Source organism: Mytilus edulis, chromosome 8, assembly GCF_963676685.1.
Source record: "Mytilus edulis chromosome 8, xbMytEdul2.2, whole genome shotgun sequence".
Lineage (NCBI taxonomy): Eukaryota > Metazoa > Mollusca > Bivalvia > Mytilida > Mytilidae > Mytilus > Mytilus edulis.
Window position 1 is genome coordinate 50,711,991 of NC_092351.1, and position 72,089 is coordinate 50,784,079.

General features: G+C 33.5%; 1 protein-coding gene across 1 annotated transcript; it reads left to right on the forward strand.

Annotated features, from left to right (window-relative positions):
* The first annotated feature begins 9,704 nt into the window (after nt 1-9,704).
* On the forward strand, nt 9,705-51,714 carry LOC139484175 (uncharacterized). The gene is made up of 8 exons (XM_071267907.1): nt 9,705-9,749; nt 11,148-11,328; nt 16,007-16,321; nt 17,719-17,785; nt 30,202-30,263; nt 35,517-35,588; nt 38,337-38,483; nt 48,998-51,714. Exons 1-8 carry the CDS (start codon nt 9,705-9,707, stop codon nt 51,712-51,714), a joined length of 3,606 nt encoding a protein of 1,201 aa, XP_071124008.1.
* The last annotated feature ends 20,375 nt before the right edge of the window (nt 51,715-72,089 follow it).

The following is a 72,089-nucleotide window of genomic DNA, read 5'->3' on the forward strand; positions in this document are numbered from 1 at the left end:
TTACAGATCAGCTGTATTATCTATAGTAATGGATCCTACAAATTAATGTAATATACAGTCACAGAAAATAATTGTATTTATAAGTACGTCTGAGTCAGTGACAACTCTACAACAGATGTATCCATCGGATCGCCATCAATGATGGTGATACATGGCTGTGAACATAATGTATATACAACTCGTCTAAACATCAACCCAACCATGTTAGATCTGTAAATTTGCAAATTTTTGGTTCTTCCCTCACCGGGATTCGAACCCATGCTACTGTGATATCGTGACACCAAATCGACTGCACTACAGCCGTCCCGCTAGACCACACGACCACCTGGGCTCTCAAAAAAAGAGCTTTCGCTGGCCGTGTGTTACCTGAAATCATATTTTACATACATATATGACTATAAAACAATTGCAAATTTGACGATAGTACACATGTAGTCGAACTTGATAGGAGCTGGATATATTCATATTTCAAATAATGTTTAACAGTACATACTTTACAGATTCCAAACATTTAAAAAATATATATCAAAATGATATATTTTTTCTATATGATTATGAATGGAAAGCAATGTATCCGATATCAATGCTGGAGCTCATCTAAGAATACAGGTGCCGAGCCTCTCACTTCTATTTACCTTACACATATGTATATGGTAACTGAAATTATGGTGATATGATAAAATGGAAGTATGATATGATACATGTTAAATGACCTTATGATACATTGTATGCATGGTGAAATGGTATTATGGTATGATGAAAAGGTCTTATAGTGTAATCAAGGACTTTACTGGTATATAGATGACACCTCGTGATAGAAGAACTGTTAGCTTGATATTAAAATATGTCTTTATAAGATAGTTATATAACATAATAATATGACAAAATTGTTCCATGTTGTATCGAGATGATTGTACTTTATATACATTTATCATATAATATACTGGGGTGACAAAATTGTATGAACAAGTTCCTTAATGTTATATTAAGATATCTTAATGGTATAAAATGTATCTTTATGACATTGCAATATCACAAAATAGTATATTAGTTAAATGACAAATCAGTATGAAAATGTAGCCCCATGTTATATCAAGATGTCTTCATAGTATGAAATATTATCTTCATAACAAAGTGAAATGACAGAATAGTATGAAAAGGTAGCTCCATGTTGTATCAAAGTGTCTTTATAGTTTATAAATGTATCTTAGTGATAAAACAAATTGACAGAGTATTATAGTCAAATGTCGTTATAGTATAGAACATTTGCTTCATGATACCCGTAATGATATGGTTAGTATTATCATAAGGCAGCTGTGGCGTTCCATATTTTTGCAACGTATACTGTACATACAACATCTGTCGAACGCAGGTTTGCAGTTTGCATTTCAAAATGCAGTTGACAACATAAAACTTTGATTTAAAATTTAAAAAAAAATTAAATAATCATTTTAAATCATCATTTTCAATCTTATCTGCTACGGAAAAATTAACTTCAAGGAAAAATGGAATTTTATGATTTTTTAAAGCATCAGCCCATAGTCAAAGGTACAATATCCCCAAAAGAAATATAGGGGGAAAAGAAAGAAAATATGAATGTAATTTTCAAAAGGCCATTGACAACAGTAAACGCTGACTGAAAACTATTTTTTTTGAAGAATAATATTTGGAAATTCTCCTAAAAGTTCACTTGCTGTGGGAATTTTTTATCACATTTAAGGTAAAAAAGATTTCTTAAAAATTATAACAGGGGTATCAGTGTTTCCCGTTTACATCAATGATAACTATTTATAAGTCATTGATTTATCAATGATAAAGCATTTGTCCTGATTAATGTATAAAAAAAAATATAAATGTCCTTCATTCTTGTGTATGCTTGTTTACCAAATTTTATGTTAATCTGGTGATATGAAAATGTAAAATCAAAATTGCAGAGGACACCCGAGCTACTCGAAATTGACAAAGCAAAGGATAATGTTAAAGAACCATCATATAATGTCAAAGTACCATCATATAATGTCAAAGTACCATCATATAATGTCAAAGTACCATCGTATAATGTCAGAGCACCATCATATAATGTCAAAGTACCATCGTATAATTTCAAAGTACCATAGTATAATGTCAAAGTACCATCGTATAATGTCAAAGTACCATCATATAATAAAGTTTTTTACATAAGGCAGTTACGGCGTTCCATAAAAATACATGTGTTAATATTTCGTGAACTTTATAGAAATGATATTATATCACTGGACCGAACTGATCACGAGCCTCAAAAAACAGGTAACTCTATACTGTATACTGTTCAAAATTATCAAGGTATGTCGTCATAGGTAAACACAAACGCTACCATGATCGGTTTAAAGTCAAGGTTTTATTATGTTGAGTGTATTGTAAGGTAAGTTTTTAATCAATTTAAAGGATTTTTAATTTACATTGTTGTTTGTCAAACGTAACAAGATAACACTGAGTTGTTATCGAGTGATTGTATGTGTGTAAATAACCATTAATGGGCGTAACTGGACGGATTAATGTATTGGTCATATTTAAAGCGTTTATACGTCCATGTTAAATACACTTATTTTGGTGGAGTCTTTCTGCGATTGGATATAACTGTATTGTATTAACATGATAAGTAGGATAAACGTAGGAGAACCTTTCACATTTAATTATAACTTGTCCAAGTTTAAATTGATTGATAGCGTTGTAATTGTTTTTTTTTATTTTTTTATTTTGTCAAGTTGCTCAAAGCGAAAGTAGTCAGAATCATTTTTAAACCCTCACTAAGAATCTATCATCGTGTGTAAGCGTGTACTACTGTTAATCGTCATTCGTGATAACGATTGGCAATCACGAGTTAAATAAACATATGTTACAGGCATTTTCGAAATTAAGACGTTTTGTAAAATAACTGAAACTTAAGACATTTCTAAAATCCTGCACAATCAGTCATAATACATAGTGACGAATCTTCCAGGCATGCCTGAAATTGTTTTATGGAACGAAATGATGTTAAAAAAAATGTATCAACAGAGCAATTGCATTTATTATAATAACTAAATGTTATAGTTTGCATCTTAAGAGCTAGAATAATAAAAATAAAATCATAATTCACACAAGCACAGAGCTCGACACTTATTTGTTATGTTTTGATAAATGTTTGGATGACTAAACTGTTAGTTACACAATATTTGTCCTATTTTTTTGCAACCACCTGAATAATGACACATTTAGCTCTTTGATTACCCTTTTCTGATACAACTTTAACATTCGATAACATTGTGTTTTCAATATGCAAGTACAACGGCAAAGGTAAACTATGCCTGGGATAAAAAAAAACTTAATATTTCGAATAATTTATACTTTTTACACATATGAAATGTTCTTTTAAAGTCAATTTCAGATACTCATAATATTTGCATTCCCACCAAAAACGTAACTTGTACATTTATTATAATGTATGGCGAAACTCATTCAATAGAAGATAATTTGTTTGGATGTGGATGTAAATTTTATCATCATTTCTGAACGTGGTGGCTTTATTAATAAACAAAACACTCACAAGTGGTTCAAAATGGTAGGGTTGAAACCACCTTTTCGTAAATTTTACAGACGCCATCAAGATTTTGGTTGATCGTTATGGAATAAACGTTTCACAAATGATATCGGATATGTTCCTCACATCGTATCTACAATCACCTTCCCATTCATGAATGTGACCTACCGAATCAGTATATTAACCAGATTTGTTATAAAATAAGCAAAACGACGGGTGCCACATGTGTAGCAAAATCTTCATACCCTTTCGGAGCACCTGATATCACCCCTAGTTTTTGAAGGGGTTCGTGTTGCTTATTCTTTAGTTTTCTATGTTGTGTCATGTATTCAATTTTTTGTCTGTTTGTGTTGTTTTATTTTTAGCCAGGTGTTGTCAGTTTATTTTATATTTATGAGTTTGTCAATCTTTTTTGGTAAAGTAGGTACTGCTAATTTATCTTTGTAATGCCTTTCAATGCTGATTCAATATAAAATTAATAAAAAAAAAATCAAGCCTTTATTAAGTTTCAATTACCTCTACCGATTTATTCTACTGTTATGCAATGTATACATAAACTTGACCCAATGACATGTTGTTGAATGATACGATGGGTCAATGAGGAAGTAAATCGAAGAAGCAAACACCTTGCTATAGGTTTTGTTTACCAATATTGTTTATATCATGAATTTAATATTATCAAGCTACTTCTTTTTACAAATGATTTGTTTTTCTAATATCACGATATAAACGGTCAGATCAATCTGCCGTGCCATTTTAAACTTTTAGCAACCAGAGTTTCAAAGATTTTTTTTTTTATGTCAATAACTATGATGTAGTACGAAAATAAAATCCGAATAATCTGAAACTTTTGTATACAAAGTACTAACAAACAAAATATCAACATAGTTGTTATTGGTTGAACTTACTGTTGAATCCATAATTATTGGCCTGTTTGGACAAATTGTCTTTTGTCAATCATACATAGAAAAGACCAAGCTTATTATCGTTATTCAAAGCAATGTAGTTTAAAATTACGGTCACAACTGGGCTTCCCCATTCGGTGTCAGTAAACTACATAAGGTAGAGAGGCAAATGTATGGCTGAGCGGGATGTTAAAATATTTAGCCACGTTTGGTTGACACAAACGAAATATATCATATGCCTCATGTAGAGCTGCATTCACTTTGTACTTTATGAAACCTTGTAAGTGTCAATGATGTTAAGTGTCAAAAGGTTATCGATTGCAAGATAAATGTATGTCATCTATATCATCAGTTGTATGAACATAATTATATTTTCTATGTAGCAGCAGTCGGGATGGTTTCACAAGACTTTTCCAAATATATCTGTTGTGCTTTCCTGGTATGTATATTTTAACGTTAAGGACTGTAGGATTTTATAGTGTCCCCCATGAAATACTGGAGACTGGACACTATTTCATATGAAATACTGTCGATGGACACAATTTCCTATGGAAATATGTCCTCAGGTATATAAAAGTGTCCATGATAGTTATAAAAGGTACCAGGATTATAATTTAGTACGCCAGACGTGCGTTTTGTCTCCATAAGATTCACCAGTGACGCTAAAATCAAAATAATTATAAGGCCAAACAAATACAAATTTGAAGAGCATTGAGAACCTAAAATTCCAAAATATTTTGCCAAATACGGCTAAATTAAACTATTCTTGGGATAAGAACATAAAAGTATTAAATGATATCCGTTGCCTTGTTATTATAGCATCGCTGTGATTGCATTGCACAAATATACTTTTATTTTATATTATTTTCGTACGATATTACAATTGATTTATGTGGTTTTGTTCTTAAAAGTATGCATTTCTATCATATGTTACATTTAAAGAGTATATGCATATATATATATAAATATATATATAAAGAACATCAGTTGTTCGACCTGTTAGTCAAATGCGTTTTGTTTAAATATACTTTTTCACTCTTTTGGTCTTTAGGAAAATGTTGTTTGTGCTGTTTTTAGACCCTTCTACAACGAAATTTGTTTGACATGCACACGTATAAAAATTGCGGTTTTTATCCAACGCAGTCATAGGTTTGAACGTAGTTTTCAATTTAGACTCGTTTATATTTTTTGTTTGGGCATGTATCATATTTTCCCTCCGGTTTATATGATCCGTTCATCCTATATATTGACTCTTAAAATTCAAGAGTTAATCTAAAAATGAGGGTACTTTCTATAAAATTGAGGGTACTTTTTATATGGCCTCCCAAATACCGTTTCGATCCCTAACATCACTGAAGAGACATTTATTGTCGAAATCCGGATATGGTGTACTAAAGAAATATTGACACCGAATGTTTGTGGCACAACATCCTGTCCACAAGTTAACAATTTTTTTTCTTTCTGTGACGTATTAAATTTATATGAGAATCCATTTTGTTACATCTTGTGATCAATTTTATTTGGCAATCGCCAATGGCAGTCAGCAGGGTTAAAGAACATCAGTTGTTCGACCTGTTAGTCAAATGCGTTTTGTTTAAATATACTTTTTCACTCTTTTGGTCTTTAGGAAAATGTTGTTTGTGCTGTTTTTAGACCCTTCTACAACGAAATTTGTTTGACATGCACACGTATAAAAATTGCGGTTTTTATCCAACACAGTCATAGGTTTGAACGTAGTTTTCAATTTAGACTCGTTTATATTTTTTGTTTGGGCATGTATCATATTTTCCCTCCGGTTTATATGATCCGTTCATCCTATATATTGACTCTTAAAATTCAAGAGTTAATCTAAAAATGAGGGTACTTTCTCTAAAATTGAGGGTACTTTTTATATGGCATTCCAAATACCGTTTCGATCCCTAACATCACTGAAGAGACATTTATTGTCGAAATCCGGATATGGTGTACTAAAGAAATATTGACACCGAATGTTTGTGGCACAACATCCTGTCCACAAGTTAACAATTTTTTTTCTTTCTGTGACGTATTAAATTTATATGAGAATCCATTTAGTTACATCTTGTGATCAATTTTATTTGGCAATCGCTAATGGCAGTCAGCAGGGTTAAAGAACATCAGTTGTTCGACCTGTTAGTCAAATGCGTTTTGTTTAAATATACTTTTTCACTCTTTTGGTCTTTAGGAAAATGTTGTTTGTGCTGTTTTTAGACCCTTCTACAACGAAATTTGTTTGACATGCACACGTATAAAAATTGCGGTTTTTATCCAACGCAGTCATAGGTTTGAACGTAGTTTTCAATTTAGACTCGTTTATATTTTTTGTTTGGGCATGTATCATATTTTCCCTCCGGTTTATATGATCCGTTCATCCTATATATTGACTCTTAAAATTCAAGAGTTAATCTAAAAATGAGGGTACTTTCTCTAAAATTGAGGGTACTTTTTATATGGCATTCCAAATACCGTTTCGATCCCTAACATCACTGAAGAGACATTTATTGTCGAAATCCGGATATGGTGTACTTAAGAAATATTGACACCGAATGTTTGTGGCACAACATCCTGTCCACAAGTTAACATTTTTTTTTCTTTCTGTGACGTATTAAATTTATATGAGAATCCATTTAGTTACATCTTGTGATCAATTTTATTTGGCAATCGCCAATGGCAGTCAGCAGGGTTAAAGAACATCAGTTGTTCGACCTGTTAGTCAAATGCGTTTTGTTTAAATATACTTTTTCACTCTTTTGGTCTTTAGGAAAATGTTGTTTGTGCTGTTTTAGACCCTTCTACAACGAAATTTGTTTGACATGCACACGTATAAAAATTGCGGTTTTTATCCAACGCAGTCATAGGTTTGAACGTAGTTTTCAATTTAGACTCGTTTATATTTTTTGTTTGGGCATGTATCATATTTTCCCTCCGGTTTATATGATCTGTTCATCCTATATATTGACTCTTAAAATTCAAGAGTTAATCTAAAAATGAGGGTACTTTCTCTAAAATTGAGGGTACTTTTTATATGGCCTTCCAAATACCGTTTCGATTCCTAACATCACTGAAGAGACATTTATTGTCGAAATCCGGATATGGTGTACTAAAGAAATATTGACACCGAATGTTTGTGGCACAACATCCTGTCCACAAGTTAACATTTTTTTTCTTTCTGTGACGTATTAAATTTATATGAGAATCCATTTTGTTACATCTTGTGATCAATTTTATTTGGCAATCGCCAATGGCAGTCAGCAGGGTTAAAGAACATCAGTTGTTCGACCTGTTAGTCAAATGCGTTTTGTTTAAATATACTTTTTCACTCTTTTGGTCTTTAGGAAAATGTTGTTTGTGCTGTTTTTAGACCCTTCTACAACGAAATTTGTTTGACATGCACACGTATAAAAATTGCGGTTTTTATCCAACGCAGTCATAGGTTTGAACGTAGTTTTCAATTTAGACTCGTTTATATATATATATATATATACGAGTCTAAATTGAAAACTACGTTCAAACCTATGATTGCGTTGGATAAAAACCGCAATTATATATATATATACAACTCGTCTAAACATCAACCCAACAATGTTAGATTTGTAACTCTAACGATGTTAGAGTAGATTTGATTCGTAACTTCCTCCCCGGCGCCGGGGCTGGAACCTGTACTTTATTTCTAACTTCTACGACAACACCGCCTAGCATTGTGCAGAGACCTTATCCCCTCCTCTAACTCAAGCTTATAAAAATAAGCTGTCGTTTCGGGAGGTGTTACCTGCTCGTAGGAATTAAACAAGGATCTCTGATACAATACACGAAGTATTTATTTTTAGTGTACAGAAATGATCATCTACTCATCTCTTCAGTATAATTGCAGGATGCTAATCTATTAATAGAAGCATACAATCACGAAACTAGATAAGGCATTAATATGAACTAGATGTGTTACATGCAACAGAACTGAAATTTTTTTCAGATACTTGCGAAAAAAAATTTCAGTTGAAATCATAACGTTTTACAGAGTGTTAGTGCCTGCTAGAGTGAACACCTGTACATTTCCTATAACATTGTTTATTGAGAATGAGAGTGTATGAACATGACGTATATATGATGTATATGTGTATATTATATAAGAGTGTGTGATAGTTTTATACTAGATTGTGTTATTTAAAATAATCATCTTAAGAGTTTCTGGTCTCTACTAGCATCACTGTGATTGGAGCACAAATTGTCACCAATAAGTATTGCAAACGTAACCGTTAAATCAGCTGTATAAAATTTATATTTTTCTTTTACACGATATAGCATATGTGCAGGTACAAACAAAACTGTGTCCATGTACGGAGTTTGTAATGACAGAGTGAGAAAGGGATGTTAACACATTTTATTAGTATACCATGTATACCTTGAAAACAATTGATATAACTCAAAATTTGTCAACAAAGTCACATTAAACAGGTGTTGCACTGTGTTAATAAAAGATATTCTAATTTGACTTGCCGGCGACGAAAGTTAGAGTATGCGATAAACAATTATTAAATTCAGTCGGCAGCGGTGTAGAGCTATATATTTTAGAAGGAAGAAGACCCTGATAATATGCCTTGTATTCGGATGCCTTATAATAGAGGTCGGTCATTTACAAACGTATCAACCGTATCGTGTACGTTGACGTATCCGCTTCTGCAGATATATCTTAAAGTATGATGTGATCCAGTGCTTATTGATAAGACCATGCTTCATTTAAAAAAAATAACCAATCTACCTAAAGTTCCCATTTTTTTTTTTATAGAAACAGCAAATAGAAAAATAGAAAAACAAATTGTGCGTTTAGCATGTGTAGACATACAAGAGCTATGTGTTTAACTTAGAATATGATTTACAACGGAACATAATGTTAATTTTCAATAACTGTCAAAACCAAAGAAATATTTGTTTCAACCTTTTTTCGTATGAAACCGGATTTGACATACTGTGATTTGGTAGTAAATACCATAAAATAAATTCATTTCTGTGTCCTACTTGTTATCGTAAGCATAGCTGTCAAGTTTAATTGTTTGCAATAAATTTTCTACAATGAATGACAACATTTAGAGCGATTTGAATAAAATTTCTTCAAAACATTCAAATTACACGACAACATGATAGGATGAAGTGTGAATGAATAATATTTCCAATAAATGATCAAATTTTCATCTCTTTAAGTTAACACGTTTGCAAAAAAACAAACGATGACTCTAGGAAAACCACTTGTATACATTTGCCACTATTATGAGGTAAGTTTTTAGTTCATGTATACCTCTCATTATGTAAAATCAAATGTCCTTCATAGGCAAATAAAAGAGAAAACAATGGGTAACTTTCATACATTTAAATAAGAAATGGGATAATTAATAGTAAAGTCTTTGTTTTGCAAAGTGTTGAAGCTGAATAAACTATTCATTTACAAATAAACGGATAACATGTAGTTTTCAATTTTATGTCTTTACGATAAAGTATAATTAACGTTGCGTTTCAGAATCGGACAAACAATCATGGTTCAATTTAAGTAACTTATTTGTTGTAACTGTTTCCAAAACATTTGATATACTTATTTCTTAGAGAATAGTAATGACACGATTTTTTTTCAATCGCTCAATTTAGGAATATAAAGATAAGACGAAATATATTTTCCTAACACAGAGTTTGATTTCAGCTACCTACTCGTATTCATTGTATTGTTATATTTCAAGGCAATGTCCCCTTAAAGGCGTTTTTGTGACTCAATATCCACTTGTTATATTTCAAGTTAGATACATTTGATTGAAAAAGAAACGAAATTTAAAAAAAAGGAGTAGAGCCAATGTCAAAGGTGCACACAGCTTTCCATTTAATAATAATATCACATTTCCCATATTGATATTTGCAAAATTGACATTTGTTGATCATTTGTATAGACTTAATCTTTCTTGTTTTAACCTCGCCGTATTTTTGCTCATGTCCTAAGTCAGGAACCTAGAGCTTGTCTCGTATGATTTGTTTTTCATCACACTAAACAAGTACAGATTTTGATAAGGGGTCAGCTGAAGCACGACTCTGGGTTAAAAGAATTTTAAAATGCGTAGCATGCGTAAAATTGTATACCAGTACTACATTGAATGTTTCACATATGAGTTCATTGCACCATTTCCTGAAGTAATCAAAGTTTTTGCGGGCTGACAATGATTCAAGATATGGAGCGGTTTTTGCTTTATTTGTCATTGAGTGAGTGGTCATTGAACAAATATTAGTTCAATAGATATGTGTTATCAATTAAAATCTAATTTTGGATGTAACGCGTATTCTGATTGGCTGACGCTATTTTGTTATCGGCCGATAGACATAATTTAGTCATGTGACCGTGACGTCATCAACGTTTTTTCATGGTTTTCTACGGTTTAAAATGGATTTTAAAATTAAATAAAAGACATGACAGTATTATTTTTTCTGTCTATTCGAAATAACATAAAAATGTGGTCCACACTGTTCAATAACCCGCTACGCGCGTTATTCAATGTGCACCACATTTTTTAAGTTATTTCTTCATAGACAGAAAAAAATATTACAGTCATTCCTTAAATACTAGTAGTTTACTGAATTCTTACATCATCTGTGTAAATGTATGTCAGTTAATAGAAAACTTTAATTTTTTTCAGTTAATGTCGTTATTGAAGATATCTGATGCTGTGTTTAGCTTTCGGTGTCCTGTTCAGTCACACTGGAAACATAGAGCTGACACTATTTGTGGCTCTAACAGAAGTTACTTGTGTTTGCATGATAAGAATAAAAACAAATTTGTTGAGTTTTGTAGAGATCATCAGGATTTTGAAGCACCAGGTAATACACTTCATATTTTCTATGTATAAAACGTGACTGCGTTATGTCTCTCACATTATGGTATATATGATAATAATTATTTCTATAATAATTAGGAAAATTAATTTTTAGGAGAAGGAATTAATTTCTTGTACCACACTGAAGCCTGAGTTACAGGAAATGAGTTATGGTGGGAAAGTTTTTGTTTATTTCATTTATCCTCTCTGGGGAAACTATCATGTACTTTCTTATCCGAATACTTTTCTCAGCAAGGTTTTCGTCCATTGTGTGTTGTCACCCTAGTTGTGGTCTATGATTGTGATGGTAAGTTTTTTTATATTAACTCATGCGTGAATATGTGATTTTAAATGACGACTTACGTGGAAGTCTACCTTGTATTTTAAGTCACTTCGTTGACCATCCACGCATTTGTTGAATGGCTTATCTGTCTCGCAAACATATTGAAAGACAGATGGGAAGAAGGTATGCAATATTCCGGGATTTTGCAATTATATGGCAATACATAGTGTATACGGACAGAGTGGAGCTGCGAGCAAATGTTTGAATATTTCATATGTGTTGGCAAGTCAGACATCATCTGTAAACACATGGATCTTGTTCTGACAGGGGATTGAGGACACATCTTGAATAATTTTATTGTTTGGCGATAATTTGCCAATTAGTACAGATGAAATGGGAAAGGTTAATTAAACAGAATATATCTATTTCCTTTCGTCTTTTCTGTTTTCACTGTAATAATTATAAGTCATTGCGGCTGTCAATATTAACACACCTTATATATGTCTCATTTCTTACAACGTCGAGGTATGTTGACATAACACTGTACTAAATGGATAATGTTTTGTTACATAAATATATTTTATAGTCGGCCATTACATTTCTGAATTTGAATGACTGGTACATGTGGTAGGCATAGTTTACATGTTTGATAAAATCATCCAAGTTTTTTCATGATTCGAATTGTCGGAATTGTCCTCCGTGTTTTTGGATTTGTTACTAAAACAGTGATTATTTCCGAGTGTTTCTGGCAAATTTTTAGCTTATCCTCATGTTTTATATGTTTTCGTTTAATTGTCAACAATTTTCTAAATATACTGCCGAAATTATCAAAATGAACTTACTTTAAAGAATTCCAAGGTCAACGGTTATAATTGTCTTTTCCTGGATTGTTAATACGTTTTCATTAACATTTGAATTATTGCTGCTCCATGATATGCTAAAAAATGTGTACAGGAAGATTTTATATTTTTACCCTTTATTGCTATTGCTTCCGAATGTATGCGAAGTTTTGAGTTTGTAGAATTACTTAGGATATTACCTTATTGGTTGATTTGGTTTACACTTTTCATTTCGGGACTATTAAAGCTAACTATGGAACAAGGCATTTGTTCATTGTCGGAAGGGCCGACGGTGAACTTTTTGTTTATGTTTGTGCCATTTGGTCTCTTGTGAAGAGTTATTTCATTGACGAGTATGTCGTTTGTTTCCTCTTATATTTGAGTGTGAATTCGCATTGCTATAAGACGTGTCACGATGCTGTTCTGTCCCAAATGCATGTATTTATTTTTTATGTTAATTTTTTTATTCTCATCGGAGTTTGTCTAATGCTTAGTTCGTTTCTGTGTGTGCTATATTTTGATGTTGTGTCGTTGTTCTTCTCTTATATTTAATGCGTTTCCCTCAGATTTAGTTTGTAACCCATATTCGTTTTATTTCTATCGATTTATAAGTTTCGAACAGCGGTAGACTACTATTGCCTTTATATTCCACATATTTTTCTATATATTTACACAGAGTAGATAATTTATCGTTCGGGTACCAACTTTGTCGTACTTTGTCGTAGAACATTTTGGTTCTGGGTCAAGTTCTAGGTCAAGTAAGAGCAACTAAAAGAGGTAGCATAAAACCTACAATCAGTGCTAATTTTGTAAACAGTCAAAAGAAAGCATAACAACCTATAGAAAAACCTGTTTGATGTTATTTCGACAGCCCATTGCCTGTTTGTTTTGCTAAATTTGCATTAACTGTAGCAAACATTAGTAAATATGTAATGCGGCACACGTTATTACAATCAGTTAAGTTTGTACTTTGATACACCTGTTCCACGGGTAGTAAGGTCGTCATATCGAGGGACGTTTAGTACAGTGATTTTTTCATTGTTTGGTTAAGTAAGAAATGGCTGTGTTAAGAGTTTTTATTGACAATCAGTGACACAATATACACATTAGTTTTTTCGCAAACGGAACTGCTGAATATAAATTCAAGCTTGTGAATATCTTTGTTTATTGCTAATATTTTAGTACATTAAAGTTTTCGTCATATAGGTATAATTTGACAAACAATAATGCTTGCGTATGTAAAAATTTAAAAGTTGTTGTTCGTTTCTAATGCATAAAGTAAAGTTAATGCTTTCCTGTTTGTTACATCCCATATTTCGCTATGGTATAAATCTGCCGTCAGTTATTCCGAAAAAAAATTACATTTGCACACAATTGAAGATTACAGAAAATTCGATGTCATGGTTTGGTTCATTAGTATCATGGTTTAGTTCATATGCGGCATGGTTCAGTTATGCGATTCCTCTCGTGAATGATGGAAGTGTTACGATCAAAATAAACAGACATCATGTACAACTTTTAAAATACTGTTAAACAACATTTTCGTTGATATATTTTATCATATGTTAAACCGATTCAATCTTATTTTGATTCAATATAGTGTAGATATATTCCTATGGTGTTGTTCTGTTCCCAGGCGATCTGAGTTTTACATATTAACGATGATCTTTTACTCGTAAAAAAACACCGCCCAAGAAAATAAGTCGTCTACAGTAAAACTAATATATTGTCATTATAATTTTCATTATTATAGAACAAGCACAAAAAAAAGAGATCACAAGCCTAATGTATAAATGAATTCGATCATAGCAAATTTCTGTAAAAGTTGGTGTATTCGGAATTCGAATATGAACTAAGAAAGCATATGGTAATATACTATTAGTAAATAAAGTATGATTTCTAACGAGACAACTATCCACCCTAAACCAAACGACTTAAATATTAGTTCACCGTACGTCCTTCAACAATTAACAAAGTTCATTCCTCTTAAAAAGCCATTAAAGGCTACGACAAAATTAAAGATAAAGCAATTCAAATAAAAAAACTTACAGCCTGTTCAAAACAAATAAGAGCAAAATAAATATGATCGACAGGAAAAACGACAGCTTGTGGTTTGAATGTTTGCGGGCTCTTAAATGTTTAACCAGGCCCTAGTCTTAATCTGGGCAGGTATACAGGTTATACAGCACAACAAACTATAAATAAATTGTTGAAAAGGGCTTGACTGTTTGATCAGATCGATGCAGAGCAAAGTAATCAAGTAACAAATATACCACAGAAAGAACTGATCTGTGAGTATTTTCCAAGCCAATAATAACTAATTAAAAAAAGATAATTCTAAGATAGAAAGTTTCTTTCATTTATTTCAGAATGGAATACTTCTACCAATATTTATCTCATTGTCTGTGGTTTCTCGCCTTGTCGGTCAGAATTAAACACAGTTTAACTGTACTTGTATTATGTTTGTCAATCACATTTAATAGTGTACATGTTTTCAAACTAAATACTTATTTTGACAGAGCTTTTTTTTTATACCTTCGGAACATAATGGCAGACAAAAAAACGAAAGGTGTAACGAGTTAAGTGGTACAGCCTATCACACTTAAACAATATAAAAAAAACATAATCATTTTTATTCATTCGTAAAAATAGACACACAATTTGGAAATTAGTATGACGTTCATAATCACTGAACTAGTATATATTTGTTAAGGGGCCAGCCGAAGGACGCTTCCGGGTGCGGGAATTTCTCGCTACATTGAAGACCTGTTGGTGACCTTCTGTTGTTGTTTTTTCTATGGTCGGGTTGTTGTCTCTTTGACACATTCCCCATTTCCATTTTTACTATATGCCTATATCTAATTCGAACGTGTGATCTTTCAAACATGTAAATTCAACACGTTGAAATTAAATTTTATATTAATTTCACTTAAAGTTTACTAAATAAATACTTTTAAACTGTTGTCCAGGTTATCATTTTGTTCTGTGAATGTTTGAAGACTATGGTGTCCTCTTGATATCGTTTGTTTAATCGTATAGTTGATGTAACGAAGAACCAGGGTCTGTTCTGAACAAATTCCACAACTTTGTTTTTTCTCCTACCTATTATGGTTATGGAGTTAGAATAACAACAAGTTTTTCGGTGTTAGGGGTCGGAGATAACCTCTATAAAAGAAATGTTACGGGGTCGTCCTCTCACCACAAGATAGCTTTTGGTCAACCGATACTAGATACCTAATATCATTTCAACATGTCGCGTACTTTTTCTGGGAAATTTCGTTTAAATTTTGCGGAAAGAATACTAATAATTATCAGAAGAAATACAGTAAGGTCTTTCCTTTTAGAAAAAGAAAAGACCTTAATCAGAAGAAATACATTAAGGTCTTTCCTTATACATGTTATAGAAAAAGGAAAGACCTTTATAATGAAAGCAAAAGAACAAGAGATTCGTTTTCTGTAATGTATGTGGTCTCAATATATGTTTTCATAAAAAGGGTATTTGTACAAATATATTTTATTTAATTTGTGTTTTATCTAGAAATATTTTATTTTTAATTTAGGAAGAAAAAATGTAGTTGCTGGGTCAACTAATGGAACACTGCAAGGAGCTGATTGCAATAATTATTTGTATCAACCTTTTAAATTCCTGACTTCCGGAAACAGTCGCTGTGTTTATAAAACATCTTCCTGTAGTGAGAAAGGGCAAGTCGTTTATAAAAATGGAACTAAGAAAAATGATATATTATGCCGCTGTGACTATACAAGAGGATATGATTTTATTATAAAACCAAAACATCCATGTAAATGTGTGCCTTCTGAGGAAGATTGTTCCTGTCATCTCAAGTCATGTTCTTCTAATGACATTTTATCACCAGGTATGTTAGAAAAACTGTGTAATGATGGGAGAATGTTTGACAAGAGGTTTATAGCAGTTCATACTTCATGTGGTCAAAAAGTAGTAAACACATGTATTATGTATGATTTGAAGTACTATACATTTACCAATCAATATACTGAAATAGTAAATCCGTTTTAATAGGTTTCGTCTAAACATCAGCCCAACAATGTTAGATCTGTAAACTGTAACGTTGCTTTCACATATATATAAGGTAAACGCCTAAACAATGTACCTATGGCAAAAAAAGGAAAACATTTAATATATACATTCATGTAATTACATTTCGATATCAATTAAGAAATTAATATATACTCTTCAATATATTAAATTTATTAGAAAAGAAAGGATAGTGTATAGTTACATTGTATCTACATGTTACACTAAAGTAGTACATGTACAACAATACACACACGATAACATCGCTTGTATTGTTGTTCTTCATCTGAATTCACAGCTTATTCAATTCTTATTACCGGTTTCAGCGATTTTTTTGTAAACTGAAGGTCACGCCATAACTATAATTGAAGTACAAAGCCGTGGAGTAATACCAATAAAAGAAATCTGGAAAAGAAATAACACATTTACTGTTATAAATTAGCAAAAACAATACAAAGCATTCATGTACATTTAAGTATTAAGATAACCACGGGTCATACAGAACAATATTTTGGATACCTTGGCAAGATATAACGTTTATACATAAATAGGGCAAATAATTCGGAAGATGTAACACAACCAGTACGGGCCCTGTCAAAGAACATAACAAAAAGTAGAACAGGGAATGAAAACGGTGAATGTGTTTAAGACAGAACAACCCGAACGAACGAAGAATACACAACAGCACAAAGCTACCAATTGGTATTCAACGAAACAAAACAAAAAACGCATCTAGTTCGGGCATTAGTGGCCATGACCTTAAAATTACTGTATACAAATAAACTTAAATGGACGCCACACTTAACTCCTAAACAAAGAAATTATCATGAACCAAAAGTAAAAACTTGGGACAAACATGAGGGGGTTTAGAATATATATGGAGACCTCAACCCTCCCCCTATACCTCTAGCGATTGTTAAAGAATAAAGAACACAAACAAAAGTAAGACTAGTTCATATTTAAAGCAAATAGTTTCTACAACTTTTGGTGTACGTATCTTATAAGGTAGAATATAGATCGAATGAAAAGTGAAGGACTCGTTATCTTTGAAGAACACATTTTGATTTGACACTTCTGAATAATTCAAAAATACACGTACACTGTCTGTTTCTCAGATATAAGGTTCCAGTAAGCAGTACGGTATAATATAAAGATAACGGTATATTGATCCCCCTCCCCTAACTGCTTGAAATTGACTCATATTGGTGTATCTTCCAGATTATGAATGTCTTAATACGAATGATTGGAAAACTAGTTTTACCTGCCAACTAATTGAAGCTGTTGGGTAAGTTTTTGATGTTAATTTTATAGGAAAGTTTACAGTGATCTTGTTTCAACAATAGGGTATCTAGCTATTGTTATTACTTAGCGTCCTTAGTAGTAGTCTGTCGTCGTTTCAATATTATGTTTTGAATCCCATTCCCCAATGTGAACTGAAAATTGGACTAATGGCTCCTTTAGATATTTCGCGTACACGTTTTGTTAATGTTTCTGCCAATCAACAAAAGTGTCCTCCATGGCAAAACTAGAACACAAGGATAAAAAGCACTACTTGTCTCAGATCTTCAAAATCAATTACGGTAAACTCGATAAGTAAACAATTGGTCGTAATATCAAGATCTATTTTTCCCATTTCTACATAAACTATATGATGACTCCATGAAGGATTTATTTCAAACAACATAATTCTTGACTCATACTTGTTCTTTTTAAGATATATATCCTAATGAAGAGAAAATGTAAAGACCAAATCCTATCAACGGAACAAAATCTAAACTATGTAGCAATGAATTTTAGCATTTGACGACTCTTTATGCATGTTAGTTCAAATGTGGTGTTACCAAAAAAGGTTTATAAATGTTTATGGGCTTTCGAGAACAACTGGAAGGTGCCAAATGGGGAGTATGATCTGCTTACCCGGTCGGAGCACACGTGATCAGCTCTAGTTTTTTATTAAACGGGTTCGAGTTGCTCTTGCTTCAGTTTTACTCTTCCTTTAGCTTTAAATCTGATATTCTTCCTCAGTAATAATAACTTTCTATCAATACCGAAATGAACAAAGAAAAAACACGACGGGCGCCGAATACGGTGCAGGAAATGCTTATCCTTCCGGAGCACCTGATTTTACTCCCGGTTTTTAGTGGAGTTCGTTTTTTTTCTTAATTATTATTTATAACTGTTGATGTAAATGTCCTTGGTTTTGATTGTTATTGTCCTTTACTTGAATGTCGATGTTTTGTTTACAGGCGTGTCTATCGTGTGTAATGCAAAGTTTGTTTCTATTTCGAAACGTCGAATTCGCTTACATTTCAGGTTTAACACAATTTCAGGAACAATTCGTAATTCGTTGGTGCTGTATGATGTCTTAGGGTAAGATAAGAGTCAAGTATCAAATTAATTTGAAGGAGCCAATCTCCCTTTCCCACCATATTACTTGTGACAGTAAGGTAACAATTAACATACTGACAAACAATCAAAACTGTTAAATGATAAAAATGAGCATGTAGAATTTGACCTGATGTGGATTATTTTCAGTACTTTAATGACAATTATATATATATATACACATGCCCACCGAAAGCTCTTTTTTGTCGTCAGTTTTAATCTAGCGGCGTACTACAGTACATGATATATAAGGCATGAAGATGTTATTGTTACAGATCAGCTAAATTATCTATAGTAAAGGATCCTACAAATTAATGTAAGATACAGTCACAGAAAATAATTATATTCATAAGTACGTCTGAGTCAGTGACAACCCTACAACAGATGTATCCATCGGATCTCCATCAATGATGGTGATACATGGCTGTGTACATAATGTATATACAACTCGTCTAAACATCAACCCAACAATGTTAGATCTGTAAATTTGCTTTCGCAAATTTTTGGTTCTTTCCTCGTCGGGATTCGAACCCATGCTACTGTGATATCGTGACACCAAATCGCCTGCACTGCAGCCGTCCCGCTAGACCACACGACCACCTGGGCTTTCATAAAAAGAGCTTTCGCTGGCCATGTGTTACCTTTCCACGTCAGTTTTAATCTAGCATATATCAGGCATGAAGATGTTATTGTTACAGATCAGCTAAAGTATCTATAGTAAAGGATCCTACAAATTAATATAAGATACAGATGTATCCATCGGAAAATAATTATATTCATAAGTACGTCTGAGTCAGTGACAACCCTACAACAGATGTATCCATCGGATCTCCATCAATGATGATGATACATGTCTGTGTACATAATGTATACACAACTCGTCTAAACATCAACCCAACAATGTTAGATCTGTAAATTTGCTTCTCTCACCGACATTTGAATCCATGCTACTGTGATATCGTGACACCAAATCGCCTGCACTGCAGCCGTCCCGCTAGACCACACGACCACCTGGGCTCTCAAAAAAGAGCCTCCGCTGTCCATGTGTTACCTTCCCACGTCAGTTTTAATCTAGCGGCGTACTACAGTACATGATATATCAGGCATGAAGATGTTATTGTTTCAGATCAGCTAAATTGTCTATAGTAAAGGATCCTACAAATTAATGTAAAATACAGTCACAGAAAATAATTATATTCATAATTACGTCTGAATCATTGACAACCCTACAACATATGTATCCATCGGATCTCCATCAATGATGGTGATACATGGCTGTGTTTATAATGTATATACAGCTCGTCTAAACATCAACCCAACAATGTAAGATCTTTAAATTTGCTTTCGCTAATTTTTGGTTCTTCCCTCGCCGGGATTCGAACCCATGCTACTGTGATATCTTGACACCAAATCGCCTGTACTGCAGCCGTCCCGCTAGACCACACGATCACCTGGGCTCTCAAAAAAAGAGCCTTCGCTGGCCATGTGTTACCTTTCCACGTCAGTTTTAATCTAGCGGCGTACTACAGTACATGATATATAAGGCATGAAGATGTTATTGTTACAGATCAGCTAAATTATCTATAGTAAAGGATCCTACAAATTAATGTAAGATACAGTCACAGAAAATAGTTATATTCATAAGTACGTCTGAGTCAGTGACAACCCTACAACAGATGTATCCATCGGATCTCCATCAATGATGGTGATACATGGCTGTGTACATAATGTATATACAACTCGTCTAAACATCAACCCAACAATGTTAGATCTGTAAATTTGCTTTCGCAAAATTTTGGTTCTTCCCTCGCCGGGATTCGAATCCATGCTACTGTGATATCGTGACACCAAATCGCCTGCACTGCAGCCGTCCCGCTAGACCACACGACCACCTGGGCACTCAAAAAAGAGCCTCCGCTGTCCATGTGTTACCTTCCCACGTCAGTTTTAATCTAGCGGCGTACTACAGTACATGATATATCAGGCAAGAAGATTTTATTGTTTCAGATCAGCTTAATTGTCTATAGTAAAGTATCCTACAAATTAATGTAAGATACAGTCACAGAAAATAATTATATTCATAATTACGTCTGAGTCAGTGACAACCCTACAACATATGTATCCATCGGATCTCCATAAATGATGGTGATACATGGCTATGTTTATAATGTATATACAGCTCGTCTAAACATCAACCCAACAATGTAAGATCTTTAAATTTGCTTTCGCTAATTTTTGGTTCTTCCCTCGCCGGGATTCGAACCCATGCTACTGTGATATCTTGACACCAAATCGCCTGTACTGCAGCCGTCCAGCTAGACAACACGACCACCTGGGCTCTCAAAAAAAGAGCTTTCGCTGGCCATGTGTTACCTTTCCACGTCAGTTTTAATCTAGCGGCGTACTACAGTACATGATATATAAGGCATGAAGATGTTATTGTTACAGATCAGCTAAATTATCTATAGTAAAGGATCCTACAAATTAATGTAAGATACAGTCACAGAAAATAGTTATATTCATAAGTACGTCTGAGTCAGTGACAACCCTACAACAGATGTATCCATCGGATCTCCATCAATGATGGTGATACATGGCTGTGTACATAATGTATATACAACTCGTCTAAACATCAACCCAACAATGTTAGATCTGTAAATTTGCTTTCGCAAAATTTTGGTTCTTCCCTCGCCGGGATTCGAATCCATGCTACTGTGATATCGTGACACCAAATCGCCTGCACTGCAGCCGTCCCGCTAGACCACACGACCACCTGGGCATTCAAAAAAGAGCCTCCGCTGTCCATGTGTTACCTTCCCACGTCAGTTTTAATCTAGCGGCGTACTACAGTACATGATATATCAGGCAAGAAGATTTTATTGTTTCAGATCAGCTTAATTGTCTATAGTAAAGTATCCTACAAATTAATGTAAGATACAGTCACAGAAAATAATTATATTCATAATTACGTCTGAGTCAGTGACAACCCTACAACATATGTATCCATCGGATCTCCATAAATGATGGTGATACATGGCTATGTTTATAATGTATATACAGCTCGTCTAAACATCAACCCAACAATGTAAGATCTTTAAATTTGCTTTCGCTAATTTTTGGTTCTTCCCTCGCCGGGATTCGAACCCATGCTACTGTGATATCTTGACACCAAATCGCCTGTACTGCAGCCGTCCAGCTAGACAACACGACCACCTGGGCTCTCAAAAAAAGAGCTTTCGCTGGCCATGTGTTACCTTTCCACGTCAGTTTTAATCTAGCGGCGTACTACAGTACATGATATATAAGGCATGAAGATGTTATTGTTACAGATCAGCTAAATTATCTATAGTAAAGGATCCTACAAATTAATGTAAGATACAGTCACAGAAAATAGTTATATTCATAAGTACGTCTGAGTCAGTGACAACCCTACAACAGATGTATCCATCGGATCTCCATCAATGATGGTGATACATGGCTGTGTACATAATGTATATACAACTCGTCTAAACATCAACCCAACAATGTTAGATCTGTAAATTTGCTTTCGCAAAATTTTGGTTCTTCCCTCGCCGGGATTCGAATCCATGCTACTGTGATATCGTGACACCAAATCGCCTGCACTGCAGCCGTCCCGCTAGACCACACGACCACCTGGGCATTCAAAAAAGAGCCTCCGCTGTCCATGTGTTACCTTCCCACGTCAGTTTTAATCTAGCGGCGTACTACAGTACATGATATATCAGGCATGAAGATGTTTTTGTTTCAGATCAGCTAAATTGTCTATAGTAAAGGATCCTACAAATTAATGTAAGATACAGTCACAGAAAATAATTATATTCATAATTACGTCTGAGTCAGTGACAACCCTACAACATATGTATCCATCGGATCTCCATCAATGATGGTGATACATGGCTGTGTTTATAATGTATATACAGCTCGTCTAAACATCAACCCAACAATGTAAGATCTTTAAATTTGCTTTCGCTAATTTTTGGTTCTTCCCTCGCCGGGATTCGAACCCATGCTACTGTGATATCTTGACACCAAATCGCCTGCACTGCAGCCGTCCAGCTAGACCACACGACCAACTGGGCTCTCAAAAAAAGAGCTTTCGCTGGCCATGTGTTACCTTTCCACGTCAGTTTTAATCTAGCGGCGTACTACAGTACATGATATATAAGGCATGAAGATGTTATTGTTACAGATCAGCTAAATTATCTATAGTAAAGGATCCTACAAATTAATGTAAGATACAGTCAAAGAAAATAATTATATTCATAAGTACGTCTGAGTCAGTTACAACCCTACAACAGATGTATCCATCGGATCTCCATCAATGATGGTGATACATGGCTGTGTACATAAGGTATATACAACTCGTCTAAACATCAACCCAACAATGTTAGATCTGTAAATTTGCTTTCGCAAAATTTTGGTTCTTCCCTCGCCGGGATTCGAATCCATGCTACTGTGATATCGTGACAACAAATCGCCTGCACTGCAGCCGTCCCGCTAGACCACACGACCACCTGGGCACTCAAAAAAGAGCCTCCGCTGTCCATGTGTTACCTTCCCACGTCAGTTTTAATCTAGCGGCGTACTACAGTACATGATATATCAGGCATGAAGATGTTATTGTTTCAGATCAGCTAAATTGTCTATAGTAAAGGATCCTACAAATTAATGTAAGATACAGTCACAGAAAATAATTATATTCATAATTACGTCTGAGTCAGTGACAACCCTACAACATATGTATCGATCGGATCTCCATCAATGATGGTGATACATGGCTGTGTTTATAATGCATATACAGCTCGTCTAAACATCAACCCAACAATGTAAGATCTTTAAATTTGCTTTCGCTAATGTTTGGTTCTTCCCTCGCCGGGATTCGAACCCATGCTACTGTGATATCTTGACACCAAATCGCCTGCACTGCAGCCGTCCAGCTAGACCACACGACCACCTGGGCTCTCAAAAAAAGAGCTTTCGCTGGCCATGTGTTACCTTTCCACGTCAGTTTTAATCTAGCGGCGTACTACAGTACATGATATATAAGGCATGAAGATGTTATTGTTACAGATCAGCTAAATTATCTATAGTAAAGGATCCTACAAATTAATGTAAGATACAGTCATAGAAACTAATTATATTCATAAGTACGTCTGAGTCAGTGACAACCCTACAACAGATGTATCCATCGGATCTCCATCAATGATGGTGATACATGGCTGTGTACATAATGTATATACAACTCGTCTAAACATCAACCCAACAATGTTAGATCTGTAAATTTGCTTTCGCAAAATTTTGGTTCTTCCCTCGCCGGGATTCGAACCCATGCTACTGTGATATCTTGACACCAAATCGCCTGCACTGCAGCCGTCCCGCTAGACCACACGACCACCTGGGCACTCAAAAAAGAGCCTCCGCTGTCCATGTGTTACCTTCCCACGTCAGTTTTAATCTAGCGGCGTACTACAGTACATGATATATCAGGCATGAAGATGTTATTGTTTCAGATCAGCTAAATTGTCTATAGTAAAGGATCCTACAAATTAATGTAAGATACAGTCACAGAAAATAATTATATTCATAATTTCGTCTGAGTCAGTGACAACCCTACAACATATGTATCCATCGGATCTCCATCAATGATGGTGATACATGGCTGTGTTTATAATTTATATACAGCTCGTCTAAACCTCAACCCAACAATGTAAGATCTTTAAATTTGCTTTCGCTAATTTTTGGTTCTTCCCTCGCCGGGATTCGAACCCATGCTACTGTGATATCTTGACACCAAATCGCCTGCACTGCAGCCGTCTTGCTAGACCACACGACCACCTGGGCTCTCAAAAAAAGAGCTTTCGCTGGCCATGTGTTACCTTTCCACGTCAGTTTTAATCTAGCGGCGTACTACAGTACATGATATATAAGGCATGAAGATGTTATTGTTACAGATCAGCTAAATTATCTATAGTAAAGGATCCTACAAATTAATGTAAGATACAGTCACAGAAAATAATTATATTCATAAGTACGTCTGAGTCAGTGACAACCCTACAACAGATGTATCCATCGGATCTCCATCAATGATGGTGATACATGGCTGTGTACATAATGTATATACAACTCGTCTAAACATCAACCCAACAATGTTAGATCTGTAAATTTGCTTTCGCAAAATTTTGGTTCTTCCCTCGCCGGGATTCGAATCCATGCTACTGTGATATCGTGACACCAAATCGCCTGCACTGCAGCCGTCCCGCTAGACCACACGACCACCTGGGCACTCAAAAAAGAGCCTCCGCTGTCCATGTGTTACCTTCCCACGTCAGTTTTAATCTAGCGGCGTACTACAGTACATGATATATCAGGCATGAAGATGTTATTGTTTCAGATCATCTAAATTGTCTATAGTAAAGGATCCTACAAATTAATGTAAGATACAGTCACACAGAAAATAATTATATTCATAATTACGTCTGAGTCAGTGACAACCCTACAACATATGTATCCATCGGATCTCCATCAATGATGGTGATACATGGCTGTGTTTATAATGTATATACAGCTCGTCTAAACCTCAACCCAACAATGTAAGATCTTTAAATTTGCTTTCGCTAATTTTTGGTTCTTCCCTCGCCGGGATTCGAACCCATGCTACTGTGATATCTTGACACCAAATCGCCTGCACTGCAGCCTACTCGCTAGACCACACGACCACCTGGGCTCTCAAAAAAAGAGCTTTCGCTGGCCATGTGTTACCTTTCCACGTCAGTTTTAATCAAGCGGCGTACTACAGTACATGATATATAAGGCATGAAGATGTCATTGTTACAGATCAGCTAAATTATCTATAGTAAAGGAGATATATTATATGTACTTTTTGTTTAGAAGTACTTATATCTACTTTCGCAGTCATTGAAACTCATTGATGTTTTATGATCATTGTTGTTAAGGTGTTTCGTCCTGTCAAAACTGTCCAAAAAAAAACTTAAAACAAGCCGTATCACTGTGGATTATTTTCAGTACTTTAATGACAATTATATATATATATACACATGCCCACCGAAAGCTCTTTTTTGTCGTCAGTTTTAATCTAGCGGCGTACTACAGTACATGATATATAAGGCATGAAGATGTTATTGTTACAGATCAGCTAAATTATCTATAGTAAAGGATCCTACAAATTAATGTAAGATACAGTTGTTTAGAAGTACTTATATCTACTTTCGCAGTCATTGAAACTCATTGATGTTTTATGATCATTTTTGTTAAGGTGTTTCGTCCTGTCAAAACTGTCAAAAAAAAAACATAAAACAAGCCGTATCACTAGACTACTTACTTGTGTCCATGACGTCAATTCGTTCCAGCTAAATTAGCTCTATAAAAATGACATTAGTGTGTTCTCTCTCCTAAAAATATATTCTTTTCACAGAAAAAGCAGTTTTTTTTTTTTTTAGTAAATATGAATTTTCAGGAAGACTCAATCTAAAAGTGGGGGGAGGGATTTAGTAAAAGTTTAATTTCTTTTAAGGCTTATAAATGATAAAGATATGTTGCACAAATCTGTGTTTTGGACTTTTGGCTATAAAAGAATTTCACAAATATATATGTACACTTTCCTTTCTTTGAAACACTCTGTTACGAAACTTCGTAGAAGTAGTATACAGTTTTAGCCAAGAAGGAGTTCTTATGAAAAATTGAATTATTTTTTTGCCAAAGTGATACACATACATGACATAATCTATTCAAAAGTTGCTGACATAATTTATTACATTTTGTTCGAAATGTTAATTAAATTACAGAAATGATGAGAAACTTAGGTTCAAATCCCAACAGACTAATTTGGCTATTCTTTGTAGGTCCAGTTTTTAAATGATATAGATCCAAATGTTAATTAGTAATTGCACATATGATGGATCGTTTTTTAAATAAAAAAAGCAGGAAATTTTTAAGGATTTTTTTTTCACTTCATTTGAATGGAATGATACCATTTAATGATTGACTGTTGATCTCGAAGACGTCAACAAACCAGTAGGATATACCGCGGTACTGATATGATTTATGTCATAATTATTGTTTTTAATTTTTATGTAGATAAATTACGACATTAATACAAAATTTAGGTTTCATCTTCCAGACTGAGAGTTTATCTAAAATAAATTTGAATCTTTTAATGTCTCATTGGTAATATAGCTTCTAATATTTCTACATTTGTGTATTTTGTTTTAAAAAAAAAATATTTTGGTCCTGATGAAAGTAAGTCAAATAAATTCCTTAGAAGGCACACAATTCATAATTATTTTTTTTTGTTCAACTATGATCTGAGGGTTTCATCTGTTCTGTTTTTAGCGTAGTATCCTATCATTTTTACTATGATTAATTGTCATTTATTGTCTAAAATTCTACCATGTAGCCTAACTACTCAGACAAAAAGTCCCAACACCTTTTTACTTCTGTTATTCTGTTATGTCCCAGTCGGTCATAGATGTATAATTCCCCACGCTTCTATTTACTTTAACATCACTGGTTTAGAAATATTTCATTTTATGCTTTACTGGTGAAGGAAAGTGATTCATGTTGACCCTCAGCACCAAAATTATAATAGAAAAGTATAAACTGTAAATAACAAACAGGATTAGCTATATGAGGTTTGAAAACATGATATATGACCAAAACCATATGTACACTTCTTAAGGAAGTTATTTCCCTGTAATGTTATGTTTTAACGATTTTAAAGTGTTTGTCTATTTCTCTAAAAGAAGCATAAATAGAGGAACGGTAAAAAAAATCAGTATAACAGTTCTTAAACACCAGAATTCATGTGTTGATGATACATGTATAACTAATCGTGGGACTGTTTAAATGACATTTCGTTTAAATAATTTTGAAGTGCTAACTTATTTCTTGAATAGTATAAGAGATCTATTTATTTTTTATTTTTCAAAACATTGAAAATAAAAATCATTTACCATATATTAACCAGATGAGCAAAAATAAAAGAAAACAAAAAGACTGAACTCCAAGGAAAATGTAAATCGGAATTATTATATCTCGTATTAAATGACAAAACCAAAAGACAACACATATCAAACAATTAGACAACAACTGTCATGTTTCTGACTTTGTACAGGCATATCATTAGTAGGATAAGATGAATTAAGCCTGATATGATAGCTAGATAACCACTCACTTGTATCACATTCTCATAAAATTCTACTATAATATTGACAATAATGTGTGAACAAAACAAACACACATAATAGATAAAAACGTCAGAAAAGTCGGGGCACAGCAGTCAACCTTAATCTTTATCATTATAAAAACATACAAATATGTCAAGAAAGAAAACCATATGGCAAATAGACAAAGTACATATTATAAAGCAAAAATGAAAAGCAAGAATAAAAAGAGTAACAATTGCACAACAACACAATGACAGGATGCATAATTACTGATAAATAAACTCACCATATATATCAGGACAAAATTTTGTATATATGCCAAACGCGCGTTTCGTCTACATTAGACTCATCAGTGACGCTCGAAAAAAAAGGTAAAAAGGCCAAATAAAGTCAGAAGTTGAAGAGCATTGAAGATCAAAATTCCTAAAAATTTTGCCAAATACAGCTAAGGTAATCTATGCCTGAGGTAGAAAAGCCTTAGAATTTCAAAAATTCCAAATATTGTAAACAGTTAATTTAAAAATATAACCATATCAATGATTATTCATGTCAGCACATAAAGTGCTGACTACTGTGCTGGTAATACCCTCGGTGAAATAAATCTCCACCAGCAGTGGCATCGATCCAGTGGTTGTAAAAAAACCTTTTCATAGATATCAGGACAAAATTTTGTATATACGCCAGATAGACCACACGACCACCTGAGCTTCTATAACAAAGCTTTCGATGATATATATATATATGTAGGCGATTTGGTGTCACGATATCACAGTAACATAGGTTCGAATCCCGGCGAGGGAAGAAACCAAAAATTTCCGAAAGCAAATTTACAGATATAACATTGTTGGGTTGATGTTTAGACGAGTTGTATATACATTATGTACACAGCATGTATCACCATCATTGATGGCGATCCGTTGAATACATCTCTTGTAGAGTTGTCACTGACTCAGACGTACTTATAAATATAATTATTTTTGTGACTGTATCTTACATTAATTTGTGGGATCCTTTACTATAGATAATTTAGCTGATCTGTAACAACAACATCTTCATGCCTTATATATCATGTACTGCAGTACGCCGCTAGATTAAAACTGACGTGGAAAGGAAACACACGGCCAGTGAAAGCTCTTTTATTGTAGAGCCCCGGTGGTCGTGTGATCTAGCGAGACGGCTGTAGTGCAGGCGATTTGGTGTCACGATATCACAGTAGCATGGGTTCGAATCTCGTCGAGGGAAGAACCAAAAATTTGCGAAAGCAAATTTACAGATCTAACATTGTTGGGTTGATGTTTAGACGAGTTGTATATATATATATATATATATATAAGTACGTCTGAGTCAAAGACAACTCTACAACAGATGTATCCATCGGATCACCAGCAATGATGGTGACACATGGATGTGTACATTATGTATATACAACTCGTCTAAACATTTTTGTAGTTAAGATAACAATGCTAGCTCTACATTATATTGATTCGATCAATGTATAATGCTTCACAAACTTGTGTGTGTGTTCATATCAATATGATAGAGTAGACCTAGCTTTAACCTAGTGTTTTTGAATTGTCAAATTGAGAAAATGTTTGGGTCTACTTTTTTCAAAATTTAGTTGCTTGACCTTAATGTCAATAACTCTAAATCTAGTTAGAGGATAATTAGTAAAACAGTCAAAAATATTTGACTTTAGAATTGACAATATTACATGAAACATATTTCTCTGATCTTTGAACTTACCCTTTGAAAAATCAAATACAATATTTATTGAGAAATGAAAAAAAATCGAAGTATTTGGAATGTTAAAATGCAATCATTACCCAAAAACGTAACATTTACAAATCAAAATAATTTTGTGCGGTCAATGGTAGGTTAGAGCCACACATTTTGACAGGCTCATACTTTAAGTGTTCGTATTATAAGGAAAAATTCGCCAGAAGATAACTCTTTACCATGAAAGGTTTTATACAAACAAGAACCTTCTATGTAAGGTTACTATAGCTGTCTTTGTTTATTCTGGGTTACTTTAACTTTAGGAACATACAGGAAACACTAGCAAATGTTATGAGATCCATTTACCTGTGCTATAATTTATCTATATCTATTTAAGGTTTCCTGGAAATTCTAAGAGTTTATCAACTGTTGAACCATTGTTTGGACTTTATGCAACAGGTATGTTACGTGTTTGAGAAATTTGAGCTTGTACATAATGCGTTTAGATAAAAGAGGGACGAAAGATACCAAAGGGACAGTCAAACTCATAAATCCAAAACAAACTGACAACACCTTGGCTAAAAATGAAAAAGATAAACAGAAAAACTGATAATATAAAAACTTGCGTGATAATATAGGTATGTCTTTAATTTGTATTTATCATATACTTAGCATTGATATGATAGCTTTTGCATAGGTGTAATGAGCGGAAGTACACAAGCCATAATTTCCCACCCGTGCTGATAACCTATATCCGGGGCATCTCGTGCTCAAAAATCATAATAGTGTATCTCGGGCAAGTTTCTGCCGGTATTTCCAGTATCGGTTGTTTACTTTTCCATTGTGTGACGTCAGATATTTTGTAACGACGTAAAAAATTTACGGGGATAGTTTAGTACTCGCTAACAAATGCCATTGACAATTATGAATCATTGTATAGTACAACAAACGTGGAGTAATAATGATCATAAAACAAATGTTGAATGTTTCAAAATTCCTCTATAGGAAATAGTAGCATTAATAAATATGGTGGTAGTGATTTTATTGTTGGGCAATTAAAGTGTATTTGTTCGATTCATAATTTAACTTCTTTATAAAGTTTTTGATTGTTTTAGTCTTGCATTTTTTTATTTGCCTTACATACAAACTCTGGTCGGATGTACTAGTATATGATAAAGCAATTAATACATGGCCTTTTCCATATCGGCCTGGGTATCATTCCTTGACCCATTTCAGCACCTCGACTCCGTCTCGAGCTGATATGGGGGTCTCGGGATGATACCCAGGCCGATATGGAAAAGGCCATGTATTAATCTCTATATATTGTAGTTGATACATGTTGTACGTAAAGAGTTATGAGACAGTTATGTACAAACTACAAGGAACAAGTTTTCATCGATGAATTCTAGAAAGAACTTTCATTTATGTTTCAATATGCTGTCAAACTAAAAGCCCATTCAGATAATCCTGCCTACAGCTGTTTTTTTAATCCGATTTATGAAGATATTTTTTCAAAACATGAAAATAAAGTTCCTCCGTTAGGTATACGTTTAAAACCACATTTAGCTTCTTTTGATTTAAAATCTGTTGCTCAAGTTAAAACTTGCAAATGTCCTCCATGGGAACTTCTCAAACCAAAAATGATATTTGATCTCCGTGAACACAATAAAAATAAAACAAATCCTCTTTTAATTCAGCAACACTATGCTGAAATTAAAGCCGATTATCTAGATTTTTCAACTGTCTATACTGATGGATCAAAAGAGGGTGACAGAGTTGCATCTGCTGCTGTCTTCAGGGACAGAGCTGCAACCATTCGTTTGCCATCTGATGCATCCATCTTTACTGCTAAAGCAGAAGCAATAATTTTGGCTTTGAAATTTATTGCTTCTTCAGATAAATCCAAATTTATTGTATGTTCGGATTCACGTTCATGCTTACAAGCTATACGAAATACTAAAATTAAAAACCCAACAATTCTCAAAATTTTATATGTAATGAGGAATTTAAAAATTCTTCTTAAAGAAATCATATTTCTATGGGTTCCGAGTCATGTTTGAATCCTTGGAAGCACAGCTGTAGACCTTGAGGTAAAGAATGCCCTGGGTGACCCTCTATCTAACTGTGATATATCATATACTGATTTTAAATCTAATATTAGAGAATATGTTTTTAATATATAGAAAAATAAATGGAGTAAAAAAGATGATAATAAATTGCATGAAATTAAACCTTATTTAGGCAAACCTTTTAATGATATTATGTGCAGGAAAGATCAGTGTGTTATTACTAGATGTCGTATTGGTCATACTAGAATAACACACGAGTATCTTTCAAAAAATGAAGATGAACCACAATGTGTACCTTGCAACTGCAAGTATACTATTAAACATGTTTTAATTAATTGTATTGACTTTGCTGATATTCGTAAGAAGCATTTCAATGTCAATAACATGTATGATTTATTCAATAATGTTCCATTTACAAATATTGTTGCCTTTTTTTTTAAAGAAATTGGAATTTATTATCATGATTATAGAATATAAGAATGTTATTATATTTAAATCGATTTTAATTTTTATCACGTTATTTTACTGTTGATTTTTATTTGTATATAATAAATTTGCTTTAGTCAAGAATTTTAGTATATTGAAGGACCTTTTGTCTTATTTTAAAAAATATGCTTTAAATTGTAAAAAATATTCGAATTAGCTCTCGCCGCGATATAGCCTTTTTGTGCTAATGCGGCGTAAAGCAACCAACAATCAATCAATCAATCATTTATGTGAGAATAAAAAGCTATTAACAACTATATAAATTAATAGCACTACGTTAACTTTGTAACTTCTTTCAGAAGAGGGTGTGTTTGCGTGTTAACTTTTGAGTAATAGCTCTGCATGGGGACATTCTAACTCCTTTCTTTAATTTTTTACTTAAAACGGTCGTCAGTTTGAATCAGTTCTAGCAATGCAATAATAACAATTACGATAGAACTTACATAATACTTTTCAGGTTGAAAATTAATGAAATAAACTGTTTTTAGATAGAACTGTTAAAATCAGTTCTTTGGTAGAACAGTCAGAATCAGTTTTTGGGTAAACATGACATAATCCTTTTTTTTTTTTTTTTACGCTAGAACAGTTTTAAATGACATTTTCTAGTTAATATTGTAGTCGGTGACAGTAAGCAGGTGTATTTTAGATAAAAACAGTTATATTATTATAGCATCTATAGTTTTGTGTATTTGCTAGTTCTTATAGTATGTTTTAAACTTTGATAACTATTTTATATTCCCAAATACTAGTATATGGATATTATTTCCATGATTATCATAAGTATTTTTAAATGACATCATATAACTTATAAAATGTGACATAAATTATGTTATTTGATAATAAAGTATATACATATTAGAAAATGATGAATATCTAAATGATCTAAATGAGTTAAAACATTCATTTATTAATCCAAATAAATAAAAACAGATACGTAAAAAAGAAAGGAAAAGTAGAAGAGAAATAATAAATGGATAATACATAAATCATATCAATTTAATGAAATAAAAAAATTAAACATTATGTTATTAATAGCTAAAATTCGAATAGAAATTTCTGTTCAAAACTGTGTAAAAGAAATAAACTGTCCAAAACTGTTTTAGAGTAGAACTACCAGAATCTGTTCTGGTTTAGAACAGTCCAAAATTATTAAAGCATAGTTATTATCAATGTTCCTGAAACGTTCCGGTTTCGTTGTGAAAACGCTGTGATTTAACGTTGTGTGACATGTTATTGTTGACTACCAGTAACGTTATAAGAACGTTATAATATACCATTATGAAAAACCAATCTTGAACCTTATAAAAGAACCTTGAGTAATAAATTTGGAACATTGATAGGACCTTGTGTAACCAATCTGGAACCTTATAGAACCTCGTGTTAAGAATTTTAAAAAGACCTGGTAACCAACCTTATAATAGAACCTTGAGTAATGAATCTGGAACATTGATAGGACCTTGTGTAATCAATCTGGAACCTTTATAGAACCTCGTGTTAAAAATTAAAAAAAAATGTGTTACCAATCTGGAACCCTAAAGTGCAAAGTTTCCCAACTTGATGGCTAAACGTTGGCACAACGTTTGTTATAAAGTTTCTTGAAATATACAGATCCAACGGGGGCTAAACGTTGAAATAATACAGCCGTTGTTGAACAAACGTTTGGCCACAGTAATAACTTTTAACAAACGTTGGCGCTCCTTTGGTTCAATTTGTAAACTTTTTCATCCATTTGATGGACGCTAAACTCTCTTCCAAGCAACAACTAAAATAATTGCTGTTTTTTTTACATCAGTACAAAATTGCGAAGGTATCGGTTTTATAAAATGTAACAAGAATTGCGTTTTAAGGATCCGCCTTGTTATACTAAACTGTTTCTTGAATACTTCCCTGAAAATTTTGTATTTTGTCATTTCCTCTCCATCTTCCTGAGCAAGCACGATTTTTTTCCACTGGACGTTTAAGCAACCAACAATCAATCAATCTTTCTCTCTAGGAATTGTACTTTAGAATTTTACCATTATTTGAATAAATTCAATCAACACCCATGTTATCTATTTTCTCTGTACCTTTTTTATGTCCATGAGTTATTGTAGAATTCTTAATGTCTTTAAAAAGACAACAGTAGTATACCACTGTTCAAAATTCATAAATAGATAGAGAAAAAAACAAATCCGGGTTACAAACTAAAATTGAGGGAAATGTATCTAATATAAGAGGACTACGATACAACAGAGACACAACACCGAAACGTCACACAAAGAGAAACGAACAGACATTTGCCTGACTTGGTACACGGCATTTTATGAAAAAATTGTGAGTTGAACCTGTTTTTGAAGGCATGCCAAACCGCCCGCTTTAATGGCAGTGTTAATTATAACATTAAAATAACAACATTACACGACAGGGTTTCAATAAATAAACAGATAAACTAGAGAAAATATAGTACAGAGAAACAAACGAATTATAGCCGTTGCTTCTAGTTTTTATTAATGCATGTATGTTAGATTTAAAATGTCAAATAACATATTCAAACGCTTTAAAATGACACTTGAAAATACTTGAATAAACACATTACTTTTACAAATTGTCACTGAACTAGTATATACTTGTATAGGGGCCAGCTGAAGGACGCCTCCGGGTGCGGGAATTTATCGTTACACTGAAGACCTGTTGGTGACCTTCTTCTGTTGTTTTTTCTATGGTCGGGTTGTTGTCTCTTTGATACATTCCCCATTTCCATTCTCAATTTTACATGATGATAATACAACTATTACAACGAAAAAATATGATGGATACCATCAGAGTTATTTTGATTGCAAACTGATTTTTGAAATGGCACTTTAGAAACATGAAAATGCATGTTACAATGTGTTAGTCGCCTAGATTAACATAATTCAGGTTTTTTCAGATAGGCTATGTGTTTTAACGGGAAGAACTGGGTACGATTGCGATAAGGACAACTATCCACAAGAGACAAAATTATGTTGAGATTAGTAATTTTAGGTTGCAGTGTAAGTTGATTTTAAATACTAGTACCTAGGGGACACAAGAATATTTCGGCTATTGATTGATATGGACATTTCAAAACAATCATTACCGATAATTTCATCAATTTATAGATTAGAGGTTTCATATCATTTCTTTTTATTGATTTTAGAGAAATTTGAAATTGAGAAGTATAGAAAGGAAAAAGTTGTTGCAGTTTCATCACTGATATTGTTTGTAATACGTAAGTTGTTTTATCCTACAATATACACGTGCACCTTGGGGTTACAAAATCACATTTTCATTGTTTTGGAGGTATGACATGTATGATAAGATCTAGAGCCCCACAATGTGTTAAATAAACAACATATTGTCATATCTAAATATATATAACAAGACATCAAAAAGAGGCTATTTTTGGCATTTTTTGCTATTTTTCTCTAAATGTTATAGATTTAAAGCCCTTATGTCAATCTTAAAGACATAATTCAAATATATGAATCCTGAGTATCAATATTTTTTTCTGTTGTCGTATGAACATCTCGAGGATGTTATTTGGTAGATTTATAACACTTTTTGATATTCGAATTTAAAGGGAACAAACATATAGACATTATCATGCTTTCTTCATCGATATCAATAAATTGAGGACACTGGGTGGTACAAATCTATTTCCAACACCACATTGTGCTTAGAAAATACGTTGAAAGAACTAACGGAGCTGTTGTATGTTCCTTGGCACGATGCAATCTCGTTTTTGTAAATTATACGAAATTAAGGTAATAAGCATACAGTAGTAGAAGAAGTAGACGCTTTTAAGCATGTTCTATCACTTTCAAATCTCAACTTGTAACCTCAAATTTGGAAGCAATTACCCACATATCACAACATTAAAAATCACTTGTACATCTATTGATAAAAATATCTACTGTAACCTTATAAAGATGAACTACGTCTTAGATGACTAATTCAAATATCGATTGCAATGCATTAAGGAAAAACAAAGATTCGGTAAAAAAAAGTTTTATTGTGTTGTTCCTCGGTTTTTTTACTCTTTCGATTCCCTTTACTTTTATATTTTGTCTCCTAAGAAAATGCTTAATACAGCTTTTGAAAATAGAATGAATTAAACACACGAAAATCATACGTTTCTAGAATAACTGTAAGGAGACGCTCCAATGGGTATGATAGTCCGAGTGGCATCTGTAGTCAGCGTTTTATGATTGAAGAATAGAATGATAGTGATTTCAAGAAAATGCGTTTATTTTTAAATAACGAAATGTCTTCGAAGGGATGCAGACCAGACATAAAAACATGTTTTTAACAATACTGTCTGACAGACAACTATAAGCCTTTATTCTTGTCTGTCAGACATTAAGTGTAATAAGGGAACATCTTTATTGATATGCTTTTTTATTTGCATCTTCTTTCATCAATGTACCATACAAATTAATATGCAATAAAACAAGAGGAGAATTACATAATATAAAAAATGGAATTATATCACAATTGTACTAGATCATTAGAACGCTATGTAACAAAATTTATGTGACCGACTATCTTAACATAGGGGATTCAAACGTAGTTATATAAACCTTGACATCACAATTGTCACACAACTTTAAACAGAACATTCAATACATTTAATTGAAACATTCAGAATCCACGTCACTAATACGTTTTTATCTAACGGCATGAACACATTATAAGAATAAAATTGAGAATGGAAATTGAAAATGTGTCAAAGCGACAACAACCCGACTATAGAGCAGACAACAGCCGAGGGCTACCAATGGGTCCTCAATAAAGCGAGAAACTCCCGCACCCGGAGGCGTACTTCAGCTAGCCCCTTATCAAACATGTATGCTAGTTCAGTGAAAAAGGACATCCTACTAAACTCCCAATTATACACAAGAAACTAAAACTAAAAATCATACAAGACTAACAAAGCCAGAGACTTCTGACTTCGGACAGGCTCAAAATTGTATGTTTACAATGTATATTGATTTTTGAACAACACCGTTTAAAAAAACGTAACTCATCTATTAACCTTTTATTTAAAATAAACAACTTCCAATGTTCGTAAATACTTCAAATATCGATTGCAATGCATTAAGGAAAAACAAAGATTCGGTAAAGAGAGTTGTATTTAGAAAAAAAATACGGCACTGATTTGTTCTAAAATATACTCAGTTCCCACGTGTTCATCTTTAATTTAAAATATTCCTAGATGTTTAAAAGAGGTACAATAAATTCAACACCTGTTTAGGACTATTTGTAAACTTATGTGATACATTCGAAATATAAAATCATTTATTGTACTACTAAAACTTATCTTATTTTATACACTTTTTTCAGTGATTATAGTTGGATGGTGTTGGCTTATTTCACAGTGTGTTTTATTGAGATCAATAAATTGTTTTACGGGTTTGTACATTTATAGAATTGAACACATTGGTGCATAACCAAAATTTATATATCCGTATTTAGTAAATCATGACTGAAACATTTCAGATGGCTATCATTTACACTCTTAATTTGCAAAATTAATTTTTGTAACCTTTTCGGTAATTATTACCATAGATTATATATCTATAACGCACTACATATAACGTTTGTTACGTTTATGCAAAATATCATATATTTATCATATCGTTTAAACATATCATGACAAAGGCATTTAAAAACCTAAAAAAGAAATTACACTTGAATATGCTATATAGCAGCTGATGAATATAATTTATCATGTTCATTTCCTGTTTGTCCTAAAAATACATGCAATATTTATCACTAGATGGGAAAAAGAAAACAATACATTTGTAAAATATAACACATTGATTAAATATCTTGTACGGGTTAGGGTTTGAATATGTACATTTTGATCACAACAAAACAATCAAAACCATCCAAAAAGGTTTATTATTTGTTTTGTTCAAAGAAAAACCAAAAATGCAAAATAACGTTGGTTCATGTAAATTGTTGTATTATTCAGGATTAGATGAAATTGCTACTCATATGGCAAATGAAACGAATGGCATTGAAAACAACAGTGTTGCTTTAGATCTAGAAGATGACAAACAAGAACTAAAAGACAAAATTGGAAAACTGGACAATTTAAAAGTCCCCTCTCATGTTGAAGGTATAATTATGCAAACAAAAACGTTAACACTTCACAAAAAAAGTTGTATGCTAATATCAGATCTTTTAAAAGAATTCACATGAAACATATTACATACAATTAACTTTCGTTAGATATAACTTTGACCAAATAAAAAAACATAATGACTGCATTTTAACTTTATCTGAGATTCTGATTTTTTGTTATTAGATAGAAATGCATATACTTTCTTTTTCGTGTTTTTAACATGTGGTTTCCTCCCTCAAACATTTATGGTATATATGGGTCTGTCTATTAAGCCATAACATAAAATGTCATCGTTATAATTTAAAATGTGACAGAGGTTGAAAAAAAATAATTCAGAAAGAGGATATACTTAAGCATCAAGAAAAATACAAAAAAAGAGAGTTTTACCATTATAAAATTGATTCTAGACGCCTGATTAAACAGTAGTTACATAGGTGATCTGTCATATATCCTTTTAAAAATATATTCGTTATGAAATATTCTTTTTACTATGCAAGCAGCGTTACCAATGATAAGAAACAAAAGTAGATGTCGTTAAAATTGAATGAATTAACCAAATGAAGATGGGACAAGGATTAAAAAAAACCATGTATAGTATATGTGACCGATATGTTAACAATTGATTTATTATTTGTCCTTTGAAAAGTATTACCATACAATGGCATTTCATATTTACCATATGTAATGGAGATTATATTTGTAACACAGGTTAAATGAAATTTTAAAGGAAAAGAGAAAAAAACGGTATTTTTTCAAACATATGTGACTTGACATTTTGACATTTGGTAAACATATGTGACTGTTTACAACATTTATATTTATCTTATGATTTTCTAGATTCAATGTTATCGTAAATGCTAAGTAGTTAAGGTTGAATGTTATTCTTAGTCGTAAATGCTGAATAATTAAGTTTTAATATTTACTCTAGGATTTACAGTTTCTGCAATTCAATATTAATTGCATGTTTATTAAAATGTAGTATTTGATATCATAGTAAGAAAATATTTATGATGTTCCACTTCTGTTCTGCAGTATTATAAGAGGCCCCGTTCTGAAATTTGATAAGTTATACACAAACAGGACAAATAAAAGCAAATTAAATACAATGAACATAAACTAAGAATGTGGTAATCGGAGGCACATTTTCCTGCTATTAACTAATATACTTTCATTATTGTCAACAGTACAAGAACCTAATGAAGAAACTTTACCTTGTAGCAAACACGGGTTATGCTTGTGGTAACTACAATTGGAACATAACCATCGTCATCTGTGAAACAGATATTCCATAACTCATGAGGGTAACTTTACAATTTTCCGAGGGATAATTTCAACTTCACCTTTTTGAACTCTTGTTTTAATAGCTTCCTTGTAGGCAGCAACCCTCTATCAAGGAAATCATGATAGGAAATGAAAGCTCTGGAATATCATATCAACTGGAAGGTATGGTCTGCAAATGCAGGCAATGCTAAATAGAAATGGAATGTTCACATGTTGGAAGCTCAAATCTTCTTTTTTTGTCAGAAAGTTTAGTTATCAACCGAACTTCAATGTCAATTTCGAAATGTGTCTGTCCCCGTTGTTGTCTCTGTTTGTCAGATTTATTTTGTTTAAAGTTTTGTACATAAATTAGGCTGTTTTTTTTCTATTTCATTTGAATTTATTTTAACTTATCGTTTTGGGCCCTTTTAGTCGTCCTGTGCACGTTATTTATTCTTGATGTTGACGGCCATCCGAAGGAATAAAAGTAATGTGCACGTTCTTTGTTCTTGATGTTGATCGACATCCGAAAGAATAAATGTAATGTGCACGTTCTTTGTTCTTGATGTTGGCAGACATCCGAAGGAATAAAAGAAATAAGCACGTTTTTTGTTCTTGATGTTGACGGACATCCGAAGGAATAAAAGTAATGTGCACGTTCTTTATTCTTGATATTGACGGACATTCGAAAGAATAAATGTAATGTGCACGTTCTTTGATCTTGAAGTTTACGGACATCCGAAGGTATAAAAGTAATGTGCACGTTATTTGTTCTTGATGTTGACGGACATCCGAAGGAATAAAAGTAATAAGCACGTTCCTTGTTCTTGCGGTTGACGGACATCCGAAAGAATAAATGTTATGTGCACGTTCTTTGTTCTTGAAGTTAACGGACATCCGAAGGAATAAAATGAATGTGCACGTTCTTTGTTCTTGAAGTTAACGGACATCCAAAGGAATAAAATGAATGTGCACGTTCTTTGTTCTTGAAGTTCACGGACAATCGAAGAAATGAAAGTAATGTGCACGTTCTTTGTTCTTAACGTTGACGGACATTCGAAGAAATAAAAGTAATGTGCACGTTCTTTGTTCTTAATGTTGACGGACATTCGAAAGAATAAATGTAATGTGCACGTTCCTTGTTCTTGATGTTGAGGGACATCCGAAGGAATAAAAGGAATCTGCACGTTCTTTGTTCTTGATGTTGACGGACATCCGAAGGAATAAAAGTAATATGCACGTTCCTTGTTCTTGAGGTTGACGGACATCCGAAGGAATAAAAGTAATAAGTCTGCACGTTCTTTGTTCTTGATGTTGACGGACATCCGAAGGAATAAATGTAATGTGCACGTTCTTTGTTCTTGAAGTTTACGGACATCCGAAAGAATAAATGTAATGTGCACGTTCTTTCTTCTTGAAGTTTACGGACATCTGAAGGAATAAAAGTAATGTGGACGTTCCTTGTTCTTGATGATGAGGGACATCCGAAGGAATAAAAGTAATGTGTACGTTCTTTGTTCTTGATGTTGACGGACATCCGAAGGAATAAAAGTAATATGCACGTTCCTTGTTCTTGAGGTTGACGGACATCCGAAAAAGAATAAATGTAATGTGCACGTTCTTTGTTCTTGAAGTTAACGGACATCTGCAGGAATAAATGGAATGTGCACGTTTTTTGTCCTTGATGTTGACGGACATCCGAAGTAATAAAAGTAATGTGCACGTTCCTTGTTCTTGATGTTGACGGATATTCGAAAGAATAAATGTAATGTGCACATTCTTTGTTCTTGAAGTTTACGGACATCCGAAGGAATAAAAGTAATATGCACGTTCCTTGTTCTTGATCTTGACGAACATCCGAAGGAATAAAAGGAATGTGCACGTTATTTGTTCTTGATGTTGACGGACATCCGAAGGAATAAATGTTATGTGCACGTTCTTTGTTCTTGAAAATAACGGACATCCGAAGGAATAAAATGAATGTGCACGTTCTTTTTTCTTGAAGTTCACGGACATCCGAAGAAATAAAAGTAATATGCACGTTCTTTGTTCTTAATGTTGACGTACATTCGAAAGAATTAATGTAATGTGCACGTTCTTTGTTCTCGAAGTTTACGGACATCCGAAGGAATAAAAGTAATGTGCACGTTCCTTGTTCTTGATGTTGAGGGACATCCGAAGGAATAAAAGGAATCTGCACGTTCTTTGTTCTTGATGTTGACGGACATCCGAAGGAATAAAAGTAATATGCACGTTCCTTGTTCTTGAGGTTGACGGACATCCGAAAGAATAAATGTAATGTACACGTTCTTTAATCTTGAAGTTTGCAGACATCCGAAGGAATAAAAGTAATGTGCACGTTCTTTGTTCTTGATGTTGACGGACATCCGAAGGAATAAAAGTAATATGCACGTTCCTTGTTCTTGAGGTTGACGGACATCCGAAAGAATAAATGTAATGTGCACATTCTTTGTTCTTGAAGTTTACGGACATCCGAAGGAATAAAAGTAATATGCACGTTCCTTGTTCTTGATGTTGAGGGACATCCGAAGGAATAAAAGGAATGTGCACGTTCTTTGTTCTTGATGTTGACGGAAATCCGAAGGAATAAAAGTAATATGCACGTTCCTTGTTCTTGAGGTTGACGGACATCCGAAAGAATAAATGTAATGTGCACGTTCTTTGTTCTTGAGGTTAACGGACATTCGAAGGAATAAAAGTATTGTTCACGTTCTTTGTTCCTGATGGTGTTGGACATCCGAAGGAATAAAAGTAATGTGCACGTTCTTTGTTCTTGATGTTGATGGACATCCGAAGGAATATAAGTAATGCGCACGTTCTTTGTTCTTGATGTTGACGGACATCCGAAGGAATAAATGTAATATGCACGTTCCTTGTTCTTGAGGTTGACGGACATACGATAGAATAAATGTAATGTGCACGTTCTTTGTTACTGATGTTGTCAGACATCCAAAGTAAACAAAAAAGAAATGTGCACGTTATTTGGTCCTGACGTTGTCGGACATCCGAGGCAATAGGAGCAATGTGCACGTTCTTTGTTTTTGATGTTGGTGAACATCCGAATGAATAAAAGTAATGTGCACGTTCTTTGTTCTTGATGTTGGCGGACATCCGAAGGAATAAAAGGAGTGTGGATGTTCTTTGTTCTTGATGTTGACAGACGTCCGAAGGAATATAAGTAATGTGCACGTTCTTCGTTCCTGACGTTGACGGACATCCGAAGCAATAAAAGGAATGTGGATGTTCTTTGGTCTTGATGTTGGCAGACATCCGAAGCAATAAAAGGAATGTGGATGTTTTTTGATCTTGATGTTGGCAGACATCCGAAGAAATTAAAGTAATGTGCACGTTCTTTGTTCTTGAAGTTTGCAGACATCCGAAGGAATAAAAGTATTGTGCACTTTCTTTGTTCTTGATGTTAACGGACATCTGAAGGAATAAAAGGAATGTGCATGTTCTTTGTTCTTGAGGTTGACGGACATCTGAAGGAATAAAAGGAATGTGCACGTTCTTTGTTCTTGATGTTAACGGACATCCGAAGATAATGTGCACGTACTATGTTCCTGATGTTGTTGGACATCCAAAGTAAAAAATAGGTAATGTGCACATTATTTGTTCTTGATGTTGACGAAAATCCAAAGTGAATAAAAGTAATGTGCACGTTCTTTGTTCCTGACGTTGACGGACATCCGAAGCAATAAAAGGAATGTGGATGTTCTTTGTTCTTGATGTTGACGGACATCCGAAGGAATAAAAGTAATGTGGATGTTCTTTGTTCTTGATGTTGACGGACATCCGAAGGAATAAATGTAATGTGCACGTTTTCTATCCTTGATGTTGACGGACATTCGAAAGAAAAATGAAATGTGCACGTTCTTTGTTCTTGAAGTTTACGAACATCCGAAGGTATAAAAGTAATGTGCACGTTCTTTGTTCTTGATGTTGATGGACATCCGAAGGAATAAAAGTAATATGCACGTTCTTTGTTCTTGAGGTTGACGGACATCCGAAAGAATAAATATAATTTGCACGTTCTTTGTTACTGATGTTGACGGACATCCGAAGCAATAGGAGCAATGTGCACGTTCTTTGTTCTTGATGTTGGTGGACATCCGAATGAATAAAAGTAATGTGCACGTTCGTAGTTCTTGATGTTGACAGACATCCGAAGGAATAAAAGTAATGTGCACGTTCTTTGTGCCTGACGTTGAAGGACATCTGAAGAAATAAACATAATGTGCACGTTCTTTGTTCTTGATGTTGACGGACACCCAAGGACAAACCGGTAATGTGCCTGTTCTTTGTTCGTGAATATGACGGACATCCAAAGAAATAAAAAAAATGTACACGTTCTTTGGTCTTGATATTGACGAAAACCGAAGAAATAAAAGTAATGTGCACGTTCTTTGTTCGTGAATGTGACGGACATCCAAAGGAATATAAGTAATGTGCACGTTGTTTGTTCTTGATGATGGTGGACATCCGAAGGAATAAAAGGAATGTGTACGTTTTTTGTTCTTCATGTTGACGGACATCCGAAGGAATAAATGTAACGTGCACGTTCTTTATCCTTGATGATGTTGACGGACATTCGAACGAAAAATGTAATGTGCACGTTCTTTGTTCTTGAAGTTTGCGGACATCCGAAGGAATAAAAGTATTGTGCACGTTCTTTGTTCTTGATGTTAATGGACATCCAAAGGAATATAAGTAATGTGCACGTTTTTTGTTCTTGATGTTAACGGACATCCGAAGGAATAAAAGTAATATGTACGTTCTTTGTTCTTGAGGTTGACGGCCATCCGAAAGAATTAATGTAATGTGCACGTTCTTTGTTATTGATGTTGTCGGATGTCCAAAGTAAAAAAAAAGAAATGTGCACGTTCTTTGTTCCTGACTTTGACGGACATCCAAAGAAATAGGAGCTATGTGCACGTTCTTTGTTCTTGATGTTGGCGGACATCCGAAGAAATAAGAATAATGTGCACGTTCTTTGTTCTTGATGTTGGCGGACATCCGAAGAAATAAGAGTAATGTGCACGTTCTTTGTTCTTGATGTTGGTGGACATCCGAAGGAATAAAAGGAATGTGGATGTTCTTTGGTCTTGATGTTGGCAGACATCCGAAGGAATAAAAGGTATGTGGACGTTCTTTGTTCTTGATGTTGGCAGACATCCGAAGGTATAAAAGGAATGTGGACGTTCTTTATCCTTGATGTTGACAGACATCCGAAGGAATAAAAGTAATGTGCACGTTTTTTGTGCCTGACGTTGACGGACATCTGAAGAAATAAACATAATGTGCACGTTCTTTGTTCTTGATGTTGACGGACACCCAAGGACATACCGGTAATGTGCCTGTTCTTTGTTCGTGAATATGACGGACATCCAAAGAAATAAAAAAAATGTACACGTTTTTTGGTCTTGATGTTGACGAAAACCAAAGAAATAAAAGTAATGTGCACGTTCTTTGTTCGTGAATGTGACGGACATCCAAAGGAATATAAGTAATGTGCACGTTGTTTGTTCTTGATGATGGCGGACATCCAAAGGTATAAAAGGAATGTGTATGTTTTTTGTTCTTCATTCTGACGGACATCCGAAGGAATAAATGTAACGTGCACGTTCTTTATCCTTGATGATGTTGACGGACATTCGAAAGAAAAATGTAATGTGCACGTTCTTTGTTTTTGATGTTAATGGACATCCAAAGGAATATAAGTAATGTGCACGTTCTTTGTTCTTGATGTTAACGGACATCCGAAGGAATAAAAGTAATATGTATGTTCTTTGTTCTTGAGGTTGAGGGCCATCCGAAAGAATTAATGTAATGTGCACGTTCTTTGTTATTGATGTTGTCGGACATCCAAAGTAAAAAAACAGAAATCTGCACGTTTTTTGTTCCTGACGTTGACGGACATCTGAAGAAATAGGAGCAATGTGCACGTTCTTTGTTCTTGATGTTGGCGGACATCCGAAGAAATAAGAATAATGTGGACGTTCTTTGTTCTTGATGTTGGTGGACATCCGAAGAAATAAGAGTAATGTGCACGTTCTTTGTTCTTGATGTTGGCGGACATCAGAAGGAATAAAAGGAATGTGGACGTCATTTGCTCTTGATGTTGGCAGACATCTGAAGGAATAAAAGGAATGTGGACGTTCTTTATCCTTGATGTTGACAGACATCCGAAGGAATAAAAGTAATGTGCACGTTCTTTGTGCCTGACGTTGACGGACATCTGAAGAAATAAACATAATATGCACGTTCTTTGTTCTTGATGGTGACGGACACCCAAAGACATACCGGTAATGTGCCTGTTCTTTGTTCGTGAATATGACGGACATCCAAAGAAATAAAAAAAAATGTACACGTTCTTTGGTCTTGAAGTTGACGGATTCCCGAAGGAATAAAAGTAATTTGTATATTCTTTGTTCGTGAATATGACAGACATCTAAAGAAATACAAAACATAATGTGCGCGTTATTTAGTCTTGATGTTGACAAAAACGAAGAAATAAAAGTAAGGTGCACGTTCTTTGTTCGTGAATGTGACGGACATCCAAAGAAACAAAAAAAAAATGTGCACGTTCTTTGGTCTTGATGTTGACGGACATCTGAAGGAATAAAAGTAATTTGCATGTTCTTTGTTCTTGAATTTAACGGACATCCGAAGCAATGAAAGTAATGTGCACGTTCCCTGTTCTTGATGTTGTCGGACATCAAAAGTAAATAAAAGTAATGTGCACATTCTTTGTTATTGATGTTGACGGACATGCAAGGTAAATAAAAGTAATGTGCACGTTCCTTGTTCCTGACGTTGACGGACATCCGAAGGAATTAGAGTAATGTGCACGTTCTTTGTTCTTGATGTTTACGGACATCCGAAGGAATAAAAGGAATGTCCACGTTCTTTGTGCTTCATTTTGACGGACATCCAAGATACATGTATAACAGCGACAAAATAACAAATAAGTCAACTATATAAACGTCTGTGTTTTCATTCACATTAACTTTCAACTGACAGCTGTTAAATGCGTTACGTTAAAAATCACATATGTTCACGAGTTAAATTCTCAAAATATGTAGTTTAAGACAAAACAATATTATGAATTGTGATGAAGTAAAATTATTTACCCTATATTTTTAAGGCCTACCTAGTTTTTAGTCTGTGCGTCCGTTCGCACGTTCTTCCGTCCTGTCGTTTGTCTGTCTGTCCCGCTTCAGGTTTAAGTTTCATAGGTCAAGGTTTTCATCAAGGTAGTTTTTGATGAAGTTGAAGTCCAATCAACATGTAACCATGTACATATGTGATATGAACTTTCTGATGTTAATGCCAAATTAGAGTTTTGACCCCAATTGCTCGGTCCACTTAACATATAGAAAATGCTAGTGCGAGTATTCTATGGACACTTTCTTGTTCCAACATATTTGGTTTTGATCTTATACTTGTGGTGTATTAACTGTCCCATTTAAAAAGGGTAGTAATAAGGACTTTTTAAAATACTATATTGTATTATAAAAAAATTGATAACCAAACGAAATATGCTTATCCATACTATATCTTCATTATATCAGCATTACGATTCCCTTTATGTAGACTAAAATTGCTCCTTTCAATGTATATAATATGTTTTCCCTGCTATACCACTAAAGCACTGCGTAAATGGACTTACACATTTATATAAATATGTGAATTATGTAACAAGTCTAATTTCATGATGCCATAATCGTTAAGAGCATTACTGGTTTATATCTATGACCCGTTTTACCTTTTGTTTTTGAAGAATCAATATTGACATAATCTATGAAATCTGTTGTCATGTTCGGAATCAAGGATTCTTGTGCAGTAGGTAGGATAGTTAATTTATTTATACTATGATAGGAAGAGTATAAGTTAGGTTGTAATACCATCATATCTTTATTAATTTGTTGGTGTCTGCATCTGATTCACTTCACCGTTTGAGTAATTTTACATTAACTCAGAAGCCCTCTTTAATTATCTCATACAACATGTGTACTAGAATCTTCTAATTCAGAACTAGATGCGCATATGACAAGTTGTCACATTTTATCTTTGTTATCATGTAATTTCAATTATATCCGTTGAAACATGTTGGACTGGTTATTTTTTAATATATAGCCAAAGAAATGTTACACAGTGTTTCATCAATATCCGTTTAGCAGTGTAAGAGTCATTCTACTTACAGTTGACTTTAGCAGGCAGGTGTGATTTAAATGTATCTCCAAAAATATATTTGTCAGGGGTTAACAATTATCTAGTAAACAGTTTTCAAGAAGTTTTTGGCAGACCAAGCAATATTTCCTTATTTGGAAACTTATGCAAAGTGGGTATATATTAGAGTAAAAGAAGATCAGTTATCAATCTTTGGTAAATTTTCAAAGAACACAACACTGACTTCTTTCTTTGACCGCCTTTGATGTTTGGCCTCAGCGTGCGCACATCGCGTGATTAAGGTCGAGGTACTATCTCCAAGCTTGGTCGAACCAAAGACTTGTGGAATGGTATTTGCTACTTCCCGGTCTTTAAAATAAAAAGCGAAATACATATCGGCACAGAAACATAATAATGCTTAAACATTTTTATCTGAGCGTCACTGATGAGTCGTATGTAGCCGAGTTGCATTTCTGGTGTATTTAATTATAAGCCTGGTACATTTGATAGCTATTGACTTTTCCTTCTTTGAATGGTTAACCGGGACGTTGTTGCAAGATGTTGTTCGAACAGTCAAGTACGCAGTAGAGTTTAAATTTGTATCATATTTTCGTATCACATGGTTTTGTCTTGATTATATTTTCACGTTGTAAGTGGAAGTTGAACGGTCCTTTCTCATCCTAATGTTCCTCTTTTTCAAATGGAGGGATAATAGGTAATCTATCTATAAATAATTCCTTCTTCAAAAATGGTTACTTTTCTGTTGGTTATGATGGATTTTTAATCATTGTTTCAAAGCATAGTTTTCACATAGAATGTGTATCCTTTCGGGCCAACTGAGTTCAACCTCTTCGTTTAAATTAGCTATATAGGTTCATGTAACTCAATCGTGAGTATTCTGGGTTTTTTTGTCATGAACTTGAATGTTTATTTTTGTTTTATTGGCTTTATTTGCAAGCTCGGTATATTATCTCTCTCTTTAAGAATATAATTATATAAAGTATGGACATTGCTTTTACATATTTATATAAACTTTTACTGCATTTGTTTTATAGAATTTCAAATTGAAACTCTTCAAGACTGGACAACGAAACTTAATAGAATTGTAATAACAAGAGCCACAAAGTTCATATACGAAAAGGTTCGAGCACACAAAGTAATTGTTATAGCAGGACCGACTGGTGCAGGTAAATCAGCAATTGCGTATTATGCAGCGTTCAGATTAAAGGAAGAAAGCGGTTACACAATCATTCCTGCTAGACAATCAGTAGATATAACAAACTATCATGTTCAAGGAACAAAACAAGTTTTCATTATTGATGACTTTATCGGAAGATATTCCGTTGATGAAACAGCTGTAGGTTTATGGGAAAAAGATAGACCTTTACTCGAGATCATTTGTAGCAATAATGATGACACAAAACTTATTCTTACAAGCAGAACATATATTTGGCAACCAGAACGGTATTCATGCTTAAGTTTGGATGCGTGTATGTGTGATCTATTATCTGATCACATATGTCTATCAATGACTGAAAGAAGGGATATATGTCAGTCTTATCTAAACCAGGATGAAGTCAAAGCTTTGAAAGACGAAACATTGTTGATGTATAGTTTTTTTCCATCTATATGCTCCTCATATGAGTCATCTGAAAAAATTCCAGTTGAAAGCTTCTTTGCAGGTCCTTACATGATGATAGAGACAGAAATAGATAATTTCAAGATCAACTCACAAATAAGCTTCATTGTATTGGCTATTCTTGCAATAAAGCAGACTATTTCCAAAAGCTCATTTTCGATAGACAATCGCGAATATGACGAATTGATTAAGGACGTGTTCGATGAATCGGCTTTTCTTCAATATCCATCGAAAAATCTTTTGAAGTCTTCATTAGTTGCTCACACTGGAACATACGTAAAACATGTTGTAGAAAATGATACTGATAACTTCATGTTTGATCATGAAACGTTGCAAAAAATCGTGCTTCGATGCATTGCAAGAACATTAATAAAGTCAGTAATCAAGTATTGTAAAACTGAAGTTATATTAGATCAACTTCGGTTAAATTGTATTTGCATAGCACAAGATAACTTTACTATTGAGGTTATGCCAGAAAACGAAGATGCATATTTTAAACGACTAGTGTATGAATTAGATAAAGGATGGTATATGGCTATTTTTAAAAATGCACAACACAAAGATCATCAATTCAGGATAAGTTTTCTCAAATACCTGAAAAAATATTTACCACATGATAATCGAACAAAAATACAGAATGGGTTTCCGGTTCTTCACGTTGTAACTGCTTTGGGGTATCTAGATTACGTTATTTTTTTCATGCAAGATAATTCAATGATTAACCAACAAGACAGTGATGGCAACATACCTTTACATTTAGCATGCATGAAAGGACATAACGAAATTGTGAAAGAACTTGTTAAGAAAAAATCTATCATTAACATTGCAAACAATGAGGGATTGAAGCCATTTGTCTATGCCTGTGAAAATGAAGCTATACAAGTCGCTAAGGTCATGTTACATCAATGTGCTAAGTGGATCAACGTTAATGAGAAATTTCCAAGAAGGAAAAATAGAACGGTTCTTCACATAGTAAGTGCAAAAGGGTGTACACATTTTGTGCTTTTATTGCTTGCATATAAAGCACATGTAGATGAACGAGATGAAAACGGATGTACACCGTTACATTTAGCAAGTAGCAGTGCAGTAGTTAAAGCTTTGCTTGATGTTAATGCAAACATCAACCAAGTAGATTCCTTTGGTAGAAGTCCTTTGTATTCAGCATGTAGTAAAACACAGGTAAGGGTTGTTCAACTACTGATTGAGAAAAAAGCTGAGATCAATCCGAATAAAAAAGCTGGACTGAGACCGCTGCAAGCTGCTTGTCAATCTGGAAGTACAGACATAGTAAAAATGCTGGTAAAGAAAGGTGCTACAGTTAACATTATTAAACCAGGGATATCACCATTACATGAGGCATGTACAATTGGTAATGAGAGTATAACGAACATCCTAATTGCAACCAATGCGTCCGTTAACCACAAAACGAAAGATGGGTTTTCACCACTCCACCAAGCATGCATGAATGATCACGTTACCGTTGCTAAAATACTGTTGGATAACAAAGCCAATATTAATGATGCTAATAAATATGGCTGGACGGCACTTTTGTTCAGTAGTGCCAAGGGTTTTTGTACAGTAGTTGATTTGTTAGTGCAACATGGGGCAAATATGAATTTATGTGATGATTATAAAGTAAGCCCATTGATGGCTGCATGTAAAGAGGATAAAAAGGGCGTGGTCCATTTATTATTACGTTTAGGTGCAAATGTTAATCACTGCGACAAAGACAATTGTTCTTCTCTTTTAGTTGCCTGTAAAACCGGGAATATAGATTTGGTCAATGTATTGTTGACATACGGTGCTGACATCAATTTAGCAGACAAAGATATGATAACACCTCTCCATGCAGCATGCATGAATAACAATAACACAAACACGACAAAGCTAGTTCTGAAATTGGTAGAAAGTAATGCAAATGTGAACGCTGCAGACAAAACTGGGCAGACGCCGCTATTTAAATCAATTTTAAATAGATATACTGACATTGTAGACATTTTAACTCGTCATGGAGCATCTGTTGATATTCGTGATAAATCCGGGAATTCTCCCTTAGCTATTGCAGAATTAAAGAGACATACAACCATAGTTGATGTTTTAAGACTATTCAAACCTAACAATCAAAAAAATTGAGAATGATTTATTATAAGTTGAAGTTTGTAATCTTGCATAATTTGTAAACAAGAGTGATAGGAATGGTAAGACAACATTTTACTCATTGGTGGTATTTTTTTTGGCACATATATCTATATACTTCGGCGAAACAATATGATCATATTATTTTTTTCTTATCGAGAAAAGTAGTTTTCTTCGCGAAAATAAACCCGTGTGCACTTTCACCTTCAAACAAATAACATTTTAGAATCAATTTTGATTCCCTTAATGGAGTGTTATTTGTTTATTTAGGTGACATAAATTCAAGATCAGTTAAGATTGATCAAAAGTCCAAAAGAATCGTAATTTATAGACGGCATGATGATAGTATGTAAACATGTAACAAAATTCCATCTCTGTTCAATTGGATATTGCTATAACTTAGGAACTATAGCGACTTGAATTGTCAAAAACTCTTAGGAATTACTTTTTATACGAATGGTAAATTCCTTAAACATATACAAACATAACGATTGGTGCAAACACATGATTAAATTAATTAAAACATAGCATTATCAATTTAAAAGAACTTGTTTGCTCGTATATACTAAAACTTTTATTAGACTAATTCATGTTATTATGGAATACGCATGAGCGTGAAGCTAAGTACATATAGTACTCAACAAGTTTATGGTAAGCTGCTTCAGATCTGCACGTAATACGGCATGGATCTGTTGCCATCCAGTTGATGATAGTATTCATTATTTTTTCCTGAGCCCTTTACATAATAAAACAAGCGCAATATTTCTGTTTTTTTTTAGTAGAGAGATTTGCTCTATCAATTGAGTATCAATTGACGTGAGATGGTAACCTGTAAAATTCCTTTCAACAAAAGAAAGAACAGTTTGTGTCTGTACAATCTTATATCAGAAGAACTCCAAAATTCAGAGCATCCAATTAGAATTATGAATGTCTTATATTTCACATTGCTCTCCAGTACAGTATTGTCTAATATGTTATATTATATTGTATGTTTTGCTGTTGTTTTTGTTTATAGTTCAAATAATATGCTTACCTATTTTATTTGTTGTCATTAATTTTTTTTGTATTTTGTCATCATATTGTAATGGAAGAGGACGTCACTAATTTTTAGCTCACCTTTCCCATCACTTTGCCACCGGCGTCTGTCGTCCGTCGTCGTCGTTAACTTTTACAAAAATCTTCTCCTCTGAAACTATTGGGCCAAATAAATCCAAACTTGGCCACAATCATCTTTGTGGTATTTAGTTTAAAAAAATGTGTCCGGTGACCCGGTCAACCAACCAAGACGGCCGCCACGGCTAAAAATAGAACATATGGGGTGAAATGCAGTTTTTGGCATATACCTCATAAACCAAAGCATTTAGAGCAATATGACAAGGAGTGAAATTGTTAATCAGGTCAAGATCCATCTGCCCTGAAGTTTTCAGATGAATACGACAACCCTTTTGGGGGGGGGTGCTGCCCCTGAATTGGTAATTTAAGGAAATTTTGCCGTTTTTAGTTATTATCTTGAATATTATTATAAATAAAGATAAACTGTAAACAGCAATAATGTTCAGCAAAGTAAGATTTACAAATAAGTCAACCTGACCGAAATGGTAATTTGACCCTTAAGGAGTTATTGCCCCTTATAGTAAATTTTTAACAATTTTCATAAAGTTTGTAAATTTTTACTAACATTTTCTTCTGAAACTACTAGGCCAAGTTCATTATAGATCATTGTAAGCAGCAAGAATGTTCAGTAAAATAAGATGTACAAACACATCACAATCACCAAAACACAATTTTGTCATGAATCCATCTGCTTCCTTGTTTAATATTCACATAGACCAAGGTGAGTGAATCAGGCTCTTTAGAGCCATTAGTTTTAACAAATTGTTCCTTCTACCTTTTTCTATTTTTGCATATAAACTATGACGAGGTTCTGCTAGAAACAAAGGTAAACTATATTTTCTTAAATTTAGATTAAAATTTAATAATGTATACACTTTATTATGCCAGGAACAAATACTCTTTGGACTAATAGTCCTTCCAGTGACAATAATTTCTGTTCAAAGACATAAGGCCTTTACAGGGCTTTTTAGGAGTTGGTTCATTGAGGTTTACAGTCATGTCTTCTTTTATTAATTGTGAGTGACGTGGTACATAAGGTAACAGGAAAGCATTCGGATCATACCTCTTAAAATTCAGCGTAATATTTGCATTAAAACAAACAAACAAAAACGGTTAGAAAAGGGTTCACCACGTTATGAGAATCCGATATGTGCATGTAAAAGACACAAGAGATACAGCTAAGTCAAGACTGTTATCTAAAAAATGAAAAAAGCCATTCGGTTTAAAACAAAACTTTACGACAAATGACATGATTCCAACTTCCCAATTGTGAACTTTCCATTTATATGTAGTAACATTTAAGCAGCGCCTGCATACATGATACTTATCTCCGAAATGATATGATTTTCCAGGCCTTGTATTTCCTATCATCATTTCCTTGATAGAGGGTTGCTGCTTACAAGGGACCTTTTTAAACCAACAGTCCCAAATGGATAAGATAAGATCAGATACCATACGACATTTAATTGGTTTAAAATCATGAAGTTGAAATTATCCCTTAGTAAATTTTAAGGACGCCATCACGAGTTTCTTTGACTGTTATGGAATATCCGTTTCACAGATGATATCAGATATATTCCGTATGTCGAAGGTACACATGCGATCCCGTTCCCCTTGCACGAATGTGACCTACCGAATTGGACTACTTATCGGATTTGTAATAACATGAGCAACAAGACGGGTGCCACATGTGAAGCAGGATCTACTTACACTCCTGTGGCACCTGAGATCACCCACAGTAGGTTAGTTTTACTTGATCTTTGGTTTTCTAAGTTGTGTCTTGTGTACAATTATTTGCCTGTTTGTATTTTTCTCTTATTTAGTCATGTACTGTCAGTATAATTTGTATCTATGAGTTTGAATGGCCGTTTGGTATCTTTCGCCCTTCTTTCTCACTGGTCTGATGCACAGTTGGGATTTAGGTTTATGTAAAAATGTTCTTGGTTAACTAGTAAAATAAGATGTACAAACACATCACAATCACCAAAACACAATTTTGTCATGAATCCATCTGCTTCCTTGTTTAATATTCACATAGACCAAGGTGAGCGAATCAGGCTCTTTAGAGCCATTAGTTTTAACAAATTGTTCCTTCTACCTTTTTCTATTTTTGCATATAAACTATGACGAGGTTCTGCTAGAAACAAAGGTAAACTATATTTTCTTAAATTTAGATTAAAATTTAATAATGTATACACTTTATTATGCCAGGAACAAATACTCTTTGGACTAATAGTCCTTCCAGTGACAATAATTTCTGTTCAAAGACATAAGGCCTTTACAGGGCTTTTTAGGAGTTGGTTCATTGAGGTTTACAGTCATGTCTTCTTTTATTAATTGTGAGTGACGTGGTACATAAGGTAACAGGAAAGCATTCGGATCATACCTCTTAAAATTCAGCGTAATATTTGCATTAAAACAAACAAACAAAAACGGTTAGAAAAGGGTTCACCACGTTATGAGAATCCGATATGTGCATGTAAAAGACACAAGAGATACAGCTAAGTCAAGACTGTTATCTAAAAAATGAAAAAAGCCATTCGGTTTAAAACAAAACTTTACGACAAATGACATGATTCCAACTTCCCAATTGTGAACTTTCCATTTATATGTAGTAACATTTAAGCAGCGCCTGCATACATGATACTTATCTCCGAAATGATATGATTTTCCAGGCCTTGTATTTCCTATCATCATTTCCTTGATAGAGGGTTGCTGCTTACAAGGGACCTTTTTAAACCAACAGTCCCAAATGGATAAGATAAGATCAGATACCATACGACATTTAATTGGTTTAAAATCATGAAGTTGAAATTATCCCTTAGTAAATTTTAAGGACGCCATCACGAGTTTCTTTGACTGTTATGGAATATCCGTTTCACAGATGATATCAGATATATTCCGTATGTCGAAGGTACACATGCGATCCCGTTCCCCTTGCACGAATGTGACCTACCGAATTGGACTACTTATCGGATTTGTAATAACATGAGCAACAAGACGGGTGCCACATGTGAAGCAGGATCTACTTACACTCCTGTGGCACCTGAGATCACCCACAGTAGGTTAGTTTTACTTGATCTTTGGTTTTCTAAGTTGTGTCTTGTGTACAATTATTTGCCTGTTTGTATTTTTCTCTTATTTAGTCATGTACTGTCAGTATAATTTGTATCTATGAGTTTGAATGGCCGTTTGGTATCTTTCGCCCTTCTTTCTCACTGGTCTGATGCACAGTTGGGATTTAGGTTTATGTAAAAATGTTCTTGGTTAACTAAACCAGTACACGATCATGTATTCCCAAAATATGGAAATTCAGTCTAGCTATTATGTTTGGCTTTGAGCGTTTCTTATGAAGGTATATCCAGAAAAGCTATTCGGACGCAAGAAATGATTGAATATGTTGTTTTTATTTTTTTTATATCACTGGGTCGATGCCTCTACTGATGGACTATCAGATCCCGAGGGTATCATCAGCTCAGTAGTCTGTACTTCGGTACTAACATGATTTAGAAAACTTTTCTATAATTGTCAGTTCATAAATTTGGAAATTGTTAAAAACTAAGTTTTCAACTCCCTCAGGCGTAGACCTTAGATGAATGTGGCTATTTACTTTATGATTTTTTGTCAAAAAGCTCATCGGTTATAAGGTACTTATACATCCTCGAATTTCACATGTTTAACTTTGAGTGTTCCTGAAGACGACTATAAAATGTAATCTGGTACTTTATTTGTTTAACACTCGACATGTCATTTGTTCAAATATCAAGTAAATGCAACTTTTGTTCAAAATCGGATAAAAAAAATCGTATCGATCGTGTTAAAGTAACGATCATCTTAGCGACAGTATCAAATTGCATTTAACATAAGAAAAAAATTGTACCGTGTAACTGCTATTTTAGATTCTCCAATGAAGATAATGACCATTTACATGGATTAGCATTTATTTAGAAAAAAAAATATTCAACGATTGTTGTGATTATTTAGTATGATTGCAAGACAATTTGTAAAACATAATTTAAATGTTGATTGCGTAATGTTCAATGGCAAACATATCATATCTTTTTTAAGCTAACATAAAAATAGCATTTAATAAGGTTTGATCGGTAGAATCACCGTTTGCTAAATGAAAAGTTTTTCCGGTGATACCCAATCAATATTAATCATGTTCAATATGTTGGGGTATTGCACGTTGCGCTTCCCGCAGCAGTGTTCTCCAATTTGTTTCACAGTACAGTACTGGTATTTATTAGTCTGTTTCCCGGCCGTTGTTGCAATTCTTGACAATACCTTTGCATATTCAGAAGGCATATTGGATATTTTACGGAGGAAACTGACCTATGATATTTATCAGCTCTAAAATGTGTTTTCTGATTTAAAATCATTTTAATTCGAGGACCACTCAAGACATATGTGATCCGCCATGGCATCTTTAGTCTAATGATTGTAAACGCCATAATGAAAAAAACGTGGATGTAAAGTCAAGGAACGTAGTCGGGGCACATGTTTTTGAATGTCCGCATGCATAGAGTAGAATTTCTTTTTTTCTTGACGTGAAGAAATTTGAATCTTACATTAAGATATACAAGACAAGTTTTTTTTTTACATAAAATTAATAGATTAGATGAAAATCAAGTTGAGCAAAAAATGTTTATATAGCGTTCTAAATTATTTTTTAGCTTTCATCGCATTGGTCTAAATTGGAAATAACTTTCAAAGGGTCTGCAAATAATTTAAGGTCAGTATAGGCATATCAAAGTGCAGTGTTTATACTTTTCACTAATTGATTACCAGTATAGTTTTAGAATGACCATCAAGTGTTAGGACTAATTCTCATTGTCCATATTCCAAGGCAAAATATCTTCATATTCACTTTTTCAGTATTGAGTGGGTTTTCCTTGAAGATAAAGATTAATATTCAAAGAAAACAGACACATATCAAAGCCAACTTTATAAGAACTGATTGGTCTAAAGTTTTGTATTGTTTTCTTTGTATTTAGTATTTTGCGTTGTTGTTAATTTTTTTTAGTTTATTACAATGGCTTTTTTTTCAGTTTATCAGCGAGATGAATGTCCTTATATTTTGTTTGTCTTCAATCTGTTAGCGGTGTTACATGTATATATACAGTTTTATTAAATATTTCTTTATAGAACATAAGATCATATACGGGAGTACCGTATGGTGATGCAAGGTGTATGGATACATTGATAAGAGAACTACAGAAAATATAACATTTTCTTTAAATTATTCAAAGAACAATCATTTGAGTAATTAGTCTTGAAGAAGTCAAAAATATACTTTAAACAAATAAATGTGTAAGAACTACATACTAGCTAGTGTTAAAATTATGATCATAATATGATACCAAAGCTTAAGGGCTAGAAGACAGTAACACTTTATATAGTCTTTCTCTTTGGAGAGCTTGTTGTGTGTTTTGGAGGCTTGATGTTACTCCCAAGTTGTTCTGTTTCAATTGGGTTTTGTACCAGCACAATTCCATTCCTTAAATTGCTTGTATCTTTAGAAAAGATGAGACTGTCGTAAATACCCGCTCTACCGATACCATCATAAGCTGGCTCATCGTAAATATATCCATCATTTTCTTTTCGTGCCATTTTGTCTTTGTTTGAACAAAATGTCCCTTGGTTTTCCTTCGTTTTGTTAATTCCAGTATGATGTCCAAAAGACCTTGGCCTAAGATGACCATCCGAGTAAGCACTTACAAGTGCTCCTTGACAGCTGATAATGCTTTCTTCCAAACTACCTCGCTGCCTTCGTAGACTTGTTTGTTGCGCCATTTTCGACTGAGATGAAACACTTGCGATACAGATGATGCCTAAATTGTCTTCAACGTTCATTGGAATTTCCGGACTATACGTTACGTCTAAGTATGAATTTTCTATTCTTGAAGAGGACGGTTCCAATGTTTTTGACAAAGCTGATTCGTCTATTATGTCATAAACGTTTTCACTTCCCTCTTCAATAAGTTGTATCTGCATTTTACTTCTGCTGTTATCTGCTTTTATTTCTTTTTGGTGTTGATTCATTTCTTGGTGTTGAGTAATAACTATTCTTGATTGTCTTGTCCGACGTATATACAACAGGCCGCCAACAATAAGAAGACCAAAAGATGTTATGACCACATAAAGTATGATTTCCCGTTTTGCAATTGCTGAAATGAGATGATTATGAAAAATCTAAATATCTGAAGATGTGCCATCTTCAAAAGACAACTATACTATACATACATGTCAATATAACGAAAATAGTCATCGCTGAATTTTTTTTTAATATCAAAATGAGTACAAAATAAAATCATGTTACATTCACATTTCTCATGAAGCGCGAAATATCGTTGTGCTGAATTGTGAAAGTTGCTAGATTTAAGTTCGGATCTTAAAAATTGTAAACATTTTGTGTCTTTTACCATCCAAACTTCGACAGGAATGGAAATGCGAGATGGGCGCATTATCTTTCAATGTGATTTCATTAGACGTCGTAAAGCTGTAATCACTGTGTTGTATGGACACTGCAAATTAGATACCGACGAAGTGGAGAAAGGAGAGAAAAAAAATAAAGTTAAGACTTCCTTCAATTTAGACTATTTCTACCGTTTTTTGTAGTTATCGCTTTTGAAATGATTAACTAATATTCAAAGCTTTGTTTTTGTATTACAACATGTCGCAAATAAAGACAAGATCTTGTGTTACTAAACGGTGCACTTAGTAACAGAACGAGTAAGGGCCTTTTTAGGCGTCTACATCTATTTGAATGATCAGTCTCATCATTACCATAGCTTAATATGTTTATATTTTAAATATTCAAGGATGTTTGCTACTCTGTTTCAAAATAACAAGCTTTTAAAAAGATTGTCATAAATTGAAAGAATAGAGAAAAAAAATGGCAAAAAAATTGAAGGGTCCTTGTACTTGCTTTCGTGATATGAGCCATTTAGATTTTTGCGGGAAGTGATTCTCTCTAGATTTTTCATAAATTAAACATTGGCACATTGTTTTCTTTCTATAATTGTGCATGTCTAATTATCTTTTGCATTTCATAGTTGTTGCTGCTTGTTTGTGAAATGATGCGTTAATTCTAGAAAAAAAAATATCAATATTTTTATTTAATTGTGTTAAGCCTCATATACTTAAACAAATGAATAGCAATAAGCTTTTTATTTGACTGACCATTTGAACGAGTTGTTATGTCGTTCGTCTCCGTCGTTTCTAAAACAGGATAAAACAGATCATGTTGATGAAAACGAAATTGTGTTTTTTGTGTACTTCACTACATGACAATATAACTAATACATGTACTACATACACGATCTCTTTGCTTTGTACGAAAAAAAAAATCGCAATACATGTGTTTATATGTCTTCTAAGCCATCTACATTGGCACAGTTAACACTATACATATACTATACATATATGTGTCATAAAACACTGCATCCATAGTATACCCTCCTTTTTTGATACTACATGTGCGTACAACTATTTTAGACACGAATAGTTTTTAAATATTAAAATTAGACACAAATAAGTTTTACAGATGTATTCAATGATTTTATATTTAATTCTGATTGTATGCATACAGCTGTAGACAAAACGATTCATTAGTATTTAATACATTACTTTATAATTGGTTGTTACTGGCTTTGATGAAGCTGTAAGTAACTGAAAGTACTCTCAGATCTGGACTTAGTGTATGTGTATTGTTGGGATGTATAATTACCCTTTCACGTCGGGTCTGTGTTTTTTTACTTCTTATCTGCCTTGTATAGATTTGATGAGATAAGCTGTGTTCAACTGATCAGTTTAGTTTGTTTACATTTTTAACTGTTACTCAACTGTAAAAATAAGTCGGTTTCTTAAAACAAAAAGCATTCCGTTAAAATGGATCTCTTAGTCTTTGAAACAAATATCCAATGTATCAATAGTTACATCCCAGCTCCTTTGTTCTAACAGGGTAATCCGAGCCAGATCAACCCTTCCAGATCACCCAAGTTTAAGTGTCTTTCGATCCTTTACATGCTTTCCTTTGTTTTGTAACATTTTGCCGGGAATGTCAAAATCACTTCAAAACTTATAATTAATACGGAAAAGACTATCTATCAAAATTTACGTAGTAAATCCAGTGTCTATGCTGGGATTCGAACTCAAGACCTTTAGCATATAAACACACGACACATGCCACTACACTAGGACTACTGGATACCAACAATCAGTAATTAAACAGCTGTACACATGCAATCGGTGTGATCTGACACTGACACACCGCGTCCTTGTGGAATAACTATTAAAATGATTTTATTTTATTAGGATTTAACAAAGATTGATTTATTGGTTGTTTTGTCGCTTTACGTCCTGTGGCAAATATTTCATGCGTATTAATTAAGATACATTTATAATATTAAAATGTGTTGTGTCCACCATGCACTTGCACTGCACTATTACTTATACAGTAGAATAGAATGATATACAAATGCATGAAAATTATATATAAAGTCATGTAACTTTTATATGCAAACACTAATATAATATATTAATAAACCAGAGTATACTAATGTGTATCATTACAATATGATAGTTATTACAGTGAGGTCGAATTCCCTGTCATTAATTTATCATTCACGCAAAAAACTTGTTTCAGGAAAACTATATACAGCTGTATCTGTAAATTAACCTCACTTTTAGGTAAAGAAATGTGACTTTATTTCGTGACTGGCGGACAAGTGCATATCGGGTCATCCACAAAAACTTGCGGTCATCCGATGTTCAGTACTTCAGTACTTTGATTTGACTTGTTTACATATCATGTCTATTCATGTCGTTTACACATTATGGTCAATATAATAAGATGTTATGCGATTGTCATATAAGTGAGTCAGAAATATATTTTCTTCATAAGAAAATGCATATACCAGGTCAAAAATATGATAGTTTTTAATAATTCAGCTGTCAACTGTCTGGGCATACTTCGATTCGTCCAACTCGGGTTAGTAGAGTCTATCGAGTTTACTCGACTGACAACCGAACCCCCGGGTTTGACCCTTTGAACCTACCCGAGTTAACTCGACATCTACCCTGGGTAGGGGCAGGTTTAGTCCAGTTTCAAGGTGGCGTCAAGTAGTTGCAACAAATAAAATTGTATTTGACAAAATACAGCCGAAGAATAAAGCTGACGAGGAGAATTAATTATTGCCTGTATTTCGGAATCAGCCATTTTTGTTTATGTGTATATTCGGTCCTCAAATCTCTTCAACTTTGTACTTTATTTGACCTTTTACAACATTTTTAATTCGAGCGTCACTAATGAGTCTTTTCTAGACGATACGCGCGTCTGGTATAAATGTTAAATGTTATTCCTCGTATCTATGATGAGTTTATTATAAACTGTCGGTGGTGGTTGGAAATAAAATAGAAATTAATTGTTTTTCTTTGAACGATTTTTTTCATGTTTTTTTTTTAACTCACTAACAACCTATTTTTCAAAAGCAAACAGGATCAGGACTTTTCTTTGTGAAACATTATATAATATTTATTTTTATCTTAATGCTCAGCAAAAAACATTTCTTTTCACCTCCATTACAAAAGTCAACTCGATGGAAAAGTTTTGACTTCGATTCGGAATGGTTGCGCACATGCGCATTAGCACTGACCTTTCAACTAGAGTTAACCCGAGTTGGACGAATCGAAGTAGGCCCTGGTATATTTTTTCCTCGTCAGTAAAATCTAGATTTATAACACAGTTCATGATATGTTATGCATGAAGATGGAACTGATTGAATATGTATATGGATATGTTTATCTAGACAATGAGTCATAACGTATTGTGGGCCTACTTGTAATTGGCTGAACATTTTATTAAACTAATAGAAAATGTAGTTCTATTTACTCCTTCTTTTTTCCCCTTTTCTCCAGAAGGCCAAAGAATATGTTATATTCTAGTGAAGTTTTTGAAAGACTATACAATATGCGGAGAATCTCACAAAACATGTTTAACCCCGCCGCAGTTTTTCGCCTGTCCAATATAAGGAGCGCCTTTGTAAGTTTTGTATGTTTTCTTTTTTTTTTAATTTTAGTTTTAATCATTTATAAATTTTTGAGTTAAGTGTGAAGACCATTGTCACTGGTATATATATATACAAAATCTTATATAGGGATTGGCAGAGAATCACCTCCGGATGCGGGATATTCTCTCTGCGTTGAAAACACAGTAGTGGCCTTCGGTTGTTGTCTGTTCTTTGGTTGGTTTGTTGTCTCTTCAACGTATTCCCCATTTCCATTCTCCATATTTTGTTTATTATCTGCAGAACATGTATGATGTATGCGTATGTATATATGACGTTTAGAACGACATCTAACCATCCATAGTAATGCATCCCTTCACATGATTGCACCTGTGATAAAAAAAAAAAGACGAAAGAAAATGTTTTGTTTTTCACTTGTTAGTACAGAATGGATTGTCGGCAGCCTGTAATTCAGTGGTTGTCCTTTGTTTATGTGTTCTACATTTGTTTTTCGTTAATTTTTTTTATAACAAAAGGCCGTTTGTTCTCTCGTTTAAATTGTTTTACATTGTCATTTCGGGGCCTTTTATAGCTGACTATGCGGTATGGGCTTTGCTCATTGTTGGAGGCCGTACGGTGACCTGTACTTGTTAATTTTTGTGTGATTTTGGTCTCTTGTGGAGAGTTGTCTCATTGGCAATCATACCACATTTTTTTATGTTTACTATTTGAAATAACGAACAACTGTCAGCTACTGCAAGTACTCTCAGGATTTAGTCTCTTTTTTGTTGTAGGAATATGTGAACTACCTGTCACGTCCGGTCTTTGTATTTGTTATTTCGTTCTCTTTTCCTGCTGCTTTGCATCGATCTGATGAGTGTAATCCTTTTTAAGAGACCAAAGGGAATTCGAATTCATTAGACGAAAACAAACTGACAACGCCATGGCGAATTAAAACGAAAACGATGAAAAGACAAACAGTACACAACACACAACAAATAATACTAAGGACTGAGCAACACGAATTCCACCAGCTCATTTAAATTGTCACGGGTTTCTCATGTCGGTGCTTTTTAGTACGAATTTTGCGGTATGCGGTATAAAAATTGATCATTGTTGAAGACCGTATGGTGAACTTTGGTGGTTAACTTCTATGACCCCGTTCACACAAGCATATTTTATATCGATCTAATTTGTATCGATCTAAATAAAACCAGTTAGCGTTCACATTATCTTTAATCATAACGATCTCTGTCGGTCTAATTTTAACCACTGCGTTCACACTACAACTAAAAACGCAATTAATCTAATTAGTTAACATTTTTACGCGTAAAACGGTAAACCTTGTGTATAAATAGAACTGATTTATCAAATTCATGTGTTTATACACACACTTGAAAAAAAGATTGGATAAAGTTATTGTTTCTCTTGAATCACAAGTTAAAATTTTGAGACTGATGTTATTGCAGTTTAAATTCTTTACTTTTGAGAAAAATAACTGGAGCAACGAAGTTACAAAACGACGCCCGAAATACTGCGGTTCCTGCAAAGAAAATAAATCAACATAAGAAAAAAAGACACAGATTTCGCAAAATGTTTCAGTTTGTTTTAAAGTTATGTTAACAGAGAAATATGGGTTAAACAACGAACCTCTGTGATATAAAAAAAGATGTGGTATGATTGCCAATGCGGAGACAACTGTCCACAAGAGACAACTAAAGATAGTTTTGCCGCTATGTACATGCGCATATGTTATTTTCGATTTAATCGTTCTAGTTTAAGGATGTACTTAGGTGAGGTTTTGGAATTTGTGTCAAATGTTCGGACTCCTTGGTGTTTTTCCATACAATACAATGTAAAATATTTTGCCCCATAACACCCATTTATTTTTTCATATAAGACTTAATAGCATATGAAAGGTCATTTACCAAAATTTTAGAAGATTTTTAATTTTCTTTCTTTTGTTTTGAAACCTTATAACACCAATGCAAATATAAGGTAAAAGTCTGAGTCAGCATTTTCCCCCCATATTTTAAATCTCAAATATCTCGAAAAGGAGGTCCATGACCTCTCAATATTTTTAGCTTATTTTTTCCCCTAATTGATGCTCTACCAGCTTATAGTATCAATTTTAACTTCTTAATTTATTAATTGTCACCTAACCTCACCTAATTACATCCTTAAACCGATCTCTGCGTTCACATTTAAAGTAAGATCGGTTTACTTTAGATCGATTCAAACTAAACTACCTCTTTTGGTGTTTTAGTTTAGACCGATTGAAGATCTTTCACATTAGCCCTTAGACCGATCTAAAGTGAACCGGTCTAAGTAAATTTTTAAATAAATTGATAAAAATTTGAAAATATTTAGTTCATTAATGAGAACCAACGTAAACTACTTCTTGTTTAATGATATGCACCTTTCCGTAATGTCACAATGGCATGTTTCTGCGCATTTTTCCCCGTATAGTCCATCCAAACATGGTGTACATTTTTCTTCCTTCGATTTGTAACCAATCGGACATGCTAAAAGGTAATTGTTGACACTTTATAGATATTAATATACATTCGTGTCGACTAGGAAACAAGTGAGTTTATCTTTATTTGAAAGGTGTTCTTTTTTTCAATATATATTAGTCAGAACGAATAGTAAAACAATTAAAACTATCTAAATTTAACCAAAAATTTAATCATATTTGTTTTCATTACAAAGGTTTTTTTTACACTATTACATTCACATGTAGTTGAAACTTTATGATATGGTACAAAAATCTACCCAAAAAAATCGATTTGATTTAGCCAGATGACTTTTATAATGTTTATACCATTGAGCATGTGCTTTCATTTGCATGTTTTACTGCTGTTGCACCCACATCATATTACACTGACAAGCACAAGATCGAAACCAAAGGTGCACAGTGTTTAAACGAATGAGAAACATCAAAGAAGTGAAAACTGAAAAAATGGCAATAACACATCATTTAATTGATTTTTTTGAAAAGTTTATGAATTGAAAGAAAAATGCAAATCCCTCTGATTCCTTTCACGGATTTTGCTATACTTTTATGTAATTTTTTTATTATAGCTCTTCATCTTTTATATAAGCTTTGGATTTCAATTATTTTGGTCACGAGCATCACTGAAGAGACATGTTTGTCGAAATGCGCATCTGGTGCAGAAAAATTGGTACCGTTAATGTTATTACAATAAGGATATAGTCTTTTATAATCTAAATACTAATCCTAAACTACTAGTAAAAAGAAATTTTACGAAAGTTATTTTATTTTACAATGCCATTGTGCACTCCTATATCTTATATTTTTCGAGTGTGTGTCCCTTTTTTTTTTGTTAGGTCTTATCACTGTTAGACAAAGAAGTCATTAACTAAAATCAAAGTAAAGGACATTTTTAATTAATCTTATTTTATTGTCTCTAGTACCTATCACAGAAATGCTATCAACATAGCTGCTACATCTATTTGCATATTCTCAGCTGTTCATTGAAAGTCACAATAAATATTGTCCAGTCATGGCAGTAAGAAACGGTTTTGTGCTAAAACTTTCGGGAATTAATTTTTTAGTGCATGACTTTTGCAGATCTACAAAGGAATGAGAAACTACATCATTTACCGGTAGTCCTATATGATCGTTGACGGCAGTTTGTTTAAATATATCGTTTTTCATATTACATTATATGATGTTTCTGATTTCAAAACATTATACTGAAACAAACATGTTACAGTTTTAGGTTAAAGAAATGCACCCCAGGATTTGTTTTTCTCTTACACTTAATTTTAACCTAAGGGGAAATTGGAAATGAATAATCCAGAACATAGCCTAAATACTAATTCAGGCATAGAAACCAAAAAATACCAACTAGTTGACTGTCGATTGCTGAAAGGGAGAAATGATTATACATTTTGTAATGTAACAAAAAGTTATAACTTATAATGTTCATACATTATCGCAGTCATAATCATCCAAAAGAACTATATAGACAAAATCAAAAAATGTTCACAAGTGAAGTTGTTAATTAAAATCCCTAATATTTAAAAAAAATAATTATGAACAATACGTTGAACATCATATTTAATTCCACTGCATGTTGATTTTGATAGCGAAAAAACCCGTTTGATTGGTTGAAACTACCCCAAGTGAAGTCGAACAAAACTTCATATACATGTAATATTATTCCCTTCTGAGAATCACATTCCCCTCTGAACAGGGGGATTGCCTTGTGCGACGTTACCCGCGGTTAATGTTTTAAAACGTTTGATCGGTTTTTTTTAAAGACTTGTATTAATTTCTATATAAATCAACAAACAGAAGTAAACAAAAAAATAACTTTTAGTAAGTACTGGTTATCACTGTGCAGGTTGTGTTTAGTTATGAAAGAAAAAAACGGATAAGAAAACAATTATGTAAATTAATAACTTATGTTAAGAAGTATAAAACAAGTGTATAGGCAGTGGAATTAAAAAATTCTTTCTTATGATTTTGCCCTCTTGAAATACGATTTTTCATGGGTGAACAAATCTTTATATCTCCATCGGGCACGGAAAATAAATGTATTATCGTATTATACTCTAGCGACTTTGTACGAATACTGTATATGTTTATTCTTACTAACACAGACTCTATTCTTCTTGTGGTAATAGTTACAACAGAACGTCACTATAACTGTCTTATTGGCATTACCGTGTGTGTGTTCAAAACTAAATTAAAAAATGTAATAAGCTTTAATTTTTCATCGAATAACTGAATCGTTTACTTATTCATATGTTATAAATGATATAGTATCATAATCGCAAAATTATTTCACACAGACGGTTGTAAGGGTTTACTATGCATTATATACTATTGGTTATCTTTCTGAACAATTCACACACTGAATATATAAAGCTTCTGTAATATGCTAAAATAAAATAGAAAAAACAATCTCATACGATTTCTATACAGACTACTAACAATGTTTAAAAATACTTCCGTCTGCTCTGCGATGAAAGTGACTACATAAAAATTGCGTAATACAAATAACCCATGCCTTTGTTAATAACAGATCGCAGAAAGATACAACAAGTAAGATTTCATTCTAAAAATGTGCGCACGGTCAACGCTTTTACAACCATATGAAGTTACAAAAAGAAGCAGTCAATACTTATAGAATCATATTCAAAACAGTGTGGTCCTGGCCATTGATTGACGACGTAAATTATCCCATTGACTGGGACAGATTAGGTGAACGTTTGTCGGTAACAATCACTGCTCACTATGTACTTGTTAAAGACACCGAATCTGTGGGGTCACCAAAAGTTCTCAACACCTAAAAAAAGCAATTCGAAAAACGAATCCGGAATAATACGATGTGTTGATTTATATCAATAATATAAATCAAAACATAAAGGTTATTCCTGAATATTTTTTCGAATTATTTTATTATTAAAGGCGTTAAGAACCTTTGGTGACCCCACAGTTTAAATTCTATAATAAGTAAGAAGTGAGCAATGGTCGTTACAGACAAACGTTCACCTTATCTGTCCCAGTCAATGGGATAATTTAGGTCGTCAATCAATGGCCAGGACCACACTGTTTTGAATATGATTCTAAATCCATTTTTTAGCTATGATCATGAAAACACGAATTGTATAATTCTTTTATTTAATTAACATGTGCACTTTATTGTGGGACCACATGTTATCATGAACGAAAAGTTTTATTACGTGATGCAATTGATTAAAGAATAACACGTGATGTGCAGGTAGCTAATCAGAATAAAGTATTATAATGAAACACATATCTAATGTAATAATACCCAAATGAAAAATAGCAAGCCAACAAAACCAAAACAAATTTAACTCAAACAAACAAATGAAAAAAGAACCAAAAAAAATAAAATAAAAATCGTTATAAATAAAAAGAAAAAAAAAGTAAGATTTAATAAACGTACCAAAATAAATGGAAACAAATCTGAATTAAATAAAACACAAATAATTCACATAAAACACTGCAGATAATGCAGGTGAAGTTTTATTAAAGTAAATTTTTAAACATTCAAAAGCTTTTATTGAAATACTGTATATTTTGCATAATTTTCGATGTAATGGGATGTCATAGTATTGACAACCAAGTCTAACACATATATTTTACGCAATTTTATGACATTGTGTAATCATACAGGATATTTCGTCGGATTAATAAAAACGGGTAATATTAAACGCCACCAATTTTCACGAAACATACTTGATATATCTTGTATGTTCAAATATACAATGACAATAAATCGATGCTGTCAAAATATTGATTGGCACGTGTTGCATTGGAGTTTCAGATTAAACATACAATTGAGGATCTGTAACGTTGCTTAACTGCCATTTCAACTCAAGAAATTAAACATTTACAATGTTAAAACACACAAAACTCTTAGTAGAGAAAACAACACAAGCGACATAAGTATCTACTTTATACGTTAAATGTTACTTAACAATGGTATTTGTACGTATGAAGCGTCAACTTCATGTTATTTATACCTTCCAATCGTCATTTCAACATACATTATACATATGAAAGTGAAAATTATTAATTTGGATTGTCTTTCTTTTCCCAAAATCATTTTTAGACCGTTAAACAGGTGAAAACGTACATGTATTAATCACTGACTTTGCATACGTAAGATGGTAAGTCCGTAATTGTTTTTTTTCAGATTCATATTCTTTTTTGACAGTAAGCTCAAAAAAACGATTTTCATAGATAAAATGAAAGATATCAGTATCTTTTAATTTAAGTTGTCATATTTGATACCTTTTTTTCCAAACTGATTTGTTAAAGTTTTCGGTGAAGACGACATTTGTATCTTACAGTTGTTATGTTAATGCGCAATGTTATTTATCAACCGATGGACACTTATTTAGATTACTAGAAGATCTTTGTAAAGTCATCAATTCCATTTTTTTTAAATGCGTTGCAGCGCATACTACAGGAAATCGAACAAACTTTGAAGTTTATGCAAGGAAATAAATCAAGATTTTAAAATTATAAGGAGTCAAAACAGATAAAAGGAAATGTAGCTGATGGCTGCAATTTTTTTTCCTCTTTGAAAGTTTATTCTGTTTCATGCAGAAAGAGCAAGAGCCATTACAACATATGTAAAGTAAATTTGAGGAAATTTCAGTCATACACTAGTACACACGATTTCATATTACATTCATTTATTTTATAGTCTGAGTAAAGCCGTTTTCAAATAATATTTTATAGTGCGTCTTTTCTGTTTGTAATGTTAATATACTGCTGTATCAGGTTTAGGGTGAAGGTTGGCCCCTGTTAAAACGTTCAAATCCACTGCATATATTCCTAAGTCAGGAATTTAATTCAGGAACAGTGCTTGTCGTTTGTGGTATGTTTGATAAATGTTTATCGTTTTGGTAAATAGATTAGACCGTCGGTTTTCCTGTTTGAATTGTGATACAATGGTCATTTTGGGGCCCTTTATAGCTTGCTCTTATGCTCATTGTATTCTGCTGTTGCTTTGGATAGTTATGATGTTGCTGTTAATTTGCTGCTTTTAAGAATCAAATAAAGGAAATCACATTCAAACTCATTGCATGATTTTTTTTCTTTATTTATATGTTTATGAATTTAAAGAGAAATCCCCTCTGTTCGTTCTTCCCTCAAGCAACAGCAGCATCATAACTACTTAGGAAGTGAAATGGGAACGACAAAAGTTGCAAGAGCATTGAAAACAGTTTATCAAAAAAATCTTAATATGAGTATTTTAAGCAGCAAAACAACAACTCTCTATCCTCGACTAGCGGCAGCAGCAAAACACACACAAGAAGGTAGTGAGCACAAGAGCTGTAGAGGAAGTAAAAGCATTACATGGAAACACCTTGTATATGACTCAACATGAAGCAACAGCGGCAATACTTTAAAGTGTGAAATGAGCATTATGTAATATATACGTGTTTCTCGTTTCTCGTTTTGTTTATATAGATTAGACCGTTGGTTTTCCCGTTTGAATGGTTTTACACTAGTAATTTTGGGGCCCTTTATAGCTTGTTGTTCGGTGTGAGCCAAGGCTCCGTGTTGAAGGCCGTACTTTAACCTATAATAGTTTAATTTTTAAATTGTTATTTGGATGGAGAGTTGTCTCATTGGCACTCACACCACATCTTCCTATATCTAACTACTACACTAGGCCGATATTTAATAACACAACTTGAAAACGTCACAGAAAGCACCCAAATTAGAATTTTAAGCTATCAATATAAATAAAAAGATGTGGTGTGAGTGCCAATGAGACAATTTTACATCCTAGTCAAGTCCATATATGAATTTGAGAACGCAGACCTTATAGAAAGCACCCCAACCCGTAAAGCCCTGTCTCGTAGTTGCAACGTTATAACGTCCAACATTGATCGATTCTGTTCCGGAACTATTTTAATCTACTCCATCTTCTAGTGAAGAGTTGGCCTGAGCTGGAACTTGCAGTGATTTTGCATTGTAACCCAAGATAAAAAAAAAAAAAAAAAAACCACCTAGAACTATTTCTTTACAAATTCACCCATCCGAGAAGTTTAGAACCAAAAATGTGGAAAGATGTTGGGACTCCCAATCGGCACTCCAGGGACGATAAAGAAACTAACATCGGCTGTATAACGTAATCCAACATTGAAGTTTAAATATATCTTCTCACAGATAAGATGAAGTCTTTTTTTCCTACAGATTCAATTTAGTTTCGCGAAATGTTGCACAATTCTGAAGCGCAAATTCAATGCATGATTTCTCGAAAAACCTTTTGAAATTAAATGATGCGGTTAGAATTCCTATCATGGTAGACCAGCTGCCGCATCACAATGTAAGGGGTATATTCACATCACTTAATGTCATACATCTGTTATTTCAGAAAGCTACCATTTGATTTTAGGGGGCGTGGCTACGATAACAAAAAGTGTGTCCTGCATTTTTTTAAAGTTGTAATTTCTGTCCTGCATTTTTATTTTATTTGGTCCTGGTTTTTTTTGGCCCAGTTGCTCATCCTGCCTTTTTTCAATCGAAACTCATGTCCTATATTATTTAAATTAAAATTTCTGTCGGCCTGCCTTTTTTTTAAATTTAACCTAACCGGAACTTGTACAACCTTATCTAAAAAAATCTAATGATGAAACAAATGTTTTAAGCTCTTTGATGAAACCAATGTGTTACGCTCTTTGATGAAACAAATGTGTTAAGCTCTTTGATGAAACAAATGTTTTAAT

Bases quoted from the DNA above. Each gene is read 5' to 3' on its own strand.
- LOC139484175 (XM_071267907.1), top strand. From the start codon at position 9,705: ATGACTCTAGGAAAACCACTTGTATACATTTGCCACTATTATGAG. The intron at 16,322-17,718 runs GTATGTTAGAAA...TGTATCTTCCAG, and splicing joins TAATGACATTTTATCACCAG to ATTATGAATGTCTTAATACG. The intron at 17,786-30,201 runs GTAAGTTTTTGA...TATCTATTTAAG, and splicing joins CAACTAATTGAAGCTGTTGG to GTTTCCTGGAAATTCTAAGA.